The 62,353-nt window shown below is 41.5% G+C and overlaps 6 protein-coding genes across 9 annotated transcripts; 1 reads left to right on the top strand and 5 right to left on the bottom strand.

Moving 5' to 3' along the window:
- Window positions 1-6,505: 6,505 nt before the first annotated feature.
- On the bottom strand, window positions 6,506-18,486 carry LOC102079738 (uncharacterized). 3 transcript variants are annotated; one of them, XM_019356246.2, is made up of 6 exons: window positions 15,528-18,486; window positions 15,322-15,401; window positions 11,220-11,368; window positions 10,606-10,652; window positions 9,877-10,193; window positions 6,506-9,731 (listed from the first exon to the last, which is right to left on the bottom strand). In XM_019356246.2, exons 3-6 carry the CDS (start codon window positions 11,251-11,253, stop codon window positions 7,592-7,594), a joined length of 2,538 nt encoding a protein of 845 aa, XP_019211791.1. In that variant the 5' UTR covers window positions 11,254-11,368; window positions 15,322-15,401; window positions 15,528-18,486; the 3' UTR covers window positions 6,506-7,591. The 3 variants fall into 3 exon arrangements, with proteins under 3 accessions (XP_019211791.1, XP_019211784.1, XP_019211780.1); XM_019356239.2 differs by having other exon boundaries at window positions 15,322-18,486; XM_019356235.2 differs by lacking the exons at window positions 15,322-15,401; window positions 15,528-18,486 and adding an exon at window positions 11,564-11,656.
- LOC109200892 (nuclear factor 7, brain-like) lies at window positions 11,582-13,308 on the top strand. The gene is made up of 3 exons (XM_025906196.1): window positions 11,582-11,724; window positions 11,826-11,878; window positions 12,065-13,308. Exons 2-3 carry the CDS (start codon window positions 11,843-11,845, stop codon window positions 13,226-13,228), a joined length of 1,200 nt encoding a protein of 399 aa, XP_025761981.1. The 5' UTR covers window positions 11,582-11,724; window positions 11,826-11,842; the 3' UTR covers window positions 13,229-13,308.
- Window positions 18,487-18,918: 432 nt separating the features above from the next.
- On the bottom strand, window positions 18,919-26,477 carry zgc:85858 (stress-associated endoplasmic reticulum protein 1). The gene is made up of 3 exons (XM_003451114.5): window positions 26,195-26,477; window positions 22,872-22,947; window positions 18,919-20,332 (listed from the first exon to the last, which is right to left on the bottom strand). Exons 1-3 carry the CDS (start codon window positions 26,276-26,278, stop codon window positions 20,292-20,294), a joined length of 201 nt encoding a protein of 66 aa, XP_003451162.1. The 5' UTR covers window positions 26,279-26,477; the 3' UTR covers window positions 18,919-20,291.
- Window positions 26,478-30,029: 3,552 nt separating this feature from the next.
- On the bottom strand, window positions 30,030-32,463 carry nppcl2 (natriuretic peptide C-like 2). Of its 2 annotated transcripts, XM_003451146.5 has the most exons (3): window positions 32,262-32,463; window positions 31,377-31,475; window positions 30,032-30,963 (listed from the first exon to the last, which is right to left on the bottom strand). In XM_003451146.5, the coding sequence occupies exons 2-3, from the start codon at window positions 31,473-31,475 to the stop codon at window positions 30,652-30,654; spliced, it is 411 nt and encodes a 136-aa protein (XP_003451194.1). In that variant the 5' UTR covers window positions 32,262-32,463; the 3' UTR covers window positions 30,032-30,651. The 2 variants fall into 2 exon arrangements, with proteins under 2 accessions (XP_025761696.1, XP_003451194.1); XM_025905911.1 differs by lacking the exon at window positions 32,262-32,463 and having other exon boundaries at window positions 30,030-30,963; window positions 31,377-31,572.
- Window positions 32,464-37,304: 4,841 nt separating this feature from the next.
- Window positions 37,305-45,775, bottom strand: eno3 (enolase 3, (beta, muscle)). Its single transcript, XM_003451115.4, has 14 exons — window positions 45,618-45,775; window positions 42,380-42,469; window positions 42,204-42,299; window positions 42,057-42,115; window positions 41,879-41,948; window positions 40,636-40,769; window positions 40,285-40,401; window positions 40,092-40,197; window positions 39,630-39,827; window positions 38,971-39,047; window positions 38,623-38,747; window positions 38,437-38,545; window positions 37,648-37,706; window positions 37,305-37,559 (listed from the first exon to the last, which is right to left on the bottom strand). The coding sequence occupies exons 2-14, from the start codon at window positions 42,462-42,464 to the stop codon at window positions 37,490-37,492; spliced, it is 1,305 nt and encodes a 434-aa protein (XP_003451163.1). The 5' UTR covers window positions 42,465-42,469; window positions 45,618-45,775; the 3' UTR covers window positions 37,305-37,489.
- Window positions 45,776-49,939: 4,164 nt separating this feature from the next.
- Window positions 49,940-53,915, bottom strand: pfn1 (profilin 1). Its single transcript, XM_003451117.5, has 4 exons — window positions 53,763-53,915; window positions 53,500-53,638; window positions 50,467-50,659; window positions 49,940-50,370 (listed from the first exon to the last, which is right to left on the bottom strand). Exons 2-4 carry the CDS (start codon window positions 53,635-53,637, stop codon window positions 50,273-50,275), a joined length of 429 nt encoding a protein of 142 aa, XP_003451165.1. The 5' UTR covers window position 53,638; window positions 53,763-53,915; the 3' UTR covers window positions 49,940-50,272.
- Window positions 53,916-62,353: the final 8,438 nt, after the last annotated feature.

Below are 62,353 nucleotides of genomic sequence, written 5' to 3'. Positions count from 1 at the left end.
GAACTTGTTCATGCACTGAATCCTATGTATGTTTTGTTGCATGCAGATTGAGGATAGTTTCTTGCTGATGGTTGAAGTCTCGCACAGTCTTGATGTTCATTTGAGGGAGATGCCTGCTTTACAAAGAATCGCATCTTCCACCAGAACACGATGCTGGATTCGCTCACAGGCCTTTAAAATAGAGTTTCTCTGGACTGTTGTGAGTACCCTGAGGTGAGCACAACCACACGTGTTTAGTTTAACTGTTGCTCCGAGTGCTGATGTGACGTTGTGCGGTTCCCTAGCCCTTGGCCATCTTTACTCTCTGTATAAGAGCAGCATCAATGAGGTCATCCCTGTCAGTGCGGCAGTAGAGGGTGTTGTCCCTGTGGGTCTTGTACAGCTGGTTAAACTATTGTGGCTGCTTGTCATGCCCCTCCACACTGAAGGACCTTGTTCCTCTGCTCAGCGGTAAGTGATAATTTGTCCTCTATCAGGCTAATCTCCACTAACACAGAGCAGAACATGTCCAGCTTTTCAAATCCAGGATGGCTTTTGTACTGCAGGCATCTTCCTGTAAAATGAATCCCATACAAACCTGGTCGGTAAATATATAAACAATTGTCTTTGTTTTCAGACAAGCAGTGCGTGTTTTAATCCTTGCTTTAATGTTTAAAGAAACTTTGTCCTAATGTGAAAAGTAAACCTAGCTACTCACACAGGCTGGAGGGTGAACCGTGAAGGTTATCACTGGTGAGTGTAATGTGGGGAAGGACAGCATACAGCACAGTGTCACATGTCTCCTCGTCACTCTGCAATGTTTCACCGGGATCATCTGGCTCGGGTTGCTCAGGCTGAACCACCTCCTCCCCAGGACCAGGTCCATCACTGACGATGTCCTACAGAGAGAAAATTACAGAGTCTCCTCTGCTCTGGCTGAACAAGTACTCCAGTCTGAGTAATTCAGTGGATGTGAGATCAGCTCGGCCACAGATGTTTACTTCTACAGGTTCTCCAAACAGCTGCTGACAGCGAGTGTTGAGGCGAATTATCAGTGCTGCAGAGTAAATCCTTTACCACCAAATACAGCATCTGAGCGCCTCCTTCCACCTTGCAATGCCATTTATCAGTGAGGACCTGAATACAACAATAATAAAGGAAATGACGATGATATGACTACAAGTGTAATTTGTCACAAGTATACAGATTACAGCCGTGTACCTGAAATCATGTTAGGAAGTAATTCGTGAAAACCTTCCAGGCTGTTGCTTCCACGCAGACATTTTTAATCGGGAACATCCACGTTGATTTTTCTTGTGGTAGCCACCCTGTACATGTTTGTGTCTGCTGGGTCCTGAATGCACTCCAGGTGTCACTGCTGTGCTGCCCACATCTCAACAGGGAACCCTGGAAATAAACAGAGAAACTTTGTGTTATCTTCAGTTTGTCCCAATTTAAATTCATGTTTTAATAACCTTCTGGAATGAGGACTTTCCTACCAGGTGTTTTGAAGAGACTCACTCCACCCTCATCCAGCCCAGCTGGAACTTTCAGCTCCTCAATAACCAAATGGATGATCCAAAATGTTTCCCGAGGTGTCAGTGTGACCCTCCGCACATGCTGTTTTACCTGTCTCTGGAAATGTACAGGAAGACAACTTCAGACACAGACTGCATTGTTACTGGGTCCTTTGCTCTGGCGACTCTTATAAGCAGCTCGAGGTCTTCACCATTTTAAGCCAGCAGCGCCCCAGCTAGTGCAGACTTAAATGCAGAGTACTTTGCATGAGACTCTGTACGGATGGCTGCGTCAAACCAGGGGATCCAGTGAAAGATGTCCAGACACAACCATCCCACTGTCCACCCAAGGCTGAAACAAGGCCTCTACTACTGATGGTCCCTTTGCATGACAACAAACACGGTCCACATCCAAAATGTTGGGAACAGGCTGATTGGCCAAGTGAAACCTCTCAATGACTCCACATCACATTGGTTCCAGCTTGTCAAAGGACTCCTCACAGGTTAGCACAAAGTGTGATTCGTGTGATTCTCTTTATCTGCCGGTTCTGTCTCTCAGAAGGCAACATTCTTATCCACACCACACCTGCAAGGACTGTCACCATTAAGATCTTGATGTTAAATTGAGTGAGCGATTGAAAAATTTTAAAAAAAACTTAAAGCGTTTTACTCACTTGCTAGTCAAGATGGCAGGGAACATAGCTCACACTAGGGCTGCACGATTAATCGTTAGAAAATCGCGATCTCAATTCATACTTATGTGCGATCTCATTTCCAAATGACAATGATTTAAAAAGAAAGAAAGACGACGACGATTGTACCGCATTTTGATCCGGGACATAATCTGCATGAAAACAAGCGCTCACTCTTCCTGCTCAACAAATGACAAGGGCGGAGCCTTATACCACGTGATACAGAAGCTGTGCCGTGTGATGCTCAAATTGGCAGGAAAAGAACAACGGAGAACACGTCAGGGATGACGAGAAAGTGACAGGAGAAAATCCGTCCCGGTCAACCACCCAAACATCAATAACGGGAACCTTATACAGCGCTTCCCTATTGAGAAGAGATATTTTACTGTTATTTTATCACTGCATCAGAATCATATAATAAGCATTGCATTAAAGCATTTATTGAAGCTATTGACATTACATTAACGTTTGTATTACAGTGATTGTTATAACCTCATGTTAATCTTCTATTTACAGGTGTTGGTATAATCATATAATCTTTCATTGCAGGTGTAACCATGATCATCTTTATGCATATTGCCGCTTGGTGCTTATTATGGAGTTGTGCTCACGTCAGTAAGGGTTAAAAGCTACAGTCAGCGGGATGTCTGGCTGATCTATTGAGGGAAGTGACGTAGAGCGTAGAAGGCCGCACATGCTTACAAAACACATATATCATGTTATTCATCATGATCCTTTATTCATTTATACTCTTTTTATTAAGCTTTGAGTAGTGGCATTTGATTAGAACATTTATTACATGTATGGTTTCAGTTAGGTTATTGCACACATGCAGAGTTGGCCTCTGTCCTTATAGACAGAGTGAATGCTGAGGTCGAGGCACACACGCACACACACAAGCAGTAGTTAAACTCATGTAGAGGGGAGAGTTCAAACATTTAAATAATAGTTTGCAAGGCCTTGTAGCTGTTTGATTATGCTTGCAGGAGAGACTGTTTGTTCCAGGGGATAAGCAGAGTTAGAAGATTACTGGGAAGGATCTGGCCTCGAGAAGAAGAAGATGTTCTTTTAATGTGTTAAAAGTTGTCAACATTGATTGTATTGTACCTACTTTACGCATGAGGGGGCGTTCCAATACCCTGATGTTCATAAAAACTATTGTTGTGTGGTTTTCGGTGAGAGATCTGGTGCTGTCTGCGTACAGTGTCCCATCTCCCACACGTGTGCATTAAAATCATCGTTTGACTTGACCCGGCCGGACCAGTGTTGTTATTTTGGTTTTCCTCCTGTATCCATCCCCAATATTTTGAACCCGTGACACTATACCCATCGAACTCCCGCAGGCACAAAAAAATTACGGAGGCTATTACTTATCACCTGACCAAAGATATGGCTCCCATCAACACTGTGCAAAACGAGGGATTTAGGAAAATGATCAACACCCTAGACCAGGGGTCGGCAACCCGCGGCTCCGGAGCCGCATGCGGATCTTTAGTCCTTCTACGGCTCCGCGTGGTTTGGGGAAATAAATAATTTTTTGTAAGTAATTAGCTAAAGTCTATTTTATTTATGTTAGTTCTTTTTTTAACTCGTAGTTCTAAGTTGGAAGATTATTGTGATATTGAAATATAAATATAAAATTATATTCTATTAGTTTTTGATCGATCAAAATAAGCGTCACACTTGCGGAAGCCGATATACCGGCCGAAATGCCCGCCAACCCCAGGTAGGCCAATTATGGATCTTCGGATCCACATTATGTCAGCAGCTGTTCTCCAAAAACAAACATGTTCACGCCTCACAGACGACAGCTTACAGTCGTGCGTAAAGATGAAAGTGACTTCGTACAGCCCCGATCGTACAACAGACGCTGTGCACAGAGGTTCAGGAAGTCCCATTGTAAACATATCACGGCAGACCCGACTATGTTTCCATGAACACGCTTTTCAGCATCTTTTTATTGACCACTTTTCACACACGGTTGCTTTACGCATACAGCCGGTGTTAAAGCTCGCAGCCCGACACACACCAACACAACAGCATAGGTGGCACAGACGTTAAGGCGGCGAGGCGTGTATTGCGGGTACCGCTAAGGTGCGTCCGCCTCCCCTGCAGTGGCGCTGCAGTCCACGCCGCGCCACACACATTAACCAGGTAAAATACATACTTAGGCGGAATTTTGCAAAGTTCAAAATGTGTTAATTACATAAATAAAATGTAATTTTCTCTGTAGCACTTCATGCATTTAAGCAACACACCTCAGTTGTTCACACAAAGCATAAAGGTAAAAAAAAACAATATATACAGTGTTATGTTCATTTTAGATGTCAAAAAGTATTTGCGGCTCCCAGAGTTTTCTTTTGCGTGGAAATCGCGTCCAAATGGCTCTTTGGGTGTTAAAGGTTGCTGACCCCTGCCCTAGACAAACGCTACACAGTGCCGTCCTGCAACTATTTTTCTGCTCTATGCTCTGGTGTCCTGGTGCAGCCACAAGAACCTGGTGCTGAATGCCCAGAAGACAGTGGAGATTATTGTGGACTTCAGGAAGCACACAGCCCCACTCCCCCCCATCATCCTGACTGACACCCTCATCACCTCTGTGGACTCATTCCGCTTCCTGGGTACCACCATCACCCAGGACCTGAAGTGGGAGCCCACCATCACCTCCGTCATAAAGAAAGTCCAGCAGAGGATGTACTTCCTGAGGCAGCTGAAGAAATTCAACCTGCCAACACGGACGACGATGCAATTCTACACCGCAATCATCGAGTCCATCCTCACCTCCTCCATCACCGTGTGGTACGCTGGAGCCACTATCAGGGACAAACTGAGACTGCAGCGTGTTGTGCGCTCTGCTGAGAAGGTGATTGGCTGCAAACTCCCATCTCTGCAGGACCTGTACACCTCCAGGACACTGTGGCGTGCAGCTCGGATCAGTGGTGACCCTTCTCACCCTGGACACAGTCTGTTTGACCTCCTCCCCTCAGGCAGGAGGCTCCGGTCCATTCGCACCAGAACCTCTCGCCACAAGAACAGTTTCTTCCCCTCTGCTGTTGGACTCATGAACAATAACCATATGACTGTTCCCACCACTAACACATGACCCTACACTGTGTTCACTGCATCATTCCATGTTTGGCACTGATCACCACCTGCACTCATGTACATATCTATCCTCTTAGCACTTTTAATTCTTATTTTTATGTCTATTTAAGAGTTGTATAACATTATATTTGCACTAAGTACCGCAGCAATTTCCTAATGTCGTAAACCTGCTCAACATTTGGCAATAAAACCCTTTCTGATTCTGATTCTATACACGCAGTGTCGAGCAACGGTGGAGTCGGAATTTCAAGCAGTACAACATTTTGCGGCAACAACAAAATGTGAGGCATTTATTGTTTTTATGTTTATTTATTGTTTTTATGTTCAGTTTCAACTGTTACGAAGTTGATGTGCAGTTAATAAGTGCTATAAATATTTATATTGGAAAAGAAAATCGTGAGAGAATCATGATCTCAATTCTAAGCAAAAAAAGCGTGATTCTCATTTTATGCAAAATCGTGCAGCCCTAGCTCACACTCACACTTATCAGCTTGAGGATACTTCAAGGAGCACTTTCACACTCCAAGAGAGTGCCACAAAAAGACTTGTCAGACTTCACTCCAGAGGTTAACTTGCAGACGAGGAGTGTTGGGACTTTAGTACATCTATAAATGGGATGAACAAGTAGTTTTGTAATTACGATTACTTTGTAGAAAAAGGTGGTTCCCCATCTCTCCCTTTCTTTGTGGGTTTGTCAGCTCCATACTGTGCCTGTCAAGTATGCTGGAATCATGCATACCGTCAGCAATATCATCGTGGATGTTACACACTTAAGGAAAGTTTACAACGAGTAACATATGCTGACAATAGCCATTCGCAGGTAAATGTGTATTAATGGTTTAGTAATCCTGCCTAGTATGATATTAAATATATGATACACTTACTACTTCATATATCCCACATCGTTTGTAACGAGCCATCGAAGCGGTGCCTTTTCATATTGTCCTAATGGCACCACCAGCTCTCCCAGACACTGCTGACGTGAAGGCGCGTGGATACCCTCTGCTCGGAGAAGCTTCTCTGCGTGAGTCAATGCAGTGATTTGGCTGAGCAGCTCCAGTGGAGGTTTGGGGAAGACCAAACTTCTCACCTGGTACTAACGAGCCTCTTTGGTTGTCTTAAGTGGGGCCAAGTGACGGTGTGCACGGGCATCTGGATTAACAACGCGAATTGCTGGTGTCGCCACTGAAAAGAGTAGAAATGGGAGTAATATGAGTCATTCCACGAGAATGGTTAAAATTGGACTTGGATGTTTTCACATTTTTTACCAAAATGTATTATTTATATGTATATCCCACATCATTAAGGATATATTTAACTATCAGAAAAATGCATTTTCCCATCTCAGGCATTAGTTTTCTTTTATTATTGATCATATTTTTAAGATGTAGTGACTGTAATACTTCAACCCTGTTATGGACACTTTGGAGGCTCTCTGAATATAATCATAAAATGTATTTCGAAAGAAATCAATATGTTTACATTAGTTAGATGTCCCCCATACTAATTCAATAATTTTACATAGAAAAATGACTTAAAATCACACATTTTTACTCTCTTATATCCTGAAATGTAACTAATGAGCGAAAGCAATCTTGTCATTTTTCATCAAAAATTTAGTTTAACTAAGAATTATAATCTAAATCAATGATCATATGATAGCGCTCAATATTTTAGACAGAAATCAGCAAACATTAAATTATTTTTTCAACATTTTAAGAAAATTATATATAAAAATGTTGGTGTGACGGGGTTGAGACTAGCATAACAGGGTTGAAGATGGTAACAGGGTTGAAGAGACAAATACAGCTTTACATATAAACAGTTGTTTACTCTTAAATTCAATGTGTAGGGCTTTCCATTAGCATTATATCTCACTTTGTAACCATAGGAAGGACACCAGATACAAATTGCAGTAGAATTAGGTTTTATTAATCTCAAGTAAAAACAACCACAACAGCATATTAACAACTAACAAACATTGTAAAGTGAATTGCTCAAATGTAACATAATGCGTGTGTGTGTGTGTGTGTGTGTGTGTGTGTGCGTATGCGTGCGTGTGTAGGCATAAGAGAGCCTCATGAGGTGTGCTAAAAGTCACCTCATCCTTGCTCCGATAACATACAATTGAACTTGATGAACTGGTTGAAGTAATAACAATAATAATCAGTTAACGATTTCAATGTGTCTGTCTGTATCAGTGCCTGTGTCTGTGTCCATGTCAGAGTGTTTTTGCATGTGTGTGTCTGCATAGGTTTGTGTGTCTGTATATATGCATGTGCCGGTTGTTTCATGAATTCATCTTGTGAGTCGGTTCCACACCTCTTTCAAAACTTCCACATGGCGTCTTGTCACAGCCTGTGGGGGTGGAATGAGTTCAAGGACATCATCAAACAGGTACCAGAGGATATCATCCTGATGCGGCCAGAAGAATCGGTTTGACCCAACACGATGCATGCATTTGACCTGGACTTGTGTTGTTTGTATGTTTAGAATGATGCCTGGATACAAATCATCATCATATCTGAGAATACACCATTTACCAATCAGCTCTGGACTTTCCCACTGGATTTCTTTTTCTGGATTCCCCCCACTGCCTGTCTGTGATACAGACGTTTCTATCGTCTGGCCAAAAGTGAAACACTGGGTGTTAAAGCACTTGCAGTTAAACAGCTTCCTTGTTGTGCACATGCAGCTTACATCACGAACCATCCGTTCTCCTGGAGCTACAGTAATGACCTGGTGAAGTCTCATGGTTCCAGGAACAGCTGGTATCTGCTTTGGCATTTTCTTCATAGCTTCCTCAACATCTTCACGTTTCACAAAGAACAGTTTCACACTTGTGTTTGTTTCAGACAAGGCCCTGAATAACTCTTCTGCATCTGGGATGTCATGCCCCTTTGCTACCATCATGTCAGCTGCTCTTTTTAAGGCTCCCCCGACACCATCTGGTGCTCCTTTTCCATGACTAGCCTCAAAAAAATTCCAAGAACCAGCCTTGAATCCTCTTCTGTCCAGTTCTGTAGTGAAAAGGTAGAAGTTTCCTCGTTGTTTGTATTGCGTACAGGGTCCGTCGCTTAAAAAGTGCAGCACAGACACTTGTGGATGTTGGCCTTGAAGGTAATCTAGCACAGGATTTAGGTGCTGCCATAATGCTGGAGGGCCTTTATGTCTACTCGGGGAGATGGTGCTAAAGCACACAGGCTCTGAGAGTCCACCAACATACAACACACCAGTATGAAGGGTGGCCTGCTGATGTGAAGCCCCAAAGTGGACCGCCTGAACTTGAGAACTGTATTTACAACTGTAGTTTTCTGAGAAGTCAACATGTATCAAAGCCTCCTCCCCTGACATGTTGTTCTTCAGCTCACGGCAGAAGGCATACTGCTGCTTGATATTAAAGTGATGCATTTTAAATTTCTTTACAAAGCTCTGGAAGAGCTCAATGAGGTCCTCTTGTGTGCCCTCCACAGATTTCTTGACTGTCACTTTGACAGTTGCCTTTTCTCCCTTTTTGTCTATCTCCTTTTCCTCTATCACCCACTGGGTAAATGATGTGGTTGCGGTGCTGTTGTATGCACTTGTGATGTGGACAGTTTTGTCCTTGCAATGGACACACTCTCCATACATGCAACTCTTGCTGGATGAGTTGCAGCAAACCTTCTCTATCAACTCTTCAATGTTGGCAGTCTCAATGAGTTTCAACTGACGGAGCTTCACTGCCAGAAAGCTGAGATTTTCATGCAACTTACACATGCATGTGTCACGTTCAGAGAGTGTTGGATTCACAACCCAAAAGGGGCGAAGATGACAGAAAAGGGAATAGGATATCATCTGGTCTGGGTTTTCTGCCAAAAATCTTCTGTGGATATTTTCCATTGTGTCCATCAGGAACCTCTTCTGCATTTTTAATTTGTCCTTTGTGAGTGTTTGTTTGGTTCCTGTGGTAATTCTACTCACGTCATCCATGAGATAGAATGCCTTGATTCTTTTTTTGAAGTCTTCAGTAAACCTGCTGGTCCTCTTTCTTTCAAAATGAAGACTGTCATGATGTCTAAAATTCTTGTTTGAAAATCCGAGGGAGTCACTTGCAAACTTTTGCAACCTGTATTTTTTTATAATTCTCCCTGTCGCGACTTTGGCAATCAGCTGCCTTTCTCTGTCCTTGGTGGCATTTTTGTATTTATTCCTAATATCTTCAATGAGTGATTCATGGAAAAGTAAGGTTTTTTTTATTTGGGGGTTAACGGGGCAATGTGAAGCGAGTCGTGTTATTTTTGACTGTGGGGAATCCGAAAAGTTCTTTGAACGTTGGCACCTTTTTTTGTATTTTTCTTTGCTTTTTCTTTCTTTTTCAAGTTTTTCCTGGAGTTCCGCTATTTGCCTCTTGAGCTTATTTTTTTCTGTTCTGTACTTTTTCCGAGCCACCAGACGTTGCCTATAAAATAAAGCAATAAAAGTTGATTTGGGTTTGGAAAATTATGCATTTCTCCTCCTGCCCTCCCTGTTTCTAAAATGACATTGTGAAAGTGACATAAAATGACATTTTCACTATAACACTGTTAACTACCCATTGCCCTAACCTTGAAGATCTTGGCTGTGAAGGCTGCTCTGGGTGATCTCCCTGATCAGGACTCTGTGGAGGAGTGCTCAAGTTCTTGAGCACTTCTTTCCTCTCCTTGCTCCTATGGTAAGCTGTTCTCCACATTTTTCTTTTCTTACGCTGTTCTCTTTTACTCAGTTCATTAATTGCTTTCTTCTTCCCTGCCTCTACATTCTTTCTCCATCTCTCACGCTCAGTCTGCAGGTTTCTCTCCCTTCTTTCAGGATCAGCTTTAAGGCGTTCACGATACTTCCTTTGCCTTTCTGCTGCTGTTGTTGGTGCCATCTTACTTGCATCCTTAACATGGAACATAAATCACATTCAACATGCATGCAGTATAAGAATGTTGACTGAATATAATAATAATTAATTTAAATAATTGGATAACTTAACAACCGAAGTATTAAAATCTCAACCCCATCACAATCTCACAACCCCGTTACAATCAAAAACATAACAGGGTTGAGTGTGACTGGGTTGAGATTTTTGCACAAACTGGCCGCTGCTTAATGTAGTGAATACCAGACAGAGAGCACATGGCATGCATGAAATTCAAAATCACCATATATTCATGAACTAACAAAAAACTTTCTCATAAGTAATAGGTTTCTATCTTTTTTTCATGTTACGGTGTTGAGTCATTGAGGTTGACGACCACAATATCATAAGATAAATGACTAAAATAAAGGAAAAGATGGGAGCAACTTGCCTGTCTCTGTGGTCCTGTTGTCCAAAAGACTTCAGTGATGTCACTTCCTGATGTATATGGAATTCTAGATCACACCATTGTATTTATGGGGGTGGGATCATTTGTGTAACGGGGTTGAGGGGTTACTCAGGTACAGAAATAATTGTGATATTAATGAATAATTAACAATTAAATTTGAAAAAAAGAAATATTAACAACAAAAGAGCACAAATAGATGTTTAGGTTGATATCAAAATTTATTGACTTTCTAAAAAGTTTTATTTGGTATTTTCAAAGTAAACTTTCATCAAGGCCATGAGGGACATGACAAAATAGGTGGTGTCAAATGAAAAAACTGTATTATTTCCCATAAAAAGATAAAAATTAGTTCAGTTTTTTTACACTGTATTAAAGGGTACATTTTAATATATATGTAAAGCTGTTTAAATTGAAAGTTTGGTGACCCAATAGATGAAATACACCATAAGAGGTGAGAGGGACTCAAATTGTGCCATTTTCGTGGAATGACTCATATATTAGATATTGGCCATGAAGTAAAAGGGTTAAATGAGCTTTTCATCCTCGTGTCATTTCAGCTAAATCCAGATCCAAATACCTTAAAGTCGATGACTTACTGTAAAGATAAAAGAAATGCGACTTTCCAAACATAGCGGAGGTGCCGTTGTTGTTTTCTGGTGACGCAACTTCCGTCGACAGACGATTGGTAGTGCACAGCTGGCCAGCTCTCCTATTGGTCCACAGTCTGCGGGCGGGGCGAGCTCTTCTAATAATCAGAAGAAAGATTGAAAGAAAAACTGCCAAACAGCTGCAACACTGAGTCATACTTTATTTTCTGAGCTTGACAAAATGTTTCACTTTTGACCTGCGGTGACAGTCTACGCTCTGCTGTCACACTCACACATTTATAAGAGGAAGTTGGATGTAGCTCCGCCCCCCACGTGATTAAAACGCAACAAACCTGGAAACTGTGTGGTCTTCGTCATCAGTAAAGAGAGACGCACAGACGATCAGACCTCAGACCAAACTAGCAGCTTCCTCTGAGTGAGTCCAGCTACAGGAGAGAAAAGTGGAAAACTCCAACACTGCTGCTTCAAGCTGCTGACGCTCCACACACTGAATGTGAGTTTGAGCAAAAACACGACTCAAAGGAAGTTTCAGTGAAGGTAGTAGAGGAGGGAGGGGAGCCAGGACTGACTGTACTTCCTGTCTGCTGTTTTCAGCTTCACTCACAGACTCAATGGCTTCCAGATCAGAGGAGGATCTCTGCTGTCAGGTATGTCAGGAGGTCTTCAGAGATCCTGTTCTTCTGTCATGTAGCCACAGCTTCTGTAAAGACTGTCTGAAGAGATGGTGGAGAAAAAAACGGGCACGTGAATGTCCAGTTTGTAAGGAAATATCTTCAAAGAAGCATCCACCTTTAAACCGAGCTTTAAAGAACCTGTGTGAGTCGTTCTTACAGGAGAGAGATCAGAGAGCTTCAGAGGCTCTCTGCAGTCTGCACTCTGAGAAACTCAAACTCTTCTGTCTGGACCATCAGCAGCCAGTGTGTGTCGTCTGCAGAGACTCAGAAAAACACACCAATCACAGATTCAGACCCATCGATGAAGCTGCACAACAACACAAGAAGGAACTTCAGGAAACTCTGGAGCCCTTAAAGAAGAAGTTAAATGTTTGTGAAGAAGTTCAAGTGAAGTTTGGTCAAACAGCAGAACACATTAAGGTCCAGGCCCGACACACAGAGAGGCAGATTAAGGAGCAGTTTAAGAAGTTTCACCAGTTTCTAGCAGAGGAAGAGGAGGCCAGGCTGGCTGCACTGAGGGAGGAAGAGGAGCAGAAGAGTGGGATGATGAAGGAGAAGATGGAGGCTCTGAGCAGAGAGATAGCAGCTCTTTCAGACACAGTCAGAGCCACAGAGGAGGAGCTGAGAGCTGAAGACGTCTCATTCCTGCACAACTACAAGGCTGCAGTGGAAAGAGTCCAGCGCTGCCCCCTGCTGGATGATCCACAGCTGCCCTCAGGAGCTCTGATAGACCAGGCCAAACACCTGGGCAACCTGACCTTCAACATCTGGAACAACATGAAGGACATCGTCTCCTACACTCCTCTCATTTTGGACCCAAACACTGCTCATCCAGACCTCATCCTGTCTGAAGATCTGACCAGTGTGAGATATGGAGGAGAGAGGCAGCAGCTTCCTGATAATCCAGAGAGGTTTGATCATTCCTGCTCTGTCCTGAGCTCTGAGGGCTTTAACTCAGGGACTCACAGCTGGGATGTTGAAGTTGGAGACAGTATACGGTGGGGACTGGGTGTGTTAGCAGAGTCTGGGCAGAGGAAGGGAGTCATAGGGTTAGGGTTATGGAGAATAGGGTGCTGTTCAAGTAAATACTACGCACTTTCACCATCAGCTCCTACCACTGATCTCTCAGTAGAGAAGAAGCTCCAGAGGATCAGAGTGAATCTGGACTGGAACAGAGGACAGCTGACGTTCTCTGATCCTGATACTAACACACACATACACACCTTCACACACACTTTCACTCACAGGATGTTTCCATATATTAACACTTATGATAAAGCTAAAGTGTTGCCATCGAAGGTTCAGTGTGAGTGGGGCAGATGAGTTGAGGATGATTATATTTCTAATGTTGTTTCCTGTCACTGTTAGACCTCTGCCTCACCACCACATATTTCAAATACAACGAGGGTTTCTACAGACAAAAACATGGCTGTGCCATGGGCTCCCCCGTGTCACCTATTGTAGCCAACCTTTACATGGAGGAAGTGGAAAGAAAGGCTCCTGGCTCTTTCAAAGGGAGAGTACCCAACCACTGGTACAGATATGTAGACGACACCTGGGTCAAAATCAAAAGACGAGAAGTGGAATCCTTCACTGCGCACATTAACGCCGTGGATAAAAACATCAAATTCACCAGGGAAGACACAAAGGACAACTGCTTGCCTTTCCTGGACTGCGCTGTGCACCTTGAAGAGAATGGCAACCTCAACACTGAAGTTTACCGGAAGCCCACACACACGGACCAGTACCTCCTCTTTGACTCCCATCACCCTCTGGAACACAAACTTGGGGTAATTAGGACCCTACACCACCGGGCAGAACATGTTCCCTCTAAGCCTGAAGGGAAAAAGAAGGAACACACACACATGTAAAGGAAGCACTGAAAACATGTGGTTATCCTAATTGGGCGTTTATAAAGTCAGCAAAGAGTCACAGAGAAGAAGATCAGACACCAGCGAGGGAAGATAAGAAAGACAGACGCAACAACGTTGTCATCCCCTATGTAGCCGGTGTATCAGAGAAACTCAGGAGAGTTTTCTCCAAGCACGACATCCCAGTGTACTTCAGACCCAGCAACACACTCAGACAGAAACTGATTCACCCGAAAGACAAAACTCCTAAACACAGACTGAACAACGTGGTGTATGCTGTACAGTGCAGCGAGGAATGCCCAGACCTCTACATTGGAGAGACCAAACAGCCATTTCACAAGTGCATGGCACAACATAGAAGAGCCACCTCCACAGGACAAGACTCAGCAGTTCATCTGCATCTAAAGGATAAAGGTCACTCTTTCGAGGATGCCAATGTTCACATATTGGACAGAGAGGACAGATGGTTTGAAAGAGGAGTGAAAGAAGCCATTTACGTCCACTGCGAGCGACCATCTTTGAACAGAGGCGGTGGTTTACGACACCAACTGTCTGCCATCTATAATCCAGTTTTGAGTTCCCTCCCCAGACGCCTTAACGCCCACTCACATCCTGGGCCATCTGACCTCAGGAAATCAGTTGATAGGGTGGGGCCAGGTTTCACAATGAGCTCACCCGAAACCCTGGCTGATTGGGACCCACACCCGCTTTCACACCTTGGCTCATGTGATTAGGTAGAAGATCATCAGGGGGTCCTTTGTCCCTCTCGGTGGGTTACTCCCACAGGGCTTTAATCTGGGACTCTCCACCATTTGACCTTAGAACTGAAGAAGCTTCTTGGATGAGAGGTGAAACGTCTTCAAGCAACTTAAAGAAGTCCAGATGCTTTTCTTTCCAAGCTCCTTAGACTCCTGTCAGTGAATTGAAGCTGTTAAACTGCAGCTGTCCTCCTGCTGCCTCGTTGTTCCAAAGCTCTTTGTTTCTCTTTTAGTTCTCACTGTTTCTGCTGTCCACCTTTTCACATGGAAAATCATTTCACTGTTTCTCACTGAATGACTCCCCAAACTAGATTTGAAATTATATCAAGTTTCTAATCATTCCAAGTGATTCATGTTTCTATTTGATGTGTGAACTATTAAGCTTTAGTAAGCTATTATTAAGTTCTTATTTCATCATTTCTAAAGCATTACTTCTCCTTAATGTTCATTTTCTTGATTAATAAAGCCCCATATAACATGTTCATTGTATAATTTTTAAATGAGTGATAAAGTATTTAGATGCACGTCTATATCCATGTTTGTGTGTTAATAAATGTTTTATAAATGCTTATTTTAAAATATAATTTTGCAATTCATTGTTTGCGACAGTTACAAGTTATTAAGTATTTTTTGTGACCTCATCTAAAGTGAAGTGCAATTTTGCCTTAAACTGTTTTTATAGTTGACTCAAAAAGTCTCACATATCTTCACAACAGAAAAATATCACAAAGCACAAAGAGATGCAAAACATTCAAATATTTTTTTACCAGATTGAAACAAAGCCCACCTGAGGTTTGCAGGAGAAGAGTCTGAGTTTGTAGGAGGAGTTTAAGAGCGAAAGATGCACTGAGCCCCAGGATAGCCCAGCTTAAAAATAAAATATGAATAATGTTATAACAAAACAATATTTCACAAATAAGTGTAAACACCATAAACAAATTATCCATCATGGCTGATAATGCAGGAGTTTGGAATGTCTTTAGTTGATTCCACCTTCCTGTGGTTTGTAGTCCGTTAGCTTTAGTCAGACAAGACAGCATCCAGTCAGGTTCAGTTTCAAAATGCTCCTGAAGTAAAAGAAATACATGGAGACGATTTAGATTGCTGGGATTTGGACTGACGCGTGTTCAATTGGAGCAGCAGTTTGTTGTTGCCCTCTTGATTCTTTATGACAACAATAAATATATTTTTAAACAATGATTCATGTTTAACTCCATATATGAAATGGTTCTAATATTTGAATTGTGGTTGTTTGCATTTGATTCACTTTGTCCGATTATAATGAAATTGAGATCCTTCTATTGTGGAAGTAATGAGTCACTTCCCTCTCCTTACCTCACCCAGGTAAGGAGAGGGAAGCATCTAATGTGCCGTAGGTCACATTAGATGCTGAAGAGTTGACAAGGAAAAAAAAAACCCTAAATGTTAGCTCACAAAGCTTCAGTTATAGTATACAATCAATTGACAAATAATAAACCAAATTTGTATAATCATCTCCATCAGCCTGGAGCACAGAGAGGAGAAATTAGACGAACCAAGAATACAACAACTTTACTGACATCCTGGAGTCAGTTGATAGGCGATTGTCCAGCTTCGATGCGATGTTGTCCCTGCTGAAGATTTTACAGCAGAAATTTAAATCCCTGCGGGAATCTCTGGAATTCAGCCAGAATAAGGTGGAAACGGTCGCTCCTAAAAAGTCCTCGCTACGCGACTGAGTTAAGTCTCTAACTGAGAATGTGACCCATCTTAATACAGAAAATAAATGCAGGCCTGTAGTATGAGAGAAAACTATGTGTTTTCTGGTATCTCAGAGGATGCAGAAGCAACTAATTAAAAGCTGCGATCGAGTCCATCGTCTCAGACCTAAGAGGTTGGTTGCCAGGAGACAGCATCCTGTTGTGGCCAAATTCGGACATTTCAAATAGAAAGACCAGCGAAGAGTTGCGTCAACGCTAAAGGATTGGACTTCAGCATAAACCACCATTTCCCTAAAGAGATCCTGGAGCAACACAATGTCCTGTTCCTAAGTCTTCATTAATAAGGGCTCTACGTGGACGGACAGCTCTATCGTGACCCTGCATCACTCCCTGGTTATATTAACATCACTGCAGATAAGAATCTGAAATGTTGCTTCAGACGCCAACTACACTTAAAGAAAACAGTTCTGTGAAAATGAATTCTTGCTGTAGAAAAAGTTAAAAAAAATATTCAATTTAATGTAAGTCAACAGCTTTACTACAAATTAGTTTGGTTTGGTGGCATCCTATTGTTCGTGCAATGCCATGAACGTTAAAGTGCAATACTATGTTGTCAGTTCCAAATGCCTTTGGCTTAAACTTTTGTTTGTATTTGTGCAACACTTGAATTTAGAAAGCGAAGGTTGTTATATGTTTTGAAAAGGGATATCTGATTAAATATGAAGATTTTCTAATGGATTTGTACTTCTTTGCATGAAAAAGGTGAAAAAACATGGACTTATTATAATTATTAATATTAATAGGTAATTATGTTAATATTGTACTGCTCTAACCCACTTGACATCTAATTAGGCTGTATGTTGCCCCGTGAACCAAAACGACTTTAACACCCCTGATTTACACTATAATAACCTGCCTGGAACATCAGCATCTGTCCTCTGGGAAGCAGGGAAAGCTGTGATGAGTTAAAATAATTGCATTTCATTTTAAAAAGAAAAAAATATATTCAGGGATTAGAAAAAAAACATCAAATCCTCCAAAGAAGCCTTCGTGTCCCAACAGGAACAGGAAATACTGAACAAAATATGTAAAACTAGAATTAAATGAAATTATTAATAAGACAGTCAAGCAATAACGCTGGATTCACCGCTGACAACAGGTGAACTCCAGCAGGAATTAGACAGGCTATAGTGATTGAGGGCATAGGATGCAAGAATGTGGAACATAACATCTTTATGCGGATGATGTTTACTTTTTCTCCAAGACTCACAAACCACTCTCTCTGAGGTAATTATATTAATAAACTCTTTTTCAAGATTTTCAGATTATTCAGTATCTATACTTCTTCTGATTAATTGCTCGTTTCATAATTCTTCTTCTACACCACTGCAGTCTAGAAATATAAACCCCCGTGTGTTATCTTAAAAAAGCTACAAAGGACAAAGAAGGACTAGATCTGCCTAACTTCTTAGCCAACAGGCTTAGGATGGTTAAAACATACCCTTTCAGATGGGCCCTGGCTAGACGTAGAACAGGCTCTAACAATAACAGAGAGATTTTGGAACTACCATTTATCAGCTCAAACATCAAATGACATCAATATCAGCTCCTTCCTGACAGCATGGTGGGAGTTTCTAAAAATGATGAGTCTTCATTAATCCCATGCAAACGTTCACCTATCTGGAAGAACCCTGACATATTACAAAACAATAATATAATTAACTTCCCAGATTGGAGTTGTAAATGAATTAAATACTTGGAGCATATATTCTAAGGAACAGACTAGTCCATCTGATAGACTAGCTATACAGTGTGGGACTAACAAGAATAGATTTTTAGAATATCAACAAATTAAATCTATAGTAAAAAAAAACAAACAAAAAGGAATTTAAGGCTAATGAAGTTAAATAACAAACACCATCACAATTCCTTAATCTTAAAACCCCCAAAATACTGTCTAAAATATACAGGACAGTCTCCAAAATAGATGAATCAATATCTCTTCCTATTGCAAAATGGGAAGCAGATTTATCAGTCAGTTTAGACCAAAAGTTCTGGTCTCAGATATGCGTAAAAAGCTTTAAATTAATTAGAAATCCCAGTCTACAACCAATACTACGCAAAACACTACAGAGTGCACTATACAGGTCAGTGGATAGTGCTAACCCCTCTTCTTCAGAACAGCTGTTATGATTAACTTCAGCCACAAGATGGCAGCAGCTGGTCTGAGATCCTTTATCGGAAAGAAGAATTCAACTCTCAGGTGTCATGAGAGAGTCTTCACTTTCAGAGATGAATTCATGCCTGCACTGCCTTGTTGGTCCTAAACCTGGGATTATAAGGTTCTTTTTCTTACAGAAAAAGCAAAGACAAAGAGGAGCCGGGAGGCGTGTAGAGAAAAATATTGGAGCTTTATTTAGTATCAAAGCGGAGCGTGTCGTCCAGCCGAAGGAACGTCTCCGACTGCTTCACTTGGAAACGTCAGCAGGAAGTTTGTAATGACGGAGCTCGTTTCATCAGCTTGTTTTACTTCATTTACAGCAGAAGAACTGAAAGTGTGTGGAGGGGAAGGGATTTAAAGGAGCAAAGCGCTGTTTTTAGAGCCTTAAAGAGAAATCACATTTCCAGTCTGAATCCTGTAAACTTCACATGATGATCCAGCATGAACCTGCATTCACAATCACTTCCTGTGTGCTTTAATTCAACATCTTTTCACCCTGCTGACAGTCTGTTCATCACTTCATCTGCACGTCAGATGACGCCCAGGTTCATTTACTTTGAACGACTTTGGACCTCTGAAAATCAGAGAGCTAAAAGAATTTACGAGGCCCCGTGAGACATTTGTAACTAGCGCTCACAGTTAGAAGATGAAGTTTTGACTTCTTCATGCGATTCATGTATTTCCTGTTTCACACTGAAAAAAAGTGTTGTTTTGGATGAGAGACGTGCTGCTGATAGACACAATCTGCAGATTTCTACCCTGAGTTCAAAATAAACATTTTATCTGTAACTTAACTGTTTCTTTAATTCATCATAAATATAACCAATCACAGCTCATGCAGGGTTTATTGTGAAGAAGATGCACTAAATGTAAGTGAAAGTTACCAGAGGAGAGATTAGAGTAACAGCTGTGGTTGAAACTAAAGAGCTCCAGAGGAAAAGCTAAAATTGTTTCTTTAAAGTAAATGTTTGTCTTTAAACCGTTTCTAATATTAACACTTATGATATGTGACTGAATAATCAGCGGAATGAATTAAACGGCTCTTCAGAAATAAATAGATTTGTTCTTTTTGTTTGTTTCACATTTGAAACACTAAGTAATAAGCAGTCATTAAACAAAACAGCGGTTAGCAACAGGACTCAAAATCACATAAATCACTGAACTATTATTGACAAAAATACAAAATTCACAACAAATACAATCAATATGAACTGAAACTAAAACAGGTGTGTGTTAGACTTTTAATTTGGAAGACATTCTTTTTTTTTTCACATTAAAAGTCTTCCAGGCTGGGCTGCTCTTCTCAGGCTTCAATGTACAAAAAGTTTAAAATCTGAGGCGTGCTGCATGTAAACATCTGTCTGAACTTAACCTTTGTCCTGTTATTAAAACGATTCACAGTATGATGTCTTTCTGAGTAAATGAGCTCAGACTGAAAATCACGAGGGTCCTAAAGACTGAGTGACGGTCTGAGAAACGAGGCGCGTTCACAGGATTTATGATTAATGAGCCGACAGCAGGAAGAACAGCGCTTTGTCCCTTTAAACCGAGGACTGAGAAAAGCAGCAGAGACGAGAGAGAGCAGCTGGACGACCGACAGGAAGAGGATTTAAGACTTCATCTGACAGGAACCAATTATCAATATGTGATCGATCAGCTTCATCGAGAGAGACGGGAGTAAACAAACAGACGATGTGCTGCAGAGAGAGAGGGAAGAGTCCAGACTCCACAGGTACAAGTGTGTGTGAGAGAGTGTGTGTGTTTGTGTGTGTGTTTTGAAGGCGATGTGCCCCTCCCTCCATGCATCAGGCTCAGCATCTTCGGGGTCAAAGGTCATCACATGCCCTGCCTGATGCTCTGGATGATCTGGAAGATGGCTGTAACAAACACAAAGGAGGCATTAGCAGCAGGTCACGTGACACAAAACCAGCTCATCCGTAAAGACATCAGAGAGACGCCGACTCCTGTTTCAACTGATTTTATTGCTCAGTGAATCAAACTTAAAAGTTGTGGCACAGACGCTCAAAAAACAACCACAAACCGAAGCAAAGCAGCGAGCCACGATTGCTTCCTGTGTTTTACTCCGAGGGCTGGAGTGCTGTAGCCGCCTGTGTTTGTCACATAACACTAACGACTTTATTTTAAAGAAGATAAATGTTATGAAACTGAGGTACAGAACAAGCTTGTGCAGCACAGATAAGATCGCACGAATCATGCTCGCAGTTTAACGTGTGAACACGTTTGAAATGGCGAGGTGATGTGCACTGTCGTTGGCTGCAAATAGAGAAGTCTCTGTGCGTTATCACTCTGCAGCTGCTCGTGTGGTTTCACACGTGTTTCTCAACAGCGAGCCTTGTCACCAGCTCGCAGTGGAGTCTTAAAAAGAACACTAACCCTCCGAAGACTAAGCACACTCAGTCATGACTGACGTGTTTATAGCAACGTTTCTCTAAGTGTAAATAAAAGCACAGTTTTTGTTTCATAAGCTCCTCGAGTCTGTGAGGGCTAACTATGAAGCAATGATGCTGGGACAGAGTGTGGGTTAGAAAACTCTCGCTGAAATAAGCACAGGATTCCACCTTAAACGAGCCCGGGCTCAGAGCAGTGTTTCTTCAGGTGTGGATGCCGTGTTGAGCCACGGCTAATGTTCCTGAGCACACACAGAATCAGATCAGTTTCTAATGCAGCACTGACACCATCATTCATTAAATGTCTCAGTTATCATTAAAGCTGCATAGTGAAAAGGCTAAATTATTAAACAGTTGATTAAGACCATTTGATAATGTGAAAAAACATATTAGAGGTGTTGACAAGTTTTTATACGCTGCCATCCAGATGTGTTTTCCACTGAAGATTCTGCTTATTTCAGCAACACGATGCCAAACCACATTCTTATAAAAGAGCCCAGCTGCCACTGACCAGCATGTAGTCTTGAACGGTCACCCACTGAACACATACAGAACTATAAAACCACAAATATGAGCAAAGAGCAGCTTGAATTCTAGATAAAGTGAAAAAGTGAAACATTAGGGTTTCACACCACACAAGCTTGCATCCTAAGATCACAAACCATTAAAGAGTTATGTTAGAAGAACATCTGCCACAACTCAGTGGGAAGCATGCTCCTCTATGTGTGTATCTACCTACACAGTTACCGTCCGAGCTACGTGCAGATTCACCTACCTACTAACTAACCTACTGCATTGTGGCGGGGCGTGGTCGGCGGTGTGAACGCACCTGCAGGGCATCCACAATCACGCCTCGCCGGGTTAAAAGTGTGCTGTGTCCTGCATATCAGGGTTGTTATTGTGTACGTGTGGCTGGCAGCTGGGACGCTGCAGCCGAGAGGTGTTGTATCAGCAACAGTGGAACAATAAAATGGAAAAATGCAATGCATGCAAACATCGCTGGGTCTGTCGTGGTTATGTTACATGCATCCATCTACCAAACTACCTACATAGCCACCCATAGGTGCCTACCTGCCATTATACCTACCTACTCACCTTACTACCTGTCTAATGATCCACATACCTACCTACTGATCTACTTAATGAACTATATGGTTACACTTTATCAACGGTCCTATTTATATTATACGGCCCATCAGCCCACCTACCTACTGCAGGTATTACAGCTAAACACACTGCATTAAATGTGATGAGCAGGTGCTTTAATAAAGGACCTTTTATCAACAGTAATGATCGCTGCTAAACTGTTTTTTCTCTCTTCACCTGGGTTTGTTGTAGGTGAGATGTCTGTTTGACACAACAACAGTGTGTTGAGCCTTATAATACTTTTTATTCACACACATGCGCCTAAATAGATTGAGCAATCTGAACATTTATTTTTAGTCTCAAATATGAGACTTCGCCAGCATCAACTTCCTGTCCTTAAGAAAAGCCTCTTTATTCCAGTAACTCTAATACTTCCTTTAATACGAACACAGTCAACTCTTCTGCTGCTGGTAGAAGCAACATTAATCTGCTAATGAGCAGGAACATCATGAGAAAACCAAACCAGCATCGTGCCTCAGAGCCACGGCACAAACACAGATTCTATTGTGACGTACAATCTAAAAACAGGCTGAGAACAGCAGGACAGCTATTTCCAATCTATTTAAATGTGAGTGTTTTTGACATGTGTTACCAAACACTAGCAGGATGTTAGAGATGGCAAGTCCTGACTGGCTGGCGATAAAAGTGTAATCTGTCACAGGAAGACTCTGACTCCCTAACCTGCAGGCTGAAGACAAAACTTCTGGGAAAAAATGTGACTCAGAGTTTCCAAAGCTGATAAAGTTCCGAAGAAAAGCCACAGAGATGAGATCAGCTGAGCAGGAAGCAGAGCACGTCCTAAATCTGAGTCTGCATCGGCATCTGTATCAACATCTGGAGCACCTATGGGGAAGAAACTCACCTGATCCACAAACCACGAAGACGAACAGAGCGAGCAGCCACGGGCCCACCGGAGACTTCTCATCGTTTACTGGCCGCTGGAAAACACACACACACACACACACACACACGGTCAAAATGGTCATTTGCTGCTTTTCTCCTGCACATTGTTAAGTATTCTTGAGTCTGGACGTGCGGACGTGACCACAGCCAGTCACTTGTAGGCTGCTGGGACCCTCATGAAACCACGTGCCGTTAAAAGCCTCCCGTGAGGAACCCTTTCGAGTTTTACTTCTACGTAGAACTTGGCTCTTAATTCTGATGATAATGATTACACCTCATGGTGAAAACAGGCGTCTTTTGTATTTTTACAACACTTCTCTTATGATCCCTTTACACTTTTTACACTATATGCAACTTTGTTTCACACATTTCACTTGCTTAATCCTAAAATGTACTTTTTGTGCATCCTAAAGCCTCGTTTATGCAGCAATGTGAGTAAAGCAGAGAAACATCCAGTAAGACAGTTCTGACTGGTTTGTCTACCCGTGCACACACCTTGAATCAGGTGGGTTACCATGTTGCAGAGACAGACGAGCTGAAAAATTTCAATTTCGTAACAGGTGAGTTGGGAGTCTTGGCAGGTCTGATGCTAACAGGAAAAAATTTAAAGTCCCCAACAAAACCAAAGTCAACCGGAGAAACCGAACTGTAAACGGGACGAACAAACAGAACAGCTAACGTCCCTGCTGTAACCGTTGTCACGTTTCAAAGACTTCTGCTAGGAAATGAAAAGATTTCTGTGAATAATCAGTGTTTACAGTGTTCACCTTCTTCATAATGTCTGTAGTTCATCATCATCAGGGCCAAACCCTGACTGATGGAGATCCATTCATGCCTCAGAGCTCCAAGCTGATCCCAGTTTGATTTGTTTTAAAGACTAGACCTTTAAAAAAGTTTAAATCATGTAACCCTGTGAAAATAAAACCCATCATCTTATTATTTGCAATACGTGGTATAACAGGAAGGCCACTTATAGCTCAAACCGCTAAAGACATCATGTTAATATAATAATAAACGCAGCAATGGACAGTTATGGCACACGTGGTTGCCTAGTAATGCACACTGTTTACACACATTTTGATATGAAGGCTGCAGTAACATAAGCTAAAGTTAGCTCCAAGTGACTGAGCAGCAGGGACCGTGTAAAGGCCCCAGTACAGCCTCAGCATTGGTCGATTGCCGTAACTTCTCATTTGCGCCCTCTGAGCTTCGGTACCGACACATCATTTAGCTTGAGTGTTGTGATGACGATGATTGATGTACTTTATTAGTGAATAATTAAACTGCTAAAATGTGTACGACAGAACAGAATAATCTTTATTGTCATCATATAAGCACAACAAAATTTAAACTGGCACCTCCGCTACGCCCATCAGAAAAAAACAACAACACAAATAGTAAAAATCAACAAATAGGCAATAATAACAATAACAAACGGATTATTAAATCTGAGGCAATGATTCTTGAGAGCCCTGAAAGTTATTATCCGTGCAAGTTATTATAGTATATTGGGTGGAGGTGATGGAGACCACAGCTCAGGGGTAAAAGCTGTTCCCCAATCTATTTATTTCGCTGCATCCGACTGTTAGGCCAGTTTTAAATGTCGACAATAAGCTGTTCAGTCTTTTATTTTAGTTTAACTCATCCTTATCCTTACCTACCATAATTTTAAGAGAGGTTTTGTAAGTATTCAAACATAACATACATCTTCATTCATCAAACAGAAAACACAACAAGTAGTTGTGTTATGTAAGGTGTGACAGACTCTGCATCAACTAAATCAAGGCAAACTGTGGTTTTGTCACAATCGCCCACCACAGAGTGAAAATATCCTGTGCTAGCGTGCCTGCTGATGGCGTACGAAACTCCAGCAACACTGCAGGTGACATTAATAACACCGGTTCTCTGAGGTTATGCAGAGCTCCTGAGTTTTGGGGGTTTTTGCATTGTGTTGAAGTCTCAACTGTAAGCTTGTAAGCTGAAAGTACTCTTTTACTGCAGTTACTGTACTGCTCAAATTTAAATGAGATTACACACTCCTGTCTGTGCTAAGAGAGAATGATGATGCATAAAGCAGCTGGACTCATGGTGTCACAGCTCTTTGAGCTTGTTTACACCCTGAAAGAGTGTTTCAGTGATTGAAAATGGGGAGAAAATACCAAAAACACAAAAATATTTACTTATAATTTTGGGTTTCCACCTCTAATCACTTGAATTAGTTAAAAAAAAGAAACTGTGCAGATTTAAAATGAAGATATTCAGCAACACAGAGCAACAAGTACAGCAGCGTTATAACTAGAAACACACACTGGATAAAAGAAGTGGAAAGTTTTAAGTTATACGTGAAAATACGACGTCAAATCCAGTGGAGACGCCCGTTAAAAGTGTAAAATCTCTCAAATTAAATCGCCTCACAATAATAAATGCTGCCGTGTTGAAATCGCGACTCCCTTAGAGTAGGCCGACTGTGTGTGTGTTAGACTCATAACAGCTCACAGGGAACACACACACAGCTCTGTGTGCTCACACTCTGTTAGACCTGACAGCATCCTGCCAAACAGCCCAGCAGCCAGTCTGCACCAGACTCCGTTCAGAAAACAGCTCATTTAACGCTGCTCTCTGTCTGCACGGTCAAAAGCGAACAGCTGACCTGTATTTAAACAGCGTGAGGCTCGTTCTTAAATTCGGCCTGCGTGTGATTCACCAACAGCAGCGTCTTTGACACAAACTCGTGTTTTAAATGTGCGCACTGACCCGCACGCCTCCGCCCACTTTCTCTGTTTACACCGCACCAAACAGGAGGGGGGTGGACGACGAAAGCCTCCAAAAGCCCCCCAAGAGACGACAGCTTTCTGTGTGCTTTACGACTCGAAAACGGACAATAAAACTTTAAAATGTTAAAATAACTCAAATTACAGCTGAGCGGACGCGTACAGGCGCGTTAAAGCTCCACATTTCCTGAAGCACTCTGGCTCTCTTTAAGCTGATACACAAGCTGCCACTCACAGTGAGCCAGCAGCGGGACCTGTGCTACTATCCCACCATTTTCACTGGTTTTTAAATAACAATTACATGCGGGATGATGGCGACTCTGATGGTAACAGAGCTCCAAGGCTAGCTTAGCGAGCTAGCTGCTAGCTCCCTCGCTGCTTCCTGGCCGCGAATCTCGACCCTAAATAAACTAAATAAACGCATTTACAGGCACACTACAGGAACATCACATCTACAGACCACACGCCGAGTCCAAGTTAACGGGTCAGCTTTTAGCCCTTGTTTCCTTACCGACGTTTTCTGGACGTGTCCCCGCTGTGTGATCGTCTTGCTGTGTCGCTCGTTCGCCACTTTCATCCGCTGCACTGCCGACATGCTTCAGGCTTATTGACCGGTCCGGACCAGGAGGACGGAGGAAGAGGCGGGAACAGCTGGGATCCGGAGGCAGGAGGTGCGCTGGTAGTAGAGGAGAACTCCCGGAGGAGAGGACCGTCAGCTCGTTCTGTTTCCGTGTTATCGTTAACGGTTTGCTGGATGTTAGCTGAGCGAGCGCTGACCCCGGAACTACTGACCTTGTCACGTGACAGGGAACAGTCAAATGTCTGCCTGCTGCCCTCCAGAGGCTGGAAAAGTCGGTGCAAAAAAAATCATTTTATATCCTTAAAAAAACTTAGAAATATAAATTTAAACTCAAAATAAATGTAATATTATAAAACATACGCTTCAAATGGAAACTACGGTTCAGAATCAGTAAGTCATATAATGTTTGCAGATGATGTTGTGGCCCATAATGAGAGAAGGGAGCAGGTGGAGGAGAGCCTAGAAGGAAGAGGAAGTAAGTAAGAGAGAATGCATGTGTGAGAATGAGGGAGGTGGACAGGTGAACTTGCAAGGAGTAAAAACGTGGCGGTAGATGAGGTTCAATACCTGGGGTCAACCATCCAAAGTAACGGACAGTGCACAAGAGAGGTGAAGAAGATAGTGTAGGCAGGGTGGAGAGGATGGAAACGAGTGTCAAGGGTGATTTGTTACAGAAGCATGGCAGCAAGAGTGAAAGAGAAGGTGTATAAGATGGTAGTGAGACCCGCTGTGATGTATGGTTTGGAGATTATGGCACTGATAAAATGACAGAAGGCCGAGCTGAATGTATTAAGATCTTCACTGGAAGGGATGGCGAGAACAAGAAATGAGGTAGAGCAGTTTGGAGACAAAGTTAGAGAAGCAAGGCTGAGATGGTGTGGAAATGTGCATAGGATGTTGAAAATGGAACTGCCGAGCAGATAAGATCCACTGTGGCAACTCCTAAAAAGAGGAACCAAAAGAAGAAGAAGACATTAGACATTTTATTAGATGTGTGGATGGATGGATGGTGTCACATACAGTACAACCAACGACACAATAAATCTACTGATGTCAATGGTACTTGGTTCATCCTGGCCAAAGGAGGATTTGTGTTAATTAAGAAAACTTAATATTTGCACAAGATATTAATATTTATCCAAAAGAACATCACGATCAGCTTTTGATAAAGTTTTCCAGTACATGGGAGTCACGGGTGTGACCAGAGCCACAGAGTAAGTAACAGCACTGTTGTTATCTATATGGAAATTAAAATCAATGACAGTTTTCATTTTAACCCCTTTTGGCTTTTTAACCCCGAGTGGCTGCTAGAGGACAGCAAACCACATGCTGTCAGTCATAGTTTACACATAAAATTATACAATTTAATTAGCTTTTGTCAGCATTATGTTTTTTGCTATTTAAAATTCCCTTATGGTCTGTATTTGTATAGCGCTGCACATTCAGTCATTCACACACTGGTGATGGCAAGCTACATTGTAGCCACAGCCACCCTGGGGCGCACTGACAGAGGCGAGGCTGCCGAACACTGGCGCCACCGGGCCCTCTGACCACCACCAGTAGGCAACGGGTGAAGTGTCTTGCCCAAGGACACAACAACCGAGACTGTCCAAGCCGGGGCTCGAACCGGCAACCTTCCGATTACAAGGCAAACTCCCAACTCTTGAGCCACGATCGCCCCTCATATTAAAGCTGGTCACATCACTGACTTCAACTAGAAGCTTCAAATTATGAGATAAAAGAGAAAAATTCTGGTAAATGAAAAGAGGCACTGGACTTATCACGAACTGTTCTTTAGCAAGTTTTAGGAAATATGTAAAAGGAAGTCAAGTGATGTCTTCACTGTGCTGCTTTGTTTCAAAATAAGAGACTTCTGTTACACAGCAACAGTGACACAACTCCAGTAAACTGTTACTTTCTTTATATGTTTTATAATCTTTAGTTTAATAATTGTCAGGCTTACCGTATATTTGATAGTTGTATGCAAAAAACAACATATTTCTGACCTGAATGTGCAGCACTAACCCGCTTCATTGGACTGTGTGGACGAGGACTCCTGTTATGGCTGCACATCTATATGATGGATTTAAAAAAAAAAAATACGGTCAAATAATTTAAATAATGTTTTTTTTTTAAATTTATGAGTAATATTTATGTAAAGGTCAGCAAAATAAACATTTAAATAGAGCAACTGTGATAATTGATCATAAACAGGTTTATTATAAATTAATATTATATATTACTCAGACACATGTTTCTAAAAACACTTTTTTCTTGTTCTAGCTTGGGTTTAGTGAAGCGCGTGGTGAACTAGCTCAGGTAATTGCATTCACTCCCACCTGCCGCATGAGGGCGCACTAATAACACAAACTAAAGGAGTCTCATATGGCGACAACGAGATGATTACCCATTTTCTAAAGAAACAGATAGAAAAGAGTACAGGGTAAAATAACAATTTTCATTATCCTTAAACATTATAAAGTATCTTATAGTCTGCTATAAGGTTTCAACATCACATCACAGATAATAAGAAGTAAGCCTTGTGGTTAGCAAGACTAATAAAACAGTCTGTCCTGTTTTCCTGCTCATTTGCTGTGATTCTGTCTTCTCTGTTAAACTGCATATATAAATAACTTACTTTGCTTAATTTTATACAGTGGGATAAACCTGTAAAAACAATCCCAGTGAGCCAAAAGCTCAGGCTTCAGACTGGCTAAACAATCACTTTACACTTGACTTTTTACTTTCATAACAACCTGACATCATCTCAGTGCAGTAAGTACAGCAAGTTGAAAAAAGTAAAAAGTAGGCTTTTATTTTAAAAATCTAGCACTGACTATTATTTTGGTAATCACATAGCATTAATGCATCTTCATAACATGCTTGAAGAGATGCCTTGGCACTGGAATGTCGGAATTCGGGAGTGACGTTACTCTTGAGTTAGCATGCTCCAGATAAAGCCAAGTAAAAGAAAAGTAGGATTTCTTTTGGTTCTCAGCAAGGTAGAGCCATTAAGCTATCACTAGCAAAACGGCATTATATATATATATATATATATATATATATATATATATATATATATATATATATATATGTATATGTATACATGACTGTGACTCCCAAGCTAGGCGAGTGGCTCCAGCAGATCCCGGGAACAACATCGGAGATCTCTGTCCAGAAGAGCGCAGTCCTGGGAACAGCTAAGATACTGCGCAGGACCCTCAAGCTCCCAGGCCTCTGGTAGAGGACCCGAGCTTGAAGGATAAACCGCCCGCAGGGGCGTGCTGGGTGTTTTATATACATTAAATGTTAACAGAATAACTGAATGATCATAACTGACTGTTTTATTTTCAAAAAGTTTAAATGGTCTTGTTTAATTCCAAGCTTTTATTTTGAAAACCAGAGAAGAAGAAGAATCCACTTTAAGCAAAAATTTGTGTTACTCTGTTATTCAAGAAGTTCAAAATTGAGATGATGGAGCTTCAAGTTATTTGGGCTAGCTGCACCAATGCGGCTCAAACGACCACCGTCTTCACATGGATACTTTTGGAAACAGATTTTTAACCTCAAAATATTTTCCGGGTTAAACAACAGATGAATACATTTCTGCTGTTACCCTACCATGCATTCCTACTCAGGATTCTTCTTCCTTGTTGGAAACACCAAAATGTTCTTTCACTGTCACCATAGACAGGAGGTTCACACAGTAAAAATCTGAAGTTTTCATTCATTAATGTCGTAATTAATATCTGTTTAAAGTGATGTTTTTTACCCGTTGAACCAAAGCAACAGAAGCCCAGTGAGGTTTCTCTGTAGTTTATTGTTGCCTGCAGTCCGTCCACACAAGCACACACACATACTTGCATGTTTAACACATGGTCGTCTATTAAGCTGTTTTCACACATGCCCCACAGTCATCAGCTTTCCAGTACATCACCCGACAGAGACACATGTAAAAGCACAAAAATATGCAACACAATCAGATCGGACATTCATCTGTCTTTAACCTGCCGTGTCCTGCACACAGTATCCAGACTCCGTCCCTCACTGGAGCTACACATAGTACTTCCTATAGTGAAAAACCTTGTGAAGCGTGAAAGTGTGAGCTAAATGCCTAATGTCCTTACACACACAAATATCTACATGTTTAAAACATGTTCGTCTCTCACACACACAGAGTACTGCTGGCTGCACTGAAGCCAGGCGTCAGAGGTCAGAGGTCAGACGTCATTAGTAGGACTCTCTGTACATTTCCTTTAGTCCTTTATTAGTAAAGTTCCAACATGAAGTCTTTGCCAGTGGAAAAATTCATCCTTCTGGAGGTCAGAGGTCATGCAAAGTCAGGCGAAGCTTAGGTCATAGTGTAGTTACCATAGTGACACATATGTCTAACAGCCCAGACCACTCATGGAGCCAATACGGTCCATCTTCATCCCAAAGCATCCTCTCCCTCCCATCATCGACTTGCGGCTCCACCTCCTCATCTTGGCCTGTCGCCGCAGGAAGTTGAGAAAGAACTGAGGGACTGCCTCCTTTCTGCTGATCACTCGCTTCACAAGGGCGTGGCTCACAGGCAGTACTGTGGAGGGAGTTGTGGAGGCCTTGGCGGGCTGTCCGGCTGATCCCTCTGTGATGTCATCAGATGTGGGAGTGGCCAAGATGAGAGTTGAAAGACGAGAGCCAAACAGAGAGTGTAAGACCTGAAATACAGTGAGTAATCATCTGTGTAATTCACTGCCTTTTCTACTATGTGAATGTCGATAATTGTACCCCAAGTACACAGAGTACTCAAAGTAGTCAGATTACTCAGATTACACACTGGTCCCACATAACAGAACTTAGAGGAAGCCATATCATATTTTTGTTACAACTCTATATTAATCAGTTTTACACTATGGTATCTAACAGTTCCTCGGGTGCTACATGCAACACTAGTGTCAGTGTCAGATACAAATACTGGAGATACTAGAGATACTGGAGGCTAAAATAATTCATAAAAAGAGAAGAAACTGTAGATGAAGATGAATCAGATTATGATGGATGAAGATGATGAGGACTAAGATAAAGGACGTAAAAGGAGAATGAAGGTAATGAAAGGAAGTTCTCCACTGACCTGTTTGTTGTCTCGTTGAAGTGACGGTTTCAACTCCACAGCAACAGCGAGGAAGAGGAGGAAGATGAGGGAAATGAAAGGGGATGAAGCAGCAGCCATCTTTGTTTGCACAAAAAAAAGATTTAGTTAAAAAACACACCACCATGACTATTTTTAACCTATAACTTTCAAGAAGAACATGACCTAGCTGAGTTAAGTCTAGCTCTGACTGAAGGGTATTAAAGCCTACAGCGCCTCCTATTGGTCAGAGGATTGTGGTGACTTAATAAAAGTGAATTTTGTGGTGAAATTACCTGAAAAAACTGATTGGGTCAAAAAAAGTTGAAACAAAAATATATTTTTAATGCAAATTTTAATTTATCTTTACTTTTTTTTTTTCTTTACTACTTTACTTATTTTTACATGGTGGTCATGAAGCTTTTTAACCCTTCCCCCAAAATTAAACTGGCTGCATTTAATGTTATGAATTAGACTATGTTTAAAAACGTTATACTTTAAAAATGTTTTGATTACAATTATTCTAAAAACTTGATTATTACAGTCTTAGATTACAGATGTAGATTATAGTCTACCAATCTGATGGTGTTTAGATTTTTATTATTAAATTCAATATAACTGGAGTTTTCATATTTTTAAGTAAAAGAAGGCTACTTAGAAAATTTAGACTTAAAATAAATTTGATTAATAGATTTTTATTATTTTATTATTAGAAATGAATAAACCTTTGGGTTATATGTTTTATTAAACTCGATTATTCAGCACATTTAAAGTTTGATTTTCTTTAATTTAATGAAATCTTTTTTTCTGCATGAGTTCAAATTTGCTTTATTGATATTTATGTATTAGTAAATTTGCTGAACAGGATAATAAAGAAGCACAACTTACTGACAGACAGATTCTCAAAAATATTCCAACAAAAATCAAAAGTCAAATATAAGATTCTGCTGGTCGTCCGATCAATCCAAGTGTGTTTCTCCAATCACATTAATTGATTATCTCTCAGAAGAAGTCCTAAAAGTTTTTTGTTTTTCTGTTTTTTAAACTATTGCTGGTGTCTGTCCTGTCTCATGTCAGGACCGGTCAGTATCTGTGTGCCTGTGGCGGACTGACACTTTTATACGACTCGGCGCTATGATGTCACACATTCTTACTGTTGTCACCCCAGACAACGGGTTCACACACCCACAAAGACACACAGATGAATGTGGACTGATTGGATGCATGTTGTAAAAAAAAGCACTGAAAAAAACAAACAAATAAACAAACAAAAAACAAATCAGATAAAAATATTCAGTCGAAAAATGAAAGTTTAATCACGAAGTCATGGAGAAAGTTCAAGGAATCCTTGAAGAGGTTTCTTCGGTTTAAAATAGTTTCATTTGGTGTTTTAATAGTGTTTCAAAGACCATAGGAGTGTGCACAAGTTTCATGAGTGTCTCAGATTGTCCTTGTTGGAAGGCTCCAGGGTCTTTCCTAGGTCAGTTTGGGGTGTCTTTACAACATTCAATGACTGAAATGGTTGTGGGCTTCCAGATGTCATCTAGTGACCAGTGACAGGGCTGTAAATGTTTTGTCTTTGAGAGCTTTCCAGGAGGCCTGGAGGTGGTGTGACAAACCCTCAAAACTATCCTCAAACATCTAGATGTTCATGAAGAAGGCAAATGTTTCCACGAGTAATTAAGAAAGCACTAAATGGAAAGGAATAGGCTCATGTAGTCCTTGAAATGTTTCAGGGTTCTTGAGAAGTTTCCAGGAGTCAGCAAATAGGTTCAAGTGGGATTTGAACATGTTCTAAAATTCCTGACAGAAGACAGAATGGTCCATGAGGAGGCTGAGCAGTCCTTCATCATGTCTAAATAGGTGATTTTTTTAAGGGGCTTCTTTCTTCTCTAGTTTCAAGTGTCTATTATTGTCATTGAGAAAGTTCCAGGAGCACTTTCAGAGGTTCTGCAAACAGATGTTGTTAAAGAAGCTATTGCAGTAGGGCTAATTTGAAATAGATTGTCTGATTTTGTCACTGAAGTACTAAAAGTGTAGTAAAGAAGTATAGTCTTTGAAATGTTTCAGGGCTCTTGAAGATTCTGAAGGTCAAAAAAAAAAGTTTCAAGTCCAGGGGAGTCAAACATAAAACCTGGGGGGAAGAATCGGCCGGCTCTATTCTGGCCCACTGTCCCATTTTTTGTGAATTAACAAATGACTTTTATAATTAGAATTTTATAATTAAAGGGCAGTCTGAACAATAAGCTACCAGAACTTTATTTTTCCAAACAACATGTATTTCTTACAATTTAAGCCCAAAGAGTTGTGCCGAGAAACTCCCTTCTTTACTCTGAAGAACTTCCAGGAGATTTAGAAGAGCTTTCAGGACAAAATTGATCCTGGATCCCTGCAGGAGGTTTAGATATTCTTTGTAGGCTAGTTTCACATCTACTTGACAAAATTCATTGAGTTAAATGAAATGTTTCATTGGTTTAAGGTTTCCAGGAAAAAGTTTACAAAGTTACTGAATAAGTTTTAGATGTTCTTGAGAGAAAGCCAAAGGATGTGATTGTTCTTGAAGAAGTTCTAAACCCTCAAAAGTTCTAGCCTTTCTTGAGAACTAAAAATCAGTAAAGATGTTCATGCAGACCAAAATATGTTCCAGAACTCAGCAACTTCCAAAACATTTTAAGGTACATGGAGATTCTCCAGCGGTTGAGAATAGAGAATATAGCACGGGGAGAATCAATCAGACCTTGACCATGGTTCTTAGGGTCTCTAAGGTAAAGTTTAAGTAACTGATTTGGCTTCCAGGATTCTTCCAGGTAGAATCAATGACTCAATCAGTCTTTCAGGGGCTTCCAGGATTCCTGGAATGGCTTGGGTGCAAATGGTCCTTGAAGTGAGATACTTTAAAGCTTCCAGGGGAACTTGAAGATAATCATGGCGTCCCAGATGAAGTTCCAGATGTTGAGTCGATTCCTGAAATAATCAGGAGCCAGTGTTATAACCGCACCCAAAAGACAGGATAACTTCGCCTTTCCCTCCGTCTTCTTGTGACCCCTGACCCCAGCCGTCCCGTCAGCTCGTAAAGCATCACCGTGGAAACTGAGTCGTAGCTTACAACTATTTCCTGTGGAAGGGGGCGGGGCCACAGAGGTTCACATGCTACGAAGGATAGGGGTGTGTGTGTGTGTGTGTGTGTGTGTGTGTGTGTGTGTGTTTAATGACCCCCTGTTGTCTTTGTCCTCATCAGACAAAATCCCGCCTCCCATTCAACCTCACACGTCATCAGCCACACATAAAACGCACACACACACAAGGGCGGGATAACAGGTCATCAATCACCTCATTGGAGAGGAAGATGGGTTATTATGTGTGTTTGTGTGTGTGCCAAAGGAGGCCAATCACAGGTCAGAGAGCAGCTTGTTCTTAATACAATAACACAATATTTACCTTTGTGTCACTTTAGGTGCATTTCAGAACGACCAGTGCTGTAGGGGTGCAACACTGCACTGCAACACACACAGCTGCAGTTTTGTTGTTCTTAAACGGCGATTGTAACAGTGAAAGTAACAAGTAATTATTTCAAAATTAGTTTTGATTGTTTTCAGAGAGAACTTCGGCACGGCTGCTGCTTATATCCAGGCAACAGGCTGCCTTCAGCACAAACTCCTCCACCAATCAGCATTGACGTCACACCAGCATGTGTGTGTGGACATGAATAGTGGACTCCAGTTGAGTGTGAGAAATCTGCCCTTCGTTCACAAGACAGAACACATAAATGTTTAACCTCCTCTCTGTCTCACCACAGGATTTTATTTAAAGCTTATTTTGATATCAAACCGCTAAAACATGTTTAAAAGCCTTCCAGAATAACCGGAAGCTATCAGCAGACCTAAGAGACCTGATCGTGGGCCAAAATAGGGCCTGGTTGGATTTTTACAACCAGGCCCTACATTGACACTTGGAAGGGGAGGAAGAGGAAATGCAGATGAAGAGAGGTATTCTAATGAAGGTCACAGACCCTGGAAAGCACCAAATGCACCAGGGAAGAGAAACTCATCTCTAAAGAAATTTCAAAAAGAAGAAACGGGTTGCTTTCCACCACAGGAAACTACCCGTAGAGAATAAGTGACACTGAACTGGCATCGTTTCTTTTTAACTTTCATGATTAAAGCCGAGGCTGTTTGTAGCTGTGGGCAGAGCTGAGCCAAGTGCACTGAAAGAGTTTAAAAGATAAAGAGAGAAAAGATTAAGAGGATTTTAACTTCTGCCTCTCCCAAAGTGTGTAAAAATGTTCAACTAGGAAGTCAGACACAAAAAAAACACTAACTGCTCATTAATAAACAGTAATCCACACACTCGCATATACAAGCTGCTTTGAATCAGTCGGTTATTCTTCAGTGTGAAGTGTGTAGCTGTAGTTTATCTGATGATTGCAAATCATTCCTGACATGTTGTCGTAGTTAAAAACAGTCATTACTTCTGTTACACTCGTCACAGACTTCCCCCTCATTTGCATCCTTTCTGACTGGCTGCAGGAAGCTGAGAGAGAACCTGCTGCAGCTCTGCACATCCACTTCTGCTTTAGATGCATTGCTCATAACGCTTATGTACTTTCATGGTATAACTACACTGAATGTGCAGTCTAATGGGATGGAAGCAAAGCTCTTTATCTAACACTTAAAGCTTTTTGTAGAGACGGAGAGATTATACAAGCTGAGGTACTCACTGATGATTATCCAGTTGATTATTTGTATTTCTAATTATTTTGACAGACACATGAGGGTTTTAAATGCTTGTCTTCATCTTATAAGGACTGAGAAACAAGATGATATAATATACTACACTATATTTCTAACTAGGCAGCTAATTCTCTAGTATTTTAGGCTCAACTTGAAAGGCAGATGTGAAATATAAAAGTAAGATTAGGTCACATGTGACATATTTGAATGCAAACTTGTTTAGCATGCCCATACATCAGTCAATGTGTTGCCAGGAGACGTTGACCGGTCAGGTCAATCCGACCTTGCAAAATAGGTCAGAGGTCAAATGACATTTTCAATATTTATAAAGTACCTTATGTTAATACCACATTTGTAAGAATCGTAGTTGTAAAGTTGAGGCATTTTTGTCAATTTGACATTAAGTAGTCCTTGAAGACCTTTGTGGATTTAAGCAATATTTTAAATCGTTAACATGATCCTACAGGCAAAAACAAAATGCAACCTCCTTGACAGGAAATAAATGCCGTGATGTTGATTCCTAAACTGAGTGCAGATCCTCAGCCTTTAGGATCCATTTGTGTCAGTCCTCTTTGAACAGATGCTGAACAATCACCTGGTGCAGCCCAGAGTTTGTCTGGTCCATGTTGCTCACTATGAGAACAGCTCACTGGAACTGGCCCTGGTTACCGTCTGGAATTCACTTTCGTAAAATTTCATTCCTGGCTGCTCCATTTGCCAGGCTACATTTTTACCGATGCAGTTCAGATAATGTATATCAGCATTATTAGCCACCCAACAATTAACCAGACCTGTCAATGGACTCTGGGAGAAAACACCAAGGAGAACCAGCCAACCAGGACATGAATCCAGAACCTTCGTCCAACCAAAAATTAATTTCTGTATAGACTGTCCAATGGGGTTTAGTTTTATAACCAGCATTTCATTTGTAGGAGTTAGGTGTGCTTTAAATGTGCTTCTCTGACTTCGACGTGCTGTTGAGATGCTAAAGTAAAACTTCAGCATCTCAGTCTTTCCGATAAGGAAACCATCAGTGTTGTTCATTTCAAGCAGAAGCACAAGAGTGTTCTGAACCAGTTTGTTTTCTGTTCACCATCACTGCTGACCATCTGTACATCCATGATGCACTGAAGAGCTCAGCTCTTTAATGAGTTTTAATGTGAAAGGCCTCCAGCAACTTTAATAAATTAAACTCAGACAATTTTCCTTTTCACTCTTTAATGTTTGTCTTTTATATAGAAAACATTGTTAATGGAATTACATCTAGAAAGGCAGTAAACCCCCACCATGACCTCCAACCTCTTACCCCCGGTGGAAGGGGTAAGAGCCTTCTGGGTCATCAGGTGTCAGTCAGTTGCCACAGCGACAGCAAGGCAGCATGGTGCTTTAGTTGATCTTTGGGTGGCGGAAGTCTTTGCCAGCGAACTTGGCCTTGTCTCCAAGCTCCTCCTCAATCCTGTAAATCAGAGGTCATGGTTAACTCTGATTTTTTCTTAAAAGTCTAATAGCCTGAGAACGATAAAGTAAAAGCATAAAGTTCTTACCTCATCAGCTGGTTGTATTTGGCCAGACGCTCTGACCTGCAGGGGGCACCAGTCTTAATCTGAAAGAAACGGTAGAATGAGGTTAGCACTGAAGTTGTGGCTGTGTGGAAGCTGTTCCCTGTAGTGACCATTTTCCTACCCAGATCCCCCTCTGGTATTCTCATCTCTAATTTACTCAGAGCAGTTTTAATCAGAAATGGGGGGCAGACAGTTCAATAGTGATTGCACTGCTTTTTAAGTAACCTACTCATTTAAGGTACAAGTCACATTTATTCTTCTGCCTGTGATTGACCAGCAATTTTAAAACAGAACTCAGAAAACTTTGGGTCTTATAAGTACTAATGTGCTTTACTTTTCATTTTGAGTTAGACCTTTGATAGAAACCCTAAATGATGACCTACAGTGTTGATATCAGTGCTTGATTATCAAACCCTTTGGGTGCACACAGCAGTTAAGATTCCCAGGTTGGATGGACCTCAAGTGATCTTAAATCCTTCATTTAAGCTCTACAAGTACATGAAGCAGTAGATATTTAATGATCTCTGAAGAGATTATCTAATATATAGAATCTGTTTAAGAGAAGATCTTTGGTCTTGAAACATTCTGGTTTCAGTTTTAGTCTAGTTTTTGACCAGCCATGCTTAAGCAGTCTGGCTACTTTTCCAAATGTCTTTATGGGGAAGAGATTATTATCTGAGATGTTTTAAAGAAACACCAAGCCTGCAGACATTCAATGATTCTTTATGAACAGATTAATCTTACTGAGACTGTCTGATAAAGTTTATATACCTGTCCAGTGCAAAGTCCAACCACCAGGTCAGCGATGAAGGTGTCTTCAGTCTCTCCGGAGCGATGGCTAACCATCACACCCCAGCCGCTGCTCTGAGCCAGCTTACACCTGACAGGCAGATACATTTAATTAACTTTGAGCCAAAATGTTAATGTGGACTAAAACAACTCAGATTGGTGTCTTACGCCTGGATGGACTCTGTGACGGAACCAATCTGGTTGACTTTAAGCAGCAGACAGTTGCAGGCCTTCTTGTCCACTGCCTGCTGGATCCTCTTTGGGTTGGTGACAGTCAGGTCATCACCTACAATCTGATTAGAGCAGACAAACCGGTGAGTTACTATAACGATGCTACATTCCCGTTAATGAAGGTTTTCCTGGAGTTCTTCCAGGAAGAACCAGTTTGTATAGTTTCCGATTCCAGAAGGCTGACAAACATCTAGGTCACGTGAAGCTAATCATGGTGGCAACAACAAATAAAATAAAGAAATTGAATGACATCAACATGAATGCATACCCATCTGTGCACCTCACCTGGATGTCTACGGAAGAAGTGAATTTAGCCCAGTGCTCCCAGTCATCCTGGTCAAATGGGTCCTCAATGGACTGGACTGGAGACAGAGACAGACATTGAAGAGAAAGTTTCCATAGCAGAAATGCCACAGACACCCTAACAGGCTGAAAGTTACATAAGTTCAGTTGGAAATGTGCACACTGAGCTAATCTCTGGGGTTCTCCAAGTTAATTTTATCAGTTGAACTTGATTCTTTAATATGTATATATATTTTTTTAAAAAGCAATTTAGAACCCTCTAGAGAGATTTTTTGGTAACAGACAAAAAAGGCAGAATTAGTTTCATTCTTGGCAGCCGTGTTTGAAATTAAAATGCTTTGAGACTAAAATATTCCCTCATCATTCTAAAGACATTCAGTTAAAGCACAGACTCAAAGCAAAGTGTAGCTACAGAATGCCTGTTTCTTTTCCTAGCCTTTAATATTTTGAAAGATATTTTAAGACCATAAATCAAAGACAAATCTCAAGATCAATTTGACACATCAGTGCAACATTGGTTTAATTGTCCAAATTCATTGTTTGAATTTCTCAAAGGTCACGGGAGAGAACAGAGCGTCACTGAGGACGTTTATGTTCTGAAGTCATTCGCTGGTCATAGCAGCAGCTCTAGTCAATCTTACCAGGGTAGTTCTTGATAAAGCTGCGGTAGAGGTCACCCAGCTTTTCACCGGTGATGTGTCTAGAAGGGTCATCGGGGGACTTGAAGTCCAGGTCGTACTTTCCATTGCGGAAGAACTCTGATGCAGCCACGTCCATGCCAATGATGATCTTGTCGGGGTAACCGGCCTTTTCAATGGCAGTCTTCAACAGCTCCAGAGCTGTGAGCACAAAGAGTCACATTGATAGAAGCCATAATAACTTAAATCTCGAGTTGTGTCAAATTTGTATTATTAGTTTTCTAGTAATCAGCTCAACCATTGGTTGATTTAACTGTCAGCTGACATTTTTATTGGAGTAAAGTAACAGAAGCAGTAGTACACACAAGTCTGCTTTAAATTCTATTACATTAAGAGTCACACCAGTACCAAAATAAGGCATTGCATTATGTAGTTTATCACTGTGTGGACACGTGCATCTCTCACCCTCATTATTCTCCAGGATGTTTGGAGCAAAGCCTCCCTCATCTCCCACATTGGTGGCATCCTTTCCATATTTAGCCTTGATGACATTCTTCAGGTTGTGGTACACCTGAAAATGAGAGGTATTTAAACAGTTAGACATGAGTTTCTTCAGTTTATAGCAGAAACATTGAAAGACGGCAGAGTTTAAGCGAACCTCAGCTCCAATCCTCATGGCCTCGTGGAAGTTTGAGGCTCCAACTGGCAGGATCATGAACTCCTGCATGGCCAGTTTGTTTCCAGCATGGCTACCACCATTAATCACATTAAAGGCCTGCAGAAAAAAAAAAAAAAAAAAAAAAAAAAAAAAAAAAAGACTTTAATTAAAAATACTATCCATATTCCTCTAATGTCCACCAGAGGCTCACTAGAAATTCCCCATATACTTGCATCTTAATAGCCATCTATACAAATTAAAAAAATTAAAGTAAAATCAGCTCGAGTCAAACAGTTTGGGTCTTTAAAGCCAGTTTTCCCCTTCATTTAAGCAGAAGCCCCTCCCACTCACAGGGACAGGAAGGATGACATCTTTGTGTCCAGCAAGGTCAGCGATGTGGCGGTAGAGGGGAACTCCTTTCTCTGCTGCTCCAGCTTTACAGACGGCCAGTGACACACCCAGGATGGCATTGGCACCAAACTTTGCTGCAAACAAAGAATCGGACATGCACCTTTGCTTGAAAACAATCTGCATACAGTTGCACAGCAGGGTGCCAGAGCCAAACTACCAGGTAAAGTAGTAATTATCCTCCAGGTTGTTTTGCATTCAGTTTTCTTCCCAAACGTTGAGTATAAATATAACATTTTTGAATCCATTCAGGATATGAAGGTAACATCACTGAAGAGTGTTAAGAAACCATGGTTCAAATGAAGCATGTCAATCGACTTACTTTACAAGATTTCAGGGTCCAAAAAATTTCTCAAATTTAACTGCAGGTTAAAATATCCTTCTTTCTAGTGAAGAGTTGTGCTTAACCTGCCACTAGAAAGGTTAAACAGATTACGTATCAAACATGGACTCAGGTTGAAGTTCATTAATGCCCAGTTACTTATTAAAGTTATGTCCTTCAGTACACAAGTCAGCTTTAAGTTCAGTGGAATTTAAGAAATGGCTTCCTCATGCCCAGTGAGTGAACATGAAATGTAATCTTCAGCCAATCTGATTTAAAAAAAAAAAAAAAAAAAAAAAAAAAAAAAAAGTTCCCACTCCATGATTTTGGCTTCTAAAAAACCTCAGAACAGGATCGGTCTTAATTATAATATCTGATGATATTAAGAGATGTTTATATTCAGATTAAACTTGTTGCCTCAGTTTGTCAGAAGCTATGGCCAAGTTTGGATGATGCAGGTCTTTACAAGATCACTAAATAGTGTTAAACCTCCACAATCTGGTTGACACAGAGGCTGACGTTTGTAGTTTCAGCTTAAAACAATCCCACCTCACGCAAGAAAATATTAATAAATCTGGTAGATGGCACATTGATTTTTTAGGATGTATAGACTAGTACACCAGTACATCAATATATTCTAAAGTGCCAAAGGTTGCAGTGCTTCCAGCTTTGCTTTCATTCTTCTCTTACCCTTCACTTCAGTAGTTCATTTCCTGTTAAATATTTTGTTTACTCCGTTCTTATACCTGAATATTATTTGCTTTTAAAAGAATTTGCCAGTTCTCATTGCTTCCAGGTTTTTCCATAAAAGAAACAAATTCTTAAATGAAACTGAAATTCTCCTCATAAAATAAAAGTCCTTACATTTGTTTTCAGTGCCATCCAACTCCAGCATGAACTTGTCGATCTTCTCCTGCTCGACAACGCTGAATTTCTGTAAAGATTGGATCAAGTACCGTTAGCATGCAGGGAATCCCGGCAGTAGTTAAACTGCATTAGCATCAAGCTAACATCAGCAATCCAATTATTAACAGACAACTACCTTCTCAATCAGCTTGGGGGCAATCTCCTTGTTGACATGATCCACAGCCTTAACGGTACCTGCAGGGAATCACGGGTGTTAGCAGCCACGCTAAAGGCACTATTACTGCCATCCCCACTCCCCCCACACACACTTGACTCCTCCTACCTTTGCCCAGGTAGCGGCTCTTGTCTCCGTCACGAAGCTCCAGAGCCTCGTGAACTCCAGTGGAAGCACCGCTGGGAACAGCAGCCCTGAACAGACCTGAGATGAAGTTTGACCGTCAGGTTACTGAACTCGCTGCAAACAGGAAGTGCGTCATGGTCAAAGTTACAGCTGCTCACCTTTGGCTGTCCACAGGTCCACCTCCACTGTGGGGTTTCCCCTGGAGTCCAGAATCTCACGAGCGTGGATCTTGGTGATAGACATCCTGACTGAAGGAGAAAGAAAACCAGATGATTAGGTCAAATAAAAAGAAAACTTTAACAGAAAGAACTGTCATCCACACTGGGTCAATAAAGACTTGTTTAATTTGAATGTTGACATGTGACTTTAAAATAAATAAAAAAATCCCTATGAGCAGGAGGTCAGATTGAGTGAGAGACCTGCTGCAGAAATCCTGTTTAATGCCATGATGCCTCCATAATGACCTCCTTCATCAGACTCTGCCCACAGAACCAATCACAGCCCTGCACTCCTGACTGGCAGCTACAGGGCTCAACAGGAGAGAGGGACAGACCATTCTGCAGACACGAGGGGGAGGTCATAGTCTGCGTGGGTTATTTATACCAACACCAGCCGTGTAGGAGCCTTTGACCTTTTCCCTGACCTTTCTGCAGAGGTCATGACTTCCTCCCTGCTGTTCTTCAGTTACACAGACTCTTATTAATGCTTCTGACATTTGAAGAGGTATTTGTGACTGAGCTGATATTAGCCTCCGCTGTGCATGACCCACTTCACAGCTGAAGGACTGGGCTTTATCTGGTTGCTAGGTTTGATACAGTAAACTCTGATTCTGTGCACACCGAGATAAGCTCCCGTAGTAAAAGTGTTCTGGTCCAACTGTGTGAGCAGGTTCAGAGCGTCCGTCACGTCTGCTGTGTTTTATGTAAGAGTGTTTGGGCAGATGCCAGCTGAACAGCTGAGCTCTTACAGTACACTCCAAACCCCTGATGGCCTTTACAAACACTGTACACATGCTCAGAGTTTAACTTGGCTGCACTTCAGTGTGGGTCAGCCAGCCTCTTTCAGATCTGCAGGTCTGCTTTCACACTGAATAAACTCACTATAACAGCGGCAGTCTGACAGAGGCTGTTAAATACCCATGCAGATGTATTAAAGTGTTTTTCCTGTACACAGCTTGGGTACATTTGAGCACCAAGACTTTGGACTTGACATAGAATCAGAACAAACAGATAAGTCACTGAAATCAGTGACACTTTTAGGGGAAATCTGTTAAAACCCAATTTTTTGTCATGAGTCGAAGGTTAAACGTCTCAGGCAGATGGAACAAGGCCTGTTCGTGCTGGGTGTGCTGAAAGCTGAGCAAATTTACACTGACTGAGGACACTTAAATGCACACCAACTAATCATTTCACACAGTCTTCTCATGTTTCTTGAAAAGCCAGTCACAATAACACTGACCACTGAAAACAGCTTTTGTGTAGCTGTGTTCATCAGGACTTTCAGCTGTGCAACTCAAGACACTCGCCTCTGCAGCTTTTGGCTTTAACGCCATACAGGAGGATATAACTGACACTTCTTCTAGAGGACTTCTCAGAATGCAAAGCCAATCATATATTATTAAAGTCAATCCTTGTAAGGATTTCATATTCCTTACTAGACTGATTTAAAACAAGCGTCTCAGCTCAGTGAACGCCCTCCTCTCAAACCCCAGTTTAACCCCTGACAGGCTCACCCAGAGAGGTTTGGACCTTCTGAGAAGAAGAGTTACCAGGATTGGATAAAGCCATTTAACAGTTTTGTAAGTGGAGTTTAATTTAATCAAACATGTGTTTATTGGTTTAGAGATAAAATGATTAGAAAGGCAACTCACTGAGTTTTACTACATGCAGGCCAGTTGTGCCAAGTTAGCCTTTAAACAAAATGCCCAGAGACATCCTCAGAGATAAAAACCACACAGCAGTGACGTTTGTTCAGTCCTAATGGATGCTGGTCATCATTAGGAGACATGACCAGCCCGAAACAAGTTTGCAACCATGTTAAACCATGTGGTCGACCAGCAAGGGGCCAAAATGCATTCTGGTCTCAGCTGTGAATACGTTCCAGTCTGTGAGTAAGAAGGCTCACATGGTTTAAAGACTTCAGAACAAAACAGTGAAGCCACGATTACGCTGCAGTAGGTGTAGTGAAACTGCCCGTCCATCTGTGGAGAGCATTTGATGGAGACTGCACCAAGTATATGGTAGTAGTGAGCTGCTCCTGCTCAGACTGTAGGTCCGTCAGTCAGCTGTGGAGAAGCATGTGTTTGAACACAAACTGGTTCACCAGTATGTAATATATATTTTTTCATCTCAGACCACTGAAGGACAGTGGGGAGGGGGCTCAACTTTGACATGGTCTATATCTATAATTAGCACAATAGCTTTTAGTCCATGAGCGCTCACTTTGTAGTTATATTTACAGTGATGCATTTAAAGGGATGGACTAGTCCACCCATGGCTGCTTTGATACAGAAACATCATTTTGAAGGATTAGTGCCCCACTCCCCCCAGCACCACACCCCTGTCTCCCAGACCCCTGAGGGGAGGACACGCCTCATTTTGAGGTGCAGAGTGGCCATTTGACACCCAGCAGGTCCTGTGATCACCTCTGATCATTAGATTTGCGTCAAGTCTGCTGCTAGAACATGTGGGACAAATGAAAACAACTTTTATTGGCTGAGTGATCCTGAGCAGCCACGCAGCAGGGCAGATTTAAGGACACTTTGTTTCAGCCTGAATGAACTGCTGCAGTTGTTCAGGCTGCTCAACAAACAGGAAATGAACCAATAACATAAAATGGCTCAGTAAGAGTAAAAGTTATCACACATCATTATCGTTACGCTACAGATGAAACAAAGTCACTCAACAAGTAGAAAGTCAACAGAAGTCTTTTCAAAATGCAATAAAACCCCTTTCTTTAAAGTGAAGAGTCAGATTCAGGAAGTGTTGCTTGGAGTTTATGTAACCTGCTTAAATGTGTCCAGTTCTGAGCTCAGGGGGAGTTATAAATGCTAAAGATTCAGATTTAAAGCTCCCTGTGAGCACATGGAGGGTGTCCGTCTGTCTGCGGACTTTGAGCCTCTCACGTCTGTCTGTCAGCTCTGTGACCTTCAGCCCACCCAAAGTCAAACCTTTCAAACTGTGTTCCCCTTCCTGCCATAAACAGGAACAAAATGAGCCTCCAGAACAGGAACTCATTTGAGTTAACACCTCAGGAGAACTTCTGCAAACTGAACTTTCAGAGTAAAAGTCTAAAAAGCATGTCACCAAACCAGAAGCAGACTGAGGCGGAAACGAACAGGAAGTTATTTAAAAAACCTCCAAGCAGAGCCCTCAGCCGCCTACCATCCCAGCTTACCTGTTCAGAGGCAGTGAGCAAGAAGAGGGGGTCGTCTGTCTGACTGTCCGACTGTCCGACTGACGTGGAAAGTGTCTGTCTGTCCCCCAGCAGGGCTTTTATAGCCTCTCCCTGCAGCTGCAGCAGAAGGAGGAGGAGGAGGAAGCAGGGAGTGTGTGCATGTGACAGGACGGAGGCAAACAGAAAAACCTCCCAGCTGTAGTTAATCATCAGATCTTCACTGCTGTTTGCCGTCTCCAAGCATAATTATAAGAGCCTTAATCTGAAGCTGTGTAAGTTTCTATGAGGACTGCAGTCCTAGTGTAACACGCTCAGATATGTAAATAGTTCCAGTCTCTTCCTGAACACACACATTTCTAGTGCTTCCCAAAGAACCAGCAGTGTAACACAATCCAGGAAGTCTTTAAACTCAGGTACAATGAATGTTTCTGTTCGTCAGTTGCTCTGAAATAAGAGCTTAAAGACTTCAGGGGACATGGATGCACTGGAGCAACAGTGTGATATAATCTTTGTCTAACCCAAAAGTCATTAAGTGCCCGTGTTACTGCAGCCAAAACATTAAACACAGCCTGCAACACCACAAAGCAAAGGCTTAATAATGCAGAAGAGCTCAGGTAAATAACAAAATACATACGCAATAATAATGAAAATTAAATGGAAAAGTCTGAAAATAATGTAAGAAATGTATAAAACCACCTCATTAATAGTAATAATAAATAATAATAAGGACCTGCCGTGCCGCTTTAAAAGTAAATGCTCTTTGATTTTATATCTGCAGAGACGATTTGAATCCAGGAAGTGCTGCGACTCGAACACTCGAGCGCTATCATCTCTGTTTAATTTAATGCTTTCAAACACAAGAATCATTAAACAAATGTGGCTCTGTGTGCATGATCTAATCTAAAACTTTAAAATCACTGTGACGCTCACAGCCAGACGAAACCCAGAGCTCAGGCTCATCTGAGGGAAAACATCACATCACATGTTAATTTGTCAAATAAGCAGTTTGTTAATGTTTAATATTTATTCAGAGGAAAACCTAAAGAAACTAAATCACTGATGACAGAGGACGGCCTTTACTCTGAGGAAGCTGTCAGTGTGCTGAGCATGTGGAGGCTAAATAAAAAGAGGCGTTTGTTTTGTCCTAGTGGGCACTCCAACTGTTTAAACCGATTACTTTTAAGTAAAAGTTACCCAGTTAAACTCTGTTATGTGGTCCCTCATCTTTAAAGGGCAAAAAGGTGTTTCTTATTCTGACTTTCATTCAAAAATACACATAATAAAAAAAACTGGAACCTCTTAAATTCCCTTTTTTCAGGTTTGATTTCTGCTGTTTTCATGTGTCTCCTTTGTGTGTACCTGATTTTATTGTGCTTAAATGCAAAGATGTTAAAGGTGTTTACACCTCAGTGGTTTACTGGTTTAGTGTTTCAGTCCCATCTGTGATTAGAAAACTTGTATCTTTCGTTGACAGCAGTAGAAACCTGCAGTCATTTCAGGCACACAAGCTTAGACTGGTGAGGTTTAACGACTGCATCTGCATATTTAAATTGCACTAAAGCTTAAAGTTTGCATTTTTAGGGGCGTGGCCTCTTTGACTCACAGGTGGATGGCGACACAGGCAGCTGCAGCAGCTGATCACTGAACACATGTACAAGTTCAGAAAGGTTTAAAAATACAGCCCAACTGTTAAAATCCAGCAGACCGATTAAATAAAATGATTTAGTTCATCATTGTTGTGAACTGGTGTGACATGAACATTCACAGAGGACTTTCCTCCTAAACAAAAGCCACAAAAGAAACACAAATTTAAATTTCTACCATAATGCGATGAAAAAAGGCACAAATTAGTTCAAAACGTCACAAGAATGAAGGAAAAAAAGTCTTTTTGTGGGGCCCAGTTTTACTCTGTGTGCTGAATGACTATTATGTTGTGGGGTGAACAAGAGTGATGGTCCCTAACGCCCACAGAGAAGGTTGAAGTTCATCTAAAGGGGAAATGTGAGACCAGCTCAGCATTCACTGCAAAGGGCAGTAACCCCAGCACACACACACCTTACCCTTTACGCTCACCTTTAACTGTACTTCACACACACCGAGTGGCTACACGGCGGCCTGTCCAGCGTCCCCGGTGCCTTTACTAAATATAACTGCACTTTACTGGAGTGGTGGGGGAGGGGCACACTCTGTATATGACACATAGTGTAAGTTCTCCTGCAGTGCTGCATTTATCTTACTGTCTGTGTCAGTAAAGTGGAAGTTTGTCACTTCTACTTCACCGTGACATGTAACTGTAGTTCTGGAGCAGTACGAGTGGGCTGCAGTACTATAGTAACAAAATCACGTTGCACTAGAAGTTCACAATTTTATATTTCAATAATACTACTTTTAGTTGTACTACTCTTAGCAGTAATCATTTATGTTGCATTTTAACCACATACACAGATGTTTGTTTTTATACACCTGTGGGGACCCGTGTTTACAAAGGTCTCCAACTAAAAGGTGAACAGCAGGGTGTTTGTAAGAGTTTTTGGCTGGTGCCATGTTGATCTTTTTAGAGTCTGGCGTGGCCATGTTTGGATGAGAGTTTGGAGTGCTAAGTTATGACCTTATGCCATCTTGCAGGGTTATAAAGCCGCGTCCATGGACTGAATGAGTGCACCACACAGGCACAGATATCTGAAGTTCACTTATTAAAAGTAGAGCTCAGCCTTTTGGGCATCTTGTGCAAACATGTTTACTTCAGTTCTACGTTTGGACATTTTAACTTGGGAGATCGTGGGGACTGAATTACTGTTGGAGGCCCGAGTGGACATTACAGGAACTGCAGTTTTTAGCATTTCAGCTCTTGTCTACAGGTCAGAGGTCAGCCGATCTGTCCCTATAAAGCACATTCATTACTAGTGTGCCTGCCGCACACATAGGCCTGTGTTTGGTCTGTGTTTTCAAACATTTTATAAGCTAAGGTATATTTTCCTGTTTCTTCAATTAGAAGATATTCGCAGCTGCCTTAAAATAAAATTTTCTTTGAAAGAGTGCATCATACAAAGCTCTAAAGTCAGCCACACCTCCTCACTGAGTTATACTTTTATTCCCCTTCTGCTTAGTTTTCCTCTAAATTACTTTTAAGCTGTCTGTGCTGATATGTTTTAGGCTAACGAGGTTTCTGTGAGAACTATAAGGATCTTTATGCATATGGGACCTAATTTAAAGGGTGAGTTTAAGGAGAGGGGCCCTGAGAAGAAGTCATTTGTGGGCGGCTATGCTTGGTATATTTTTACCATGTGACTTTTAAATAAAAATAAGAGCACATTTTTACATTATAGGGATATTTCAGAGAGTCCTCATGCCTTTGAAAGACTAAAGAGCCATGATAAGCCTCTGGGTTAGCATGTGCCCACACATGTGTAGGATGACACGTGTCTGGGCTTGTACAGTTTTCATTGTAAGAGCCATTTTTAGCTTGAATCCAAAATAATGCGAATGTTTCTACATTATGAGAATTTTTTTCAGTCATTGTCACATACACACCGACAGTTAACCCAACACATGTGTTTTTGGACTGTGGGGTGAAGCTGTAGTTCCCCTAGAGAACCCAAACAAGCACAGGGAGAACAAACAAATTCAGTCTGGCCTGGTTTTGAGGTGGAGGGCATTTTTTCATCCTTTTTTATAAAGCCACAAAAGCCTTTTCTGCTTCATAGTACAGTGTGAGGGGAAGGGAGGCGGGAGGTGTGAGGGTTCATATCTGGTTTTGGAGTCAGTTAGTTTTGGACTTGACAAGCCAGTATGTTAATGTGTACAAAAAGAAATGTGGATGTGTGGGCGCATACCTGTGCATGAACCTGTGCAGGTTTTAAACCAGAATAATGAAGACATTCAGCATGTGATGACATTTATGTATGAAGAGGAAGTTTTGTATTTTATGGAAAAGTTGGCCTTTTCTCCTTCAGAGCACTCTTTGAACACAAACGTGGCTTTGAGGTTCAGGTTTAGATCAGGGGACTTGATAAGGCAGTAAGTCAATATGGGTCCACACTTATGCAGAAAGACAAACGTGTGTGTATTGTTTAAACGCTATATAAGCTCTAACAAACAGTTGTGCGTAATACTAATACTACAACTTGTTGTGGCATATTTAATCAAATATTAGGTGTGATGCGTGTATATGAGTGCACTAGACTGTCTTATTTTTTTAGCTGTGTGTCGCACAATAAATCAGCCCCTGAAGAAGAGGTGTTTGTAGAAAACATTTGTAGAACACAAGCTGTAGCGCACACACACACACACACACACACACACATATAAAGACACCCTCAGAATGTAAGTATAACCATGTTTGTTTTTATTTAATTCAGGTGTGCAATGAGTTTTCACAGAGCTCTGATTGGACGCTGGTCAATCGCCACTGTAGAAAAATAATGGTAACACTGTGTTCCTGCGTTAAACATGACGTGTACTCTCAGGTTAAAAGCTACCACATGCTAACTTAGACCAGAGAAAACACTCTGATTCATCTCTACAGCAGGAAACACACCTGAAGATTGAAAATGACTTTAAAAAAAAAAAAAAAAAAACTAAAGAAGCTCAGATATAGAAACACAGGGAGGCAGGAGGTGGCATCCATCTCGTGAGATGAAGGTGGTTGTCTTGTCCTAATAACCAGCCTTCCTCAGGTACTCAACGATTTTGAACACCTTGCTGGATACCTGACCACCAGAGGCGTCTTTCGTGCCCTTGGCTATGACTATCGCTGTAGAGACAGACAGGAAGCAGGAGTGTGTCAGCCTCAGAGGTTTGGAATGAATTCAAAGGATAAAAATGTGCTGAGTCAACGGGAACATCTTACCTGTTTTTGCCTTTCCGACACATATGCTGAACGTGTTTCCTTCGGCATCTGCTGAGGTCTTCAGGTCCAGCGCAAAGACTCCGTCAAAGTCCATCTGGTCTCGGATCAGCCGGCACCTTACTCCGCCGATGTGAACGCCATTCTGAGCGAAGCTCGACCGGTCGCTAGCACCCAGCTTCTTGATCTCATCGACCTAAAAAAGGGAAACAGAGCGAGAGATAGAGATTAGTGGATCTATTCAACTGAGTCCTCCAAATTCCCAGCCACCTTGAAGTACCCACCATGACCAGCATGGGCTCTTCTCCTTTTACAGCCTGAGTTTATTTAAATCTCACAATAAAAAAGCAGCTGCAGTGTGCGGAGGATCAAAAACAAGCGTCGGAATAGGAAACTAAAGTAATTGAAACATGATTTAATGTGGTGTGATCATTGTGAGCATGCAGAGTAGGAAGTGAGAGAGAGAAAAACGACATTCTGGCTCATTGGTTTGTGTGTTTCCAGCTGGAATCGGAATAAATAATAACTTTGTTGCGCCGCCCGTTGATACTGGTTTTACTGGTTTGTCTGAGCTTTGTTAGTGTGTCACACTGACACAGCTGACGCACTGGCCTAGTTCAGACACCATCCACTAATCAGAGTGTTTTTACCAGCTCTGAGGTCACAGAAATGTTTTAAGTTAATGCATTTATCACAAATAAAGTCATTTTTTCATGATTATGCATCTGTGATATAACCTGTATTCATATTATTTTCTTTTATGTTGAAAATTAAAATGGATCTTATCTGGTTTTAGGACTGCATTATATTTATAGCTTCAGGTATTGATTTATCTATTAATTAATTCCTTGTTTTATAAGTCAGTTATCTATTAACTGTATCATTAATACTGCTAATTAGGTTATTTTAAAACAGAAAAATAAAAAAATACAGTATAGTATACAGTATAGTATACAGTATAATCAATAATTCTGATAAAAACAAAAGCTTTATTATATGTTTTTTTATATTAAAAACAAAAGATTATTATCATAGTATATAATAATATATACTGTTATGGGACTGCATTGGATTTCTGGGAGGCGTTTCATCTGGTTTTATTATTGAAATGAAATTATTAATCAAATGTATTTGCTGAAACTCGAGATGTGGTTGAAGAAGTTGAAGTGTTGACTTGCAGAAATAAAAAGTGATCGCTGCTGTTAAAGAAACTGTCACTGCACTTTGCTCTGAAGCAGCAGAGCTGAATCACATGAACTGTGATGGCAGCTAGTTTCACATCTGTCATGTACGTGGACAGATTTAACCTTTTGAAGTGTTTTCACTGCACTTCATTTCTCAGAAAACATGCTCAGGCTCAGAGAGGAAGGAGGCCTCAAGTGCCTTCAAACTCACCAGGAAGTACATGCATTGTAGCTTTAAATGCAGTCTGCGTCAGATCTCCATTTACACATATGAACCTGACATGCTTAGATTCAGCATGACTTCCTCTTTCTGAGGCCTTCTTTAACTAACAAACCTGCACACATCCACACAGAACAGCGTCTGATTCAAAGCTGATCATCGCCAACTGTTTTTGATAGATTTAAAGTCAGACGTGCTCGGGGTTCAGCCTCACGTGTAACTGAATTCACACTTCCTGCTTTCTGTCAGCTTTTGCTCTGCAGGTTTCTGAGCTCACACGTGAGATTTAACCATCGCTCTGTTTTTGTGGTGACTTTTCTGAGAAGTGAAGGGAGCTGCAGGAGGATCGAGGAGGAAAGAATGTGAGGACGACAAGTCAAGACATGAACACACACACACCAAAACGCACACGCTGCTGCCTGCACAGGCAAAACCACTTCCCGAAAAACATCACCCAATCAGAGAGGAGACCACTAGTGAGTGTAACAAACCCACGCAAATGCACACAGAGTGTTTTTAAAAGCAGGAACGAACTTCTTTAATTTTAAAATTTAAAGTTTACAAACTGTAAAAAAGACAAATCCTGCAGGTGTGTGTCGATGTGTGTGTGTTTGAGACATTGTGCAACACTCCACTCCTTACCTCAGTGTGTGTGTGTGTGCATGTGTGTGTGTGTGTGTGTGTGTCTCAGAAACAAGAAGTGATCGTCTCGTCTTCCTGTATTCGCCGTTTTTCGACATTGTCTCCTTATAAGGTAGTTAAAGCAAACGCACAGCACAAACACCCGGAAACTACCGGAAACTCACAACCGTTACGCAGCCTGCTCTGAGACATTAGCATTCATCTTTTTCCATTTCCATTTTCCAAAATGTGCAGAAAAACGAGCACCTCACGTAAAACTTTTTTTTTTTTTTGTCACACTGAACGATTATTTAATTAATAAAACCTAAAATCCTTGAATGACACGTGTTTTCTTTCCAGTTATAATTAACACCATTTCCAGAAAACTACATGTACTGTAGCATGTTTGTGCTTTCTGGCAAAAGTTAAAACGAGGAAGTTTAAACACATCTCCTGAGCTCCTGAAAAGTTGTTTCTACACCTGAACTCATATCAAAACTAAAAAAAAAAAAAAATCATAAAAAAATCAATTTCTCTATTGTACTTTTTAAAATTAAAAGCTAAGGGAAGCAGCCAATGAGCTGAGAATCGCCACCTTGTTGCTCAGTGAGTTTCCCCTTTGAAGCCAAACTTTAAATTTCTGACTTTTTAAAAAAAAAACCTGTATGGCACACGTGTTTTCCTGCAGCACCTGAACACAGCACTGAGAGCGGGAAGTGAGCTAGCCAGGCAACAAACTGAACACACCCAAAGCTCAAGAAGAAGACACGGACATGCAAAATAAGAAGCTATTTCCAAGAAATTTTCTCATAGCAACAGAAAATGAGCCAAAGGAGTGGCAGTTTGTGCAGGTTGATGTCACCAGTCTGAGCAAGTTTTTGAGTGTGAGGTTGTTTAAAAACTCTTGGCAGAAGCTTTAAAGGAGGAAGTGGACATTTTTTTTTTTTTACATATATTTAGCAGTTTGTAGAGGCAGGAAGAGGAACAGTGTGTGTGTTTGTGTGTGTGTACCGTGACTTGGATGCCGGGTGAGCTGGCCCAAACGCTCTCCTGCCCAGATGTGATTCCACAGATGGCTGCCTCTGCCACCGGGCACGTCCCGCTCTGGTCGGCTGTCTTCAAGTTATCAATATAACCTTGCCACGACATCCTGATCAAAAACACAAACTGATCAATAACCTGGATTCACAAGCACCAAATCAATATTACGTTTTGCTATGTTTGAAAAAGAGAGAGAGTGAGAGAGAAAGAGGTGGGACAGCTCGCTAGCTTACCTGTGCAGGTAGAGTCTTGGGTGTGAGGAAGAGGGGAGAGAGAGCAGTCGAATGCAGAAAGAAGGAAGAAGAGTTGTCTTTTATACACCACTCCCAGCCTGCTGGCAGCTTCCTCTCTCACTGTCACTGTTGAGTGAGAGAGTCGCCCGACCCCTCCCCTCTCTGTCTCTCTGTCACTCTCTCTCACTCACCTGGGAAGTAAAAGAAAAAACAAGGAAGTGATTTGATCAGCACACAAACATCCACTAATTTAAACCTTTAAAACATCAGTCCTGTAGCACGCTGAGCTGTATTCGGTCAGTCGGCCTCTCTGTGGGGAGACCTGTATTATTAAATTGAACTGTTAACCAAGCATTAACCTCCAGTGCTGAAAAAGGCACGTGCAGTTCCTCTAACATCCACTTGAAGCAGTGAGTCAGTCAGCATAGACTCACGTTATACTGTCCAACTTTACAGCAGATATAAAACCATTTACAGCCTGATTTAATGTAGTTTTCTGACAGGTTGTGGAGTTCCACAGGGCTCTATTATCGGTCCTCTGCTTTTTATTCAACTTTGTAATATTCAACATATTGAAATTGTATTAAGACTTAAAGTTACATTAGGGTGTTGCCTCTTTGACGGACAGGTGGGTATAGATGCTAGATTGTAGCTCCATCTCAGCTAACTGGGCTCCCTGAACTGGACCTCTGGACTGTGTATATGCTGTTGGAGCCGTTTTAACATTTTTTATGCAATTATCAAAACAATAATATGGCTGTTGTGTCAATAATTGTACTGAGAGTCCATGAAGCTCCGGTTTTGGTGACATAAACGCTACTGAGCACTAATTAACAGCTGTCATTGCGTGACATGATTGTGTGTGTGCTCCCATACAGTCTGTGGATGTAGCTTTTTAACCAAGCTTGTTAGCATTAGCTAATAGCTAATAACTCACCTCTTCTAAATTTGGTCACTTCTGGCTCAAAAAATCCCCAACTACCTACAATATAGCAGCAGTTTTGATCAGTAGGATTGAACACAGTGAATTATGTGAACTTGAAATGAGAATTACAACATTTGACAGTGACTGTTGTACTACTTGCTGTAATTTTTGAACTTTTAGTTCTTGTTGAGGCTCTGATCAGACATAATATTAAATACTTATAAGAGTGAACAAATCTCAAAATACATGCCATAAACATGTTTGTTTCAGCTGTAAAATTGGACATCTTAACATGGGAGTCTGCGAGTGGATATCTTTGAGTGGATATCTGAGGCACTGCAGGATTTTCGGCAAACCTCAGGACTGGCTTGACTGGGGTTAATGGTCAGGTTGCACCCTTACTAACCTAGTTATCCTTAACCTCTTAGTGAGTGAGTGCAGCGGAAGGTTTGTGAGGTGTGAGCAGCTCAGTTAAAACCGTCAGTGAGCAAGAAGCTGCTGAGAAACTTGTCGTCCCACACAAACCACTTCCTCCTGACGCGTTTCACTTCACATCCACGACAACTCCCATGGCTGAGATGTAACTCACATTCAGAGACATTAAAACATGCGACTGTTGTATTAAAGTAAACCTATATTGATCCCCAACTGTTAACTTTAGACATCAGCAGGCTCACCCACAGTTGCAGTGCATTGTGGGAGCTGCAGTTCAGCAGAGGTGAGTACCTAGAAGGCAGATTCAGTGAAAGCCATGGCGTCTCTATCTGCTCCCACATGCTGCATACCTCAGGTTAACACACACACAGACCACACACACATACCTGAGCTAGTTCAGGCCTGTGTGTGTCAGTGGCGTGTTTAAACACGGCGGCCATGCTATCACTATCCAGTACTCCCACCCAGTCACAGTGTGTACTTTTATTACAAACCAACATGAATAAAGTGGTTTTCATGAAATCGGTAACACGAACTGGAGGAGTAACTTCAGGGTTTTGCATCTCTTGGAGGACCGGCTCCTCAGCAGCATGCAAAGTAAGGCCTGGGAAACAAGTCTAACGGGTACAGGGTCTCTTCCTTGGACCTCTGACTCCAGGCAAAAAGGTTTGTGAAGAATGAAAAACATGCTGAAGCATCAGTCAGCTCGAAAGGGAAAAGAAATGTGAGGTGAATTGGGCAGGACAGGTTGATACAGGCCGGCATGTAGAAAATGCATACCCTGAGGAAATGCTCTCTTTCTGCCTTTCTGCGGCAGGAAACAGGAACCAAACCTCATTGACATTTTGTTCAGTTTTACCTTAGACTGCAGTTTGACAAGACTCTTCTCTCATTCTTGTTCCCACTCATGTGCTACTAAACTTCATGTCATGATGCTGCCTATGTAGTATCATATCCATCACACCTTGATGCAACTCAAAGTGAATGAGTCATGCTGACATGAAGATGAAATGCTCACAGATCACAGAGGAGGGAAGGCTGAAGGATCCGCACTGTCAGAAAGTTCATTTAAAAACCTGTAAAAAAACCAAGTTTGGACACCACTGAGTGACAGAAAGCTGTGCACTATGCTGTGGTTGTTAGCAAAGCTTAAAGTGAGATATGGCGGGTGTGGCAACCCTTAGATTGTCTGCAGCGTGGTGAAAATGATCACTTCACAGAGTAATTTGCACTGTGAGCTCCCGTAGATTCCTCTTTGTGTGCAGGCTGTGGTCAGCTGACTTGCTGCTGCTGCTGCTGCTGAGGTTTCCTGCCCTTTGTGGACAGTTTTTAACCAGCTGAATTCAATAAGTTAAAAATAGATGTTATATGAGCTTCAACAGCCAATTTCCAGCACTGTATGAAGGTGGTATACAAATCAGAATTCAGTGAGCCACTCTAATCAGCATCGTCATCTTAAATTTAGACTGATGTCTGCCACTTGATGTAACCTTCAAGTAACCTTGACCATGAACACCACAGTCTGCGAACGTCACCACAATACTGCAAACTAATCAGTTCAGTCTGCAGTAAACGCCAAACTGTCTCTGTGTTCACGCAACATTTCACATCACAGGTAAGAACACAAACTAAGAAACACATCATACCTGATATCTGATTTAACTCCTTTTAAAGTGTTGTTTTATGGTACTTGCCAAGTCTTCAGCTAAAGCTAACCACATGCTATTTGGAGACTAAACTTGACAAGTCAGTAGTTTTAAATATGCAAGACAAAGGGCAAAACATATTCTGCATCGCAGGCCTCCAAAGATAAGGATCAGAGACTGTTATTTCTGAGAGGCTGATACAGCTGTGGGACCATAGGTCACCATGTGCTGGTGGCACGGCGCCATTATGTGTCACTGATTTGCGTTGACAACCAAGAGTCATCCACACTGAGTGAACAGAAAACTGGATTCTTGAGATTCTTGTGGAACGAGGACTTTCCATCGGTTATATTGAGAGCAGGAATCTGGCGTGATGCTCCTCTAGAGAATCATGAGCTGATTAAATCAAATTGAAACTCATTCTTTAGGCTGTGTGTCGCGCTCTGACGCAAGAGAGAAGCACGCTGAAGTGAGAAAGCTTTCAGTAGAGACGAGTCTTCGCTCGGATTTACCAGCCCTGATCAATCAACCCTGATCAATCAGTCAAATCAAAGAGACGCCGGAGGCCTCCACTCTGCAGCTCAGACACCATTTATGGAGGTTAAAGCAGAACGTGCAGCACACACACACACACACACACACACACACACACACACACACACACACACACACTTCCTCAGTAACTGAACTCTTGCTTTCTGACTCAAGTTGAAAGAAGTCGAAGCGAGTGAGAGAAGAGGAAGTGGTGTTCTCCTCAGTCTCACACACACTTTACTGCACTTTAAGTACTATCAAGTGTGTGCGTGTCCTTATATGGAGAAGCACAGTAAAGTGAAGTGTGTGTCTGTGTGCTTGTGTGTGCACTTGTGTGATGGCACGCTCACACGTTTAGAGCATGTAAATTGACTTTTATCACCGATCCTTTTTATAGATGACACTTGTCGAGTTTAATGGGAAACACAAAATTTAAACTGTGCTCAGTGTCTTCTTTAAAGGCCACACCCACTTCCTACCACTAACTCGTTCTTCCTGTGACACACAAACACACATGCACACACCTCCTCCACCCTTCCACCTCTGCAGAGTTGAACAGATGCCCTCACCTCACTTAGAGGAGGAGGAGGGGCATCACACTAAGGAAGATGCTTCAAATATGGTGCTTTTTTAGTCTCTTTGTAGTTGCTTGCTGCTTTTTTACTAAACTGGGACTTTCTAACAGGAAGTAAAGACGCGTTCATGCAGGGACTCAGAGCGAGAGGCATTGATGCAGAGTTTGTACAAGCAGTGAGTGCTTTGTGGTAAAAAAATAAAACACGGGGAAAAACCCCTGAGTTTAAATGTGTGTGAGGATTGAGAGCTACAGAGATGATGGCAGAGGTTCAACTCTCAATTTGAAGCAAAGCTGCAGTTTTAAGGCCTCTGTGAGCAGTGAAATGAATTCAGGATCTGTTTCAAAATATCTGCCCGTAGGTGTTGGACTTGGATTACATTCAGGGTGAAGACACCGCCTGCCTGAACACGACTGCCCCCCCCTCACACGCCCGTGATGATCCAACACAACAGCACATCAGTGTTGAAATGACCGCTTGTTTTGTAATTTTGTGTCTTAATTGCAGAAGCCATTTCACACCATCCTATCACTGCACAGAAGTCTTGAGCCATCCCTTGAAAATTAAAAATGGGTGCAGCGATTTATTGAAACACCATCAAAAAAGCACGAAATATGGAATATGGGGCAGAAACAGAGTTTTTACAATTCTGACCAGCCTTCTGAGCAGTTCACAGCATTTCTTTTAAAACGTTCAATTCTAAGTTATAATAGTGTTCAATTTGAAACCTATTCTAAACATATCTGTCTGTCTTCTATAGCTTGTAGTCAGATTCATTTAATCGCCTTAGCTATTGCAACATGTTTATTAACACATTAAATCACATTTCCTTTTAATTAGAAAAGGTGTTATTACAACATGTTCCCTTTTTGGGGGTTTAATTTGACGTGTCGTAGCCACAGTACTGAGGGCTTCCCTTTTCTTTTTATTAATAAACATTTGGTCTGAGTCACAGCAGCTTTTCAGCCGGAGCTCTCTGAGGAGCTTCCTGTAATGTCTTTAAGTTTCTTCAGGAATAGTTCTCACAGGTTCTTGAAGAACATAAATCTTGGATGTTTCTGCCTTTTGTTACATTCTGTCAAGCTACGCTGACGTCCGGGCTCTGATAGTGTTCACTGCACTGGCTTTGTGTTTGGCATCATTGTCTGAAAATAAAGCTGCTGCCAATCAGATACTTTCCAGATGGTATTACAAGATGGATTAAAACATGATGGTACTTTTCTGTTTTCATCAGTCATCACTTCAACACACCTGTTCCAGTCATTTTCACTCCACTTCTTTCCCTTCCTTACAGCTCCTTTACTGCCCTCCTGGATTTTTTTTTCTTAAGGTAATGACTTTCAGATACTGTTTATCTGCTGGAGATTTTTAGGCCTCACATTTCTTCTTTTATCTCCACTGGGCCAGTTTTCATAGATTCCGCTAAAGAAATTGTGCTGAGGGCTGTTTTTGTGACAGGCTGCTGGTAACAACTGACCCAAAGATACAGTTTAAAACTGTTTCTTTGCTAAGTTGCCTGTAGGCACAACGGTGGTTTATCCACTGTGTTAGGAGACTTTGTTACACTTGAATGATATGTAAGTCAGAGTTAAACATTCCTGTGAAAATGTTTAAGTACAAGGACTGGACTGAAAATGAGTGAAAAAGCAGCCAGTGTCCAAAGAAGTCACTGACTCCCAGAAAGCTTCAGAACTACTGCTTAAAACCACTTTAAAAATCAGAAGAAAGTTAAATCCTTGGAGGCAAAATGTAGAGAAATAGCAGGTGACTCAAGACTTTTGCACAGTAAAGTCTGACTTGCAGTGATTTTTCTGGAAAGAGCTGTGTGTGAGGAAGTGTTGTAGATCTACACCTGTGTGTGGATTGTGATCACTGAAGCGTAGCTGGGCCCAGTGAACACAACAGTCAAACAAACTGAAGGTCAAAAGAGCTCGAGCACAGATCACCTGACAAAGATGGAGGAGAAGTGAAGAGTGATCTTTAAGGTTTGGATTTGAGCTTAGTGAAAGCTTCATGCTGAGCAGGGATGATGGAGGGTTGAGCTCATGTGACACTGAATTGAGGGCTAACAGGTCATCATAGAAAGACAAAGGTTTTTAAACATGACAGAAACATTTAATCTTTATTAGGACCTCCTATGACTTTAGGTGATCAGTGTGGTGTTGTCTAACAGATATGTCATGAAAATTAACACACTTAACCGTTTTTTATCCTGATCATCTGTCCAACCTCGTTTAGATGACTATCACAGCAGGTGTAAAACACCTTTTCTGTGGCTTTTATCTGAAACTTTTCTTAGAGCCATTAAACAGTATTTCCCCTTTCCTGGCGTCTTAGAAATGTCTTAGGAACCTACTATTTATTTCTTCTTTCCAATATGTATTTCTGGGGATTTTAATTGTTTTAAAACTGTTGATTTTCTTTTCCAGCACATTTTACTTTGCTTTAAATGCAGAGCTTTTAATTTGAAAGTTGACTTAGAGCTAACATCATCTTTTCTTCTTCTGTGGTTTTAAATTGTTGTTTTTTTTAATTTTTGTATATTACATCATGTTTATTAACATATTAAATCAAGTTTCCCTTTAATATTAAACATTTCTAGTGTCACTGTCACATGTTCCCTTTTCTGGAGCTTTTAATGTGACATGTTGCAGCTCTGGTACTCTGTACTTCCTTTTTCTTTTAATATTAAACCTTTGGCTTGAGCCACTGCAGCTTTTCCAGACCACACTAAATGATCACACTGCAGACTCTGACATATTTGGGTTTACTGTCAGGGGATGTTTGTGGGTGAAAGCTATGACAGATGAAAGTTTTGGTAGGACACATGATGTGGACAGTCTGGTAATCCCAGATTATTTTAATGTAAAAACTCCAGACAGCTGTAGAGAAAGTTTCAGATTAAAAGCCCTGGAGTGTTTTACATGTTATTCTGTTGGATTAAATCTGACAGAGCTGATTTATAAACACTTCACTGCCAGGTATCAGGTGACCTGCAGAGACTGATCCTACAAACAATCCACATCTCAGAAACAGAGTAAACCAAACTGCACCACAGTGATCAGACTAAACCTTCCTGACATGAACATAGCTCCTCAGTAAAAACTATGAACCGGCAGAGAGACTACACCCAGCACCATACACCACCTCTCTGACACAGTACACCCTCGGGCAGGTGGTGTCCCCATAAACAGTCGTCTAAATGTCTGAGAAGCTCTGATTATTTACTATGTTCAAACAAACTGAGTGTCCACAAACGTCTGAGCTCACAGTGAGAGCTGCTGGCACAGTTTGGAGGTGTTCTGCCCCCTGCTGGACACACAGAGCTACAACATGAGGATCAGAGGAGGTTGGTGCTGCTTCACCTTTGGACACAAGAAGGAGGTCAAAATATTTAAACACAGAGATTGTTTTTAAACCTCTAAAGGGGGAAATCCTGACGAACCAATCCACAACCAGAAAAGAAGACTAACTCTGTGAAAACTAAACTAACAGTGTGAGTGTGTAAAGTCACAGAGTAGCTGGTTTTAAATGTATCTATAAAGTTTATTTCATTTTATTTAGACTTCAAAAAACAGTCCAAGTTAATTTCTTTTGGACTGTTTTCACTTAGTGCCACCTGGAGGACAGTCAGCTCCCTGCAGCAGCTCTGGAGGACTGTTAACTGATGAAGAGCTCGGACTGCACAGCCTGCTTCATCACCGACTTCTTTAAAGAAACATGACCAGGATCAGTCGCAGCACCTCAGACAAACATTTGTTACACAGCAGCCGCCTTCACACCGACTGAGCTCCATCACAGCTTCAGAGCTCAGCTTACTAAAGTCCAAAGTTTATTTCCTCTCAGGTTTCTTACTTTCAGTAAAGTTTCACTTTCAGAGCCCTGACCAGCATCCTGCAGCATCTGGAGCAGCTGTGTGGTGCTGTCATGTCAATAAGGATCAAAATCTGTGGGGATGTTTCCAGCAGGGGTTATAACCTGCAGTTAACAAGGTGTACCTAATAAAGTGGCCTGGCAGTGTCTATATCTAAACGTTACACAAAGAACATAAAAACTTCACAAATGATGCTTTAAATGAAAAATAAATCCCTGTAAATAATTCAAAAGGTCACATATTAGAACCACCTTAACTAAAACTCTGCAGCCGGTCGCGGTGGTTTGTCCCAGCAGCTCTTAGGAAACAAACTGCTAACTTCAGTGTTAGCACACACTGTTACGTTAAAAAAATAAAAGGACACTGAGCATCAGGCTCGCTACAGATCATAAAAACTAAAACCAACTTTAATAAAAGAAGACGCACACACGCGCACCACTGGAAGGCTTACGCCCCATGAGCCAACTACAACTCGTGCTGGTGGTAATTGTCCAGGCCTCGATCACAAGCCGGTCTGGCTCCCCACAGGCTGAGATCAGCAACTGAGGCAGTTTAAGGTTCCCAGCACGACACTCGGGCAGAGGATCGCTCCAGCCCGATCA

Source organism: Oreochromis niloticus, linkage group LG3, assembly GCF_001858045.2.
Source record: "Oreochromis niloticus isolate F11D_XX linkage group LG3, O_niloticus_UMD_NMBU, whole genome shotgun sequence".
Taxonomy (NCBI): domain Eukaryota; kingdom Metazoa; phylum Chordata; class Actinopteri; order Cichliformes; family Cichlidae; genus Oreochromis; species Oreochromis niloticus.
Note: the sequence above shows the minus strand (reverse complement) of the source record. Positions and strands in the feature narration are given on the sequence as shown.

Bases quoted from the DNA above. Each gene is read 5' to 3' on its own strand.
- LOC102079738 (XM_019356239.2), bottom strand. From the start codon at position 11,253: ATGTTTGGAAAGTCGCATTTCTTTTATCTTTACA. The intron at 10,653-11,219 runs GTAAGTCATCGA...CATATACATCAG, and splicing joins GCATTTCTTTTATCTTTACA to GAAGTGACATCACTGAAGTC. The intron at 9,732-9,876 runs GTTAGGGCAATG...TTTATTTTATAG, and splicing joins TCACAGCCAAGATCTTCAAG to GCAACGTCTGGTGGCTCGGA.
- LOC109200892 (XM_025906196.1), top strand. From the start codon at position 11,843: ATGGCTTCCAGATCAGAGGAGGATCTCTGCTGTCAG. The intron at 11,879-12,064 runs GTATGTCAGGAG...TCGTTCTTACAG, and splicing joins AGGAGGATCTCTGCTGTCAG to GAGAGAGATCAGAGAGCTTC.
- zgc:85858 (XM_003451114.5), bottom strand. From the start codon at position 26,278: ATGTCGGCAGTGCAGCGGATGAAAGTGGCGAACGAGCGACACAGCAAG. The intron at 22,948-26,194 runs GTAAGGAAACAA...TGTGTTTTCCAG, and splicing joins GACACGTCCAGAAAACGTCG to CGGCCAGTAAACGATGAGAA. The intron at 20,333-22,871 runs GTGAGTTTCTTC...TGTTTGTTACAG, and splicing joins CTTCGTGGTTTGTGGATCAG to CCATCTTCCAGATCATCCAG.
- nppcl2 (XM_003451146.5), bottom strand. From the start codon at position 31,475: ATGGCTGCTGCTTCATCCCCTTTCATTTCCCTCATCTTCCTCCTCTTC. The intron at 30,964-31,376 runs GTCAGTGGAGAA...ACTGTATTTCAG, and splicing joins TTCAACGAGACAACAAACAG to GTCTTACACTCTCTGTTTGG.
- eno3 (XM_003451115.4), bottom strand. From the start codon at position 42,464: ATGTCTATCACCAAGATCCACGCTCGTGAGATTCTGGACTCCAGGGGA. The intron at 42,300-42,379 runs GTGAGCAGCTGT...ACTTCATCTCAG, and splicing joins GGACCTGTGGACAGCCAAAG to GTCTGTTCAGGGCTGCTGTT. The intron at 40,198-40,284 runs GTTCGCTTAAAC...TCTCATTTTCAG, and splicing joins CCATGAGGATTGGAGCTGAG to GTGTACCACAACCTGAAGAA.
- pfn1 (XM_003451117.5), bottom strand. From the start codon at position 53,637: ATGTCGTGGCAAGGTTATATTGATAACTTGAAGACAGCCGACCAGAGC. The intron at 50,660-53,499 runs GTACACACACAC...TCCCTTTTTTAG, and splicing joins CACCCGGCATCCAAGTCACG to GTCGATGAGATCAAGAAGCT. The intron at 50,371-50,466 runs GTAAGATGTTCC...CTGTCTCTACAG, and splicing joins TGTCGGAAAGGCAAAAACAG to CGATAGTCATAGCCAAGGGC.